At 38.4% G+C, this 52,717-nt stretch overlaps 2 protein-coding genes, 1 long non-coding RNA gene and 1 other non-coding gene across 5 annotated transcripts; 3 read left to right on the top strand and 1 right to left on the bottom strand.

The window, feature by feature from the left end:
* Window positions 1-12,483: 12,483 nt before the first annotated feature.
* Window positions 12,484-13,282, top strand: LOC121050082. The gene is made up of 3 exons (XR_005801698.1): window positions 12,484-12,539; window positions 12,786-12,862; window positions 13,222-13,282. It is a non-coding gene; the product is annotated as an uncharacterized LOC121050082 (long non-coding RNA).
* Window positions 13,283-22,651: 9,369 nt separating this feature from the next.
* Window positions 22,652-24,167, top strand: LOC112171444. The gene is made up of 3 exons (XR_005801437.1): window positions 22,652-23,193; window positions 23,383-23,540; window positions 23,637-24,167. It is a non-coding gene; the product is annotated as an uncharacterized LOC112171444 (transcript).
* LOC112168803 lies at window positions 24,167-28,596 on the bottom strand. Of its 2 annotated transcripts, XM_040508065.1 has the most exons (5): window positions 28,447-28,596; window positions 27,164-27,274; window positions 26,789-26,914; window positions 25,527-25,579; window positions 24,167-25,437 (listed from the first exon to the last, which is right to left on the bottom strand). In XM_040508065.1, exons 2-5 carry the CDS (start codon window positions 27,267-27,269, stop codon window positions 24,508-24,510), a joined length of 1,215 nt encoding a protein of 404 aa, XP_040363999.1. In that variant the 5' UTR covers window positions 27,270-27,274; window positions 28,447-28,596; the 3' UTR covers window positions 24,167-24,507. The 2 variants fall into 2 exon arrangements, with proteins under 2 accessions (XP_040363999.1, XP_040364000.1); XM_040508066.1 differs by lacking the exon at window positions 25,527-25,579 and having other exon boundaries at window positions 26,805-26,914.
* A 10,125-nt stretch (window positions 28,597-38,721) lies between these two features.
* LOC112169563 (midasin) lies at window positions 38,722-40,776 on the top strand. The gene has a single exon (XM_024306617.2). It carries the CDS (start codon window positions 38,899-38,901, stop codon window positions 40,606-40,608), a length of 1,710 nt encoding a protein of 569 aa, XP_024162385.1. The 5' UTR covers window positions 38,722-38,898; the 3' UTR covers window positions 40,609-40,776.
* The last annotated feature ends 11,941 nt before the right edge of the window (window positions 40,777-52,717 follow it).

Here is a 52,717-nt window from a genome sequence, read left to right as displayed (position 1 = left end):
ATATAGAGAAAATTAAGTAAGTACCTTAGAGGAGAGAAAGAATAAGAAGCGTAGCGAATCGAAGCAGCTTTAGCAATATACTATAAATTTGGGGAGAGATGGAGAAGGAGAGGGGACTTACAATGAGTTTGATTCGCTGAATCAATTCATCACTTTCTGAATCAATTTGCTGAGAGAGAGAGAGAGAGATGGTAGGCTTTGAAGATGTCGGAGCACAGAGCTATCTCTAGAGAGTTGGAAGATATGTTGACGGTAGAGGACGCTGGGAAGACAGAATGGAGACGCTAAAAGTAACCCTATTGGCTCAATGTAATTGTTAGAAAAGGATGAGGACATATTTGGTCATTTCGTAAATTTCATTAAATATACACTATTCACTCCGTGTTTTCCACATAAGCAGAATCCAAAAGTTGGGCCGAAGGTGCTTCTCACTTTTAGCTTCCATGAGAAGCTATTTGGACCAAAAGCTACTGCTAGAGAATTTACCAAACACCATATGGTATGCCCAAAAGCAGAATCTATCCCAAAAGCAGCTCCAAAATCTATCCCAAACTGGGCCCTAGTTTTGTTGAATAAACCTATATCCAATCAGGATTTTAAGTGCTTCAGCTAGTACAAACTAGACACGTATGGAAGATTAGAGGGACCTCCACTACCCATTGCCAAGATCCTAATTAAAGAATGAGGATTTCAAAGCACCCTCTGTATAGGCCCAGCTGACAAACTGGTCAAGCCAAAAGTGCCCACAATCTCCTTGTAGCGCGTTCCTAGAGCAAAGCCCAAGCCGGTAGATAGGAAAGGGAGATGCAGCCCATTAGCACCACTACCACTTCAGGAGGTCTTCCTCCCCAACAAAGTATTGCCGGCGACGGAAACCTAGAAACTAAGACATCCCAAGTCCAAAAAAGTATATGGCTAGTAATTGAAATCAAACAGAGAATCCAAAAGTTGTTGAAGGAAAATCAACTTTGTGTGCCTAATCAAACTAGGATTAGTTTCATGGTTGTAATAGGAGAGAATATTCTAGAATTCCTAGTCCTATTCAGAATAGTATTCCTTGTAACATTAGAATATGTACTTTGTAATCTCTATATATAGGGCTCCTATTCTCAATAATGAAAGACAATTCTCTCATCAATCTCTCTCAAATCTCTTATTTTTAAACACGTTATCAGCACGAGTTCTAACCACAAAACAAAAACCCGAAAAATTTTCTTCATTATCGCTGCACCTAGCCCGAGCTAGCCTAACCATTGCTGCCCACCTGCGCACCCCTGTGTTGCATGCTGCCCCTGCAGATCTTACACACCTGTGTGCTGCCTACTTCCCCTGCAGCATCGCCGCACGCCTGCTGCCCCTGCAACACAACAGGACGCTTGTTCCTGTGCAGATTAGCCTAATTGCACATCCCAAAATATCTTGATCGGGACCTCAGATCAAAATTCTTCCTTCATCAAAGCTGTTTGTCTCTGTCTCTTCTATCTGACCTCAGAATTTCAGCCTTATTGGAGTTGTTTTGAGACCTGCACTCTTCCACCAAAGCAAGCAGCACCTCCGGCCGAGCTAGCAATTTTCGGCCACCTTTTCTCAAGAAACAAGTTTTTCAAACTGACGTTGCAATCCTGTACATCTCGACCACACAGCAGGGATTGAAAGATAGTTTGCAATCCCCGACCCAGGATCGATAGCACGTCTGCAATCCTACACGCCTGCATCAACACGCGTGTGTATTAAGAATTTCAAGTTCCGAAATTCATGAGTAAGTTTTCACTAGTAAGTTGTTCCCGTTTTTGAAATTTAAATTTATTTTTATTTTTCTTTGGGGACTTAAAAAATCCCTTCTTCTACATCCCACCTTTCTGTAACGTGGGTTCGATTTGCTATAAGTAGAATCGTGGGGATTCACGCTACATACGAACTACGAGCGTTCCTGATCTTCGGATTAAGAGCGTCTGTGAGCATCGATTTTTACAAACTAAGAGCGTTCATAAGAATAAAAAATTTGACCATATAAACGTCATTGGTTTCAATCCAAATCCAAAAATTTGGAAACTATCAACAAAGACAGTGGTTATAACTATTTCTCACTAGTCGTACTCAAGAGTAATTATGTTGTCTAGGAAAGGTTTGAACTGAGAGAACGGTTTTAAAAGTGAGCAACGCTCCACCAAAATCTCGCCTTACCTTACCTGGTCACAACCAAATTGGAATTACCAAATGGATTGAGTAACTACTACTTGTGTAAGCTTGATTAGCCTTTTTGGATTAAATTTAGAAACTTTGACATAATCATTGGCTTTCACTGAAATAAAGTGTCGATTTTGATTCAAATTTTATCCATTCAAGTATGTTTCCCGGAGAGCTAGAATGCCTCGTGGATAGTGCTACTACGCACACCATACTTTGAAATAGGCAGTTATTTCTTAAGATTACGCCTACTTGATCTTCAGTGACTACGATGGCAGGGTCATCTAAATTGATTCATGGTCGAGGATCAGCTCAATTCTTGTTGCCACATGGCACAATCATTAATGTCACTAAAGCTCTCTACGCTCCTAGGGCTGAAAGAACCCTTTTGAGCTTCAAAGATATAAGAGCCAATGGTTTTCATGTGGAAACACATTGTGAGAATAGACAAGCGTTCCTTTGCATCACCTCTAACGACTACAGACATAAACGAGTCTTAGAGAAACTTATGTGTCGTTCTAGTATGTTGTATGCAACCATTATTCGAATCATTGAATCCAATCATGTTATGAGAGATGATTTATGGGATTCTGACACATATAGGCTTTGGCATGACTGTCTGGGACACCCAGGTCGTGATATGATGATCCGTATATTAAAGACTTCACACGGACATCCATTCTTAAGAATGAAGAGAAGTAAGAATCAAAAAAATTGTTTCAAGGAGATGCACCTACACCTTACGGCGCCAAGACTGTGCAAGACCAGCCACTTAGGGGCCGGCACCGTCTACCCCCTACAGCAACAACATGGCTTTGACACTATGGACCATTCTTTGACTCCTCCTTCTACTTCTAAGGTCCATTGTGACTTCATGGCTCACCACAAATATCATTCATTTTGCAAATCCTGCTTTTTAGCAAAATTAGGATCGACACCATCCTATGCAAAGGACACTAAAGAAAATATACCATTCTTGCAAAGAATCCAAGGTGATATTTGTGGACCTATTCAACCACCATGCGGACCATTTAGATATTTTATGGTGTTGGTTGATGCATTGACACGCTGGTCACATGTCATGTTATTGTCCACAAGGAACGCTGCATTTGCTAAACTCCTAGCACAAATTATTAAGTTAAGGGCTCACCACCCTGACCGTCCTATTAATTCTATAAGATTAGACAACGCTGGGGAGTTTACATCAAAAACTTTTGATGAATATTGCATGTCCATTGGGATTGAAGTTGAACATCCTGTTCCTCATATTCACACCCAAAATGGTCTCGCAAAAGCCGCCATTAAATGATTACAAATGGTCGCTAGAGCATTGTAATGCCCACCAATCTCCCTATTTCTGCTTGGGGCTATGTAATATTGCATGTAGTTGTGCTTATTCGTCTGAGGCCTACTGCCACTCAACCCTTTTCTGCGTTTCAGAGGGTGACTGGGTATGAGCCTGATGTCTCCCACTTACGCATATTTGGGTGTGCAATTTATGTGCCAATTGCGCCTCCATAGCGCACTAAAATAGGTCCTCAACGACGATTAGGCATTTATGTTGGATATGATTCTCCAACGATTGTATGCTACTTAGAACCCTTGACAGGCGATCTCTTTACCACTAGATTTGTGGATTGTCACTTTGATGAGACAGTCTTCCTGTCGTTAGGGAGAGATAAGAACATTAATGTTCAACAGGAACGACAATTCCCTGTCCCCACTCTATCTCATCTTGATCCCCGAACTGCACAGTCCAAAATTGAAGAGCGGAGAATTCATGATCTTCATAACGTAGCAGAATCAATGCCTGATGCTTTTTTTGATATCGCTAAAGTGATGAGATCACATATACCTGTTGCAAACGTGCCTACAAGGATTGATGTCCCTAAAATTAGAGGACATGACGCCATCTCAAGGGAAACTGAGCATGGCGCCAACGTCTCCTTCCATGGTGACGTTGTGGCTAGGCCCACAGCTCCTGCCAGGAAGCTTGGGAGGCCCATAGGTTCAATGAATTCTTGCCCAAGAAAGAAAGCGAGTTTGGCACAAAACAATCCATTAATCATCGATGTGAATAATCCATCTCATGAGAATATTCCGGACTATGGTTATGTCCAAGAGACATAATTGGGGGACGCTCCAATGTTAGAACCAATTCCAGAGAATAGGGAGATCTCCATGAATTACACTAGAGTACATGAGACGTTGAATCGAGATTCTATTATCCTTGATGATGTGTTTGCATATTCTATTGCTCAAGGAATTATAGAACACGATGATATCGAACCTCACTCAGTCGAAGAATGTCAACGAAGAGTGGATTGGCCTAAATGGAAAGATGCGATACAGGCTGAATTGGATTCACTAGCAAAGAGACAGGTATTTGGGTCTATAACGTAGACACCCCCAGATGTAAAACCTGTTGGCCATAAATGGGTCTTTGTTAGAAAGCATAATGAGAAAATTGAGGTTAGATATAAAGCCCACCTCATGGCGCAAGGTTTCTCGTAACGCCCTGGAATCGACTACGAGGAGACATATTCTCCTGTAATGGACGTTATAACGTTCCGCTATCTTGTCCGTTTGGTAGTTTCCCAAAAAACTTGACATGCAGCTTATGGATGTGGTTACAGCATATCTCTATGGGGATCTAGATTCATAGATATATATAAAGGTTCCAGATGGACTTCAATTACCCAAATTAAGTGGCTCTAAACCACGGAGCATGTTTTCAATAAGATTAAAACGCTCACTATATGGATTAAAACAATCTGGACGAATGTGGTATAACCATGTGTGTTCATTAAAAGAACAAGTTTCGGATTATATTAACAATGAAACTTGATTGGGAAGGGATATATTAACAACGAAATATGCCCATGCGTGTTCATTAAAAGAACAAGTTTCGGATTTGCAATTGTAGCAGTTTATGTCGATGACATGAACCTTATTGGAACTCTAGATGAGTTAAAGGAAACTGCTAAGTACTTGAAATCTGAATTTGAGATGAAAGATCTTGGGAAAACACGGTTTTGTCTCTGTTTAAAACTCGAGCATCGTAGTGATGAGATTTTGATCCATCAGTCTGCATATACTCAAAAAATCCTAAGGCGCTTAATGAAGATAAAGCAAAGCCTGCGAGTACTCCTATGATTGGCTATAGTCTTGATCCCGGAAAAGATCCGTTTCGTCTAAAGGATGAGGACGAAGAATTATTAGAGGCCGAAGTGCCCTATTTAAGTGCAATAGGCGCATTATTGTACTTAGCTCAATACACAAGACCAGACATCTCATTCACAGTGAACTTGTTAGCTCGTCATAGCTCTGTGCCAACACGCCGCCATTGGATTGGTGTAAAGACAATCTTTCGATACTTAAGAGGTACGATTGATATGGGTATATTCTATCTCTACAAAGAGAAAAGGAATGACGGAAGGATAAGATCGGACCAAATTGGCTCAAGATCCACCATCCAAAACGCCATGGCTGGCAACATTGCCGACACCACCACCAAGGGTGGCCGTCCTCACCCTCCTCCACTCCATCAAAACCACAACGATGTCTTGATGGGTTTTGTTGATGCAGGGTACCTCTCTGACCCTCACAAATGTCGCTTCCAAACGGGTTATGTCTTTACCATGGGAAGCATCGCGATATCTTGAAGGTCTACAAAACAGACCCTTGTTGCTACTTCCTCAAATCATGCAGAGATTATTGCTCTAAATGAAGCTGTGCGTGAATGCATATGGCTAAGGTCTGTAATTAGACACATTCAAGGAAGTTGTGGTTTGAAGTCTACCACGGATGAACCTACATGTATTTATGAGGATAATGCAGCTTGTATTGAGCAAATGAAATTAGGTTTCATTAAGGGCGACAAAACCAAGCATATATCGCCAAAATTCTTTTATAATCAGCAATAACAATCACTCCTAAAGATTGAAGTGAATCATATCTGATCAGAGGATAATGTAGCGGACTTATTCACTAAGTCATTACCTAAATCCACCTTCGAGAAACATGTGAAGAGCATCGGATTGAGAAAGTTATCCGAACTCCCACGATTGTAGCAATCAAGGGGAGATATCTACATCAGGGGGAGTTATGATGTCTACATGTTTAATCTCGAAGAGTGAAGGACGTGTTGTACTATTTTTCTCCTCCTCGAGCTTGTTTTTTGTCCCACAGGGTTTTTCACTCGAGCAAGGTTTTTAACAAGGCAACGGATGAAGCGTTACTACAAAGTTTGAGCGGCAGAAGGGGGAGTGTTGAAGGAAAATAGACTTTGTGTGCCTAATCAAATTAGGATTAGTTTCATGGTTGTAATAGGAGAGAGTGTTCTAGAATTCCTAGTCCTATTCAGAATAGTATTCCTTCACTACTATAAAAAGTTAATCACAAAACACTAATCACACAAAAGAACAAAAATTGTCTGTTGTTTGTTTAAGTGAACTCTATTGTACAACGGTATTAGTGATGTTCTGTTGTGTGAATGTCAACAAAGTGATAACTTTTTTCTCATAACTACATTGCACAACACAATTAAGTATTGTCTGTTGTCTGAGTCTTAAAAATTATAGCGGCATATTTCTCTCCACTCTCGAGTCTTGGTTGCCTCTTGACATCTGAAATTTGGGCTACTAGGTACAACGGTGCTTGAGATTTTCGTTGTGTGATTGAAAATTGGATGCCAAATTTTGAGGAAGCTTGCTTGAACATCTTCCACTAGGTACACCTAGTAGGCAAGCTGTAGAAATTAGACAACAGAAGTTATACTTTTATGTTGTGTGAGGTAGGAACATAGGCGGCAATATTTTGAGCCAAAATGTTGTAGGCGGCATGTTTCCCTCCATGTTTCGACAGTTTGATTTTATTTAGTGCACTCACGACAGTTAGTGAGGTTTTTGTTGTGTGAGTAACTTTGAAAATTTTTTGCTAGGTTTAATTGCCATGCCACATCCCAAACAAAAAAAAACAAGAAGGAAAACCAAACCTAGCACACAACATACAAAGCCTCTCGACCCTCTCTCTCGAATAACCTCCCCGAAACGCCTCTCTCTGGTGAAACCTCGATCTCTCTTGTGAATCTCTCAGTCCTCCTCGAACGCTCTCTGTCTTGTGAAACCTCTCTCAGCCCTCTCTCCCCAGTTTCCAATTCCTCACTTAATTTCAACTATCTAAATCCCTAAATCCTCTTTCACAAACTGATTTGGATCTCTCTCACCATCCTCTCTTTCTCTCTCCTGAAAGCTCTCTCAGTCTCTGGATCTGCAACCATGGCCTTCGTCATTTCAGCCGTCAAGCTATGCGAGCTCTCTCAGTACGTCAGACTGCTGGTGGTAGGCGTTGGTGGGTTGGGTTGTGAATTGCTCAAGGACTTGGCTTTGTCTGGCTTCCAAGAAATCGAAGTCATCGACATGGATCTCCCTGAGGTCTCTAACCTCAATCGACAGTTTCTCTTCAGGTTCCTTTTCCTTTTACCATTTTGGTCCTGCTTTGGGTGTTGAAATTTGCTTAGGTCTTAAGTGGTGTGTGATGAATGCCTTGTCTTTCAGTGTTTCGGGTTTGGTATTTTAGGCTGAAGTTTTACGAACCCAAAATTGGTAAGTTGAATTTCTGGGTTTAATGTTTTCAATCGATCTATTCTGGGTTTACAATCGATCTGTGTCCCACTCTTTCATTAATTTCTGGGTTTTCAGTTGGAGTATCGGGCTCGTGGTCAACTGGTCTTGCTCTTGGAGTCTTAGTTCAATTCAGAAATCTTCAAGCTCGGGTAAGTTGCTGCTTTACTCTTGATTGAATGAATGGATGAATGATCAAATTCTTCTTGCTGCCTTGCTGGCACACTAATTAGAATTTCATACATTGCCTTGCTCCTTCAGTTTGAGCGAAAACCCTACGTACAAAGCCTTCACATTGTTTTATATTCAAGGACTCAACTAAATGGCTTCTTCTCTTAAATCTGCGACTGGTTTTCTTCAGCTGAAGAAGCCTCAAAGCCCATTGCTTTTCGATTCTCGGGCTCAAAAGTCAACCCTTTCATTCAAGAAATTTACTCCAATGGCTTCTCTGACCACCACCAACACCAGCGTTGGCCTCTCCAAAACTTTCATCAAACTGAAGGAGCAAGGCAAGGTATGAAATTCTAATTGGTGTGCCAGGACTATTTTCATGTGCTTTCACTTGAAGCCCTGCTCAGAAATTTGCAGACCCTTCAAATGCAGGGCTTGCATTTGGCTTCAATCACTAGGCAAATGCAAATATTCTTTTGAAATTTTTCTGCTCAGGCTAATTCATTGCCAAATTGGGTTTGGGAAATAGAATGCTGATTGATTAGAATCCACACTTTGTATGAATGTGACTTTAATTGAAGTAAGTAATGGTTAAATCAAGGGTTCATAATTATAGCAGTTCATTAGATTAGGTCAGAAGATATGATTTGAGTGGTGTTGAGCAAAGTTTTTATTTGTTGTGCCCTCTTTATATCAGTTAAGTATCAAGGTATATAAGTTTTTCAGATGAATTTTATTTGAGGATCAGGATTTGTGGTTGATTTTAGATGGGAGTGTTTATTTATGAGAATATGTTGTTTTGATGAAGATGTGTTTTTATGCAGGTTTCATTAATCCCTTACACTACTGTCGGTGATCCTGATCTATCAGTCACCGCAGAAGCATTGAAGGTCCTCGATTCTTGTGGATCAGACATAATTGAATTAGGCGTGCCATACTCTGATCCATTAGCAGCTGGACCAGTTATACAGGTTGGTAGTCTTGAATCTTGTCATTCTGTATATTCTCTTTGACAATTGATGTTCAATAGGTTCCTGTTCTTTTAACCTCGTGTGGTATTTTGTAGGCTGCAGCCACTCGTGCCTTGGCAAGATGGACCAATTTGAATTCAATCCTGGCAATGTTGAAGGCGGTACCTTTGCATGCAATCTTTTATTATCTGACCAATCTCTTGTAATATTATTTCCAGAATTTGCATATAAGAAACTTATGCTACTATAGTAATATCATATTTGCTTACAAGTGAAAGCATGCTGAACATAACTATTACCGTGACTAAAAATGAAATATGTTGTGGTTGCTGCAACCTATGAAATCTGCTGGATCCAAGCATCTAATTTATTCTCATATTACCATACTTCATATCTCTGTGATGCACACATAAGAATTGTCATCATCTCATTAGCATGAGCTCCGAGAACTTACTTTTGGTTGTTGGTATTCCTTTCTATTTGGGACTGATGAGTTTTATTTTCTTCTGCTTTGATGCTGTTTTGTTTGCAGTGATCTTGCTCAGAACCAGCTCACTGGTGAGATTACCTTGGAATGAAGTTTTGCAGTACCTGTGAGTTTAGCGAAGGACCAGTGCGGATTATGCCTTAATCTATCAATCCTTCAACTTTGCAAGCAAGAACCATGCCTTAATCTTATCACATGTCACTTGTCTCTTGTCTTCAGAAGATCTCAACATCTTTCATGAGGTGATAACTATCACAAGGTACCATCTGAACATCTTCTATTTTATTAAATTTAGGACATTTTGTGGATGAAAGAAATGTGATGCCAGAAGATATGGTTGTTTCTATTGCAGACCATGAATCACATGTTTATTGTCAATATTGATTTTGGTTTTAGAATGTTATGGTGCACTGTGACTAATGTCGGTATATCTTTTTTGGTTCTAAGTTTAGCCATATAAATATGCTTTTCACGTACCTTGGCACTTTCGTATAAAAATACAAGTACATGGAAATAATTGTAGGCTTGATATTAGCTTTTAATTTTTGGTTGCTGATGAGTTTATTGTTTGTGTAGTTTGCAAGTACTGATAAAATCATGACTTGTGTTAATGCTGCCATCCTTAGCACTCTTACTCTCCAAATTTGATTTGGATATTAAATTATGGTAATAGCTATGAGATAATATAGGAGTTATTTTTGTAGCTTGCCCTATCTTAGCACCACTTCTACTTTGTTCGGTTTTGATAACTGATTTTTGATCATTGCATCTAAGTATATCTTATTTAGCAGCAACCTAAACAATCTGAGGTGGTTTCGGCCATAGAAAAAGAAGAAGTATTTTGTCATGAGTTAGGGTTTTGATTTTGTTGCTTGCGCTTCTGTTTGGTATTTTTGCTTGCAGTTTTGTTGTTATTTTCTTCTGCTGATTACTTTGTCTAAATATATTGCAGAGAAACTGGGGCCTTATGTGTAATGAAGGAAGTTGATCTCATTCCTGATGATGCTAAATCTGCAGAAAGTATAAAACAATTGGAGCCAGGTCCTTCCAGGTTTTATTGAAGCTAGCCAAAGGCTGCTGACACTATGCCAAAAACTGCATCACACTACACTTTTTAGACAACAAAAAAAAAATTTCAATTGTGTGATCACTGAAACTGCTTCACACAACAGGTTTAATGAGATTGGCGTTGTATAAGGAGGTCATACATCAATTTTTTTGGGTCCAAGATTATTGTACAACAGTTTTAAGGATTTGTCTGTTGTCTGAATGAAAAAAGAAATTCCCTCCCACCTTGCTCAAATTTGGTTCAAAATTTTGACTCAACTTGTACAACAGTATAGTTGTATCCGTTGTATGAGAGTAAATTACAAACTATCATACAACACATTTTTTATTTGTGTTGTGCAAGTTTGGAAGAAAAATAGATGTCCCTTAAAATGAGAGTCATTACCCCCAAAACGGTCAATTTTTGGGTGAAATGCTTGTAAGCTCCTACAACAGAATGAGCTATTTCTGTTGTGCGAATGTGAGATGACAATCCTAGGCGGGAGACTTGAGTTTGTAATTCGCACTAGCTAGGCGGGAGACACTACTACAGAAATGGGCTTTGGAGACAGCCAGCTAAAAGATATCAAGACAGTTTTTAACTTAACCGTCCTTATAACCTAATAAGGACGTCTCCTTTTAAAATCTTCTGTGTCCCTTTAAGCGCAAAGTCTAGGGCTCTAGGCCGTCATTGCTTTGTCTGACCAATAAAAAAGATCGAACACTATTCCCTACTCGGCTCACTCGCGTTTCTCTCTCTCTCTCTCTCTCTCTCTCTCTCTCTCTCTCTCTCTCTCTCTCTCTCTCTCTCTCTCTCAAATCTCTTCTTTCTCTCCTCCCAAATCCGTCCTCTTCCTCGCCTTCTCCATTATCGATATCGCCATGACCTTGGCTTCACTATCGGCCTCTTCACTGTCCTCCAACATGCACGCATCCCGATAACACTGTGTTCAACCTTATCACCACGCACCATCGCTGGGACGACCTCCACCACTTCGACTGTAACCTTGTGAAAGGCAAGATCTCATACTCGATTCAGCGGGCGTTGACAAGCCTCTCTCAGCTGTGCGCGAATCCAGTTGCCCAATCTTTGGTATCCATCTGATTTAGGGTTTCTAATCCATGTTATAGAATTTTTTTTTTATTCAAACTTTTATGATAATTTCAGTTGTTTGGATTCCAAATTTGATTTATGGGTTTCGTCATTCTTGTTTCTTATTCTTAAATTGAGGTCTGATTCATTCAATTTTGACTTGAGATGGCTTGTTTTCAAGATTTTTTCAGTTTGCAGTTTTGCTTTAAAATGAAGCTTTTTTAGCTAAAGATTCATGCCATCTTCTGTAGGTATTCTAAATTTCCATCTATGTTATTTATTTGTTCATGTAAAAATTCACTTTTCATATTATTTATTTGCACATTGAAAAGGGTAGTGAACCCAACTCTCTATGCTCAACGATATGGGTATACTGAATGTGAAGTAAGGTTATTGTTCTTCAATGAAATGAATTTTATTTTAAGTGGCCTTCAAAGCTGGGTTCTTGTACCGTCTTTTCTATTTCTTTTTTTTAGGTTTCACTTTTTCGGTTGGGTTGGTTGGATCTTTTTGTACAAGTTCGACCAATATTTGCAAAGATCCTGGTAATATTAGTGTTTTTTTTTTATTGTCTGTGAATTTATGCCAGTAATAGAGATTTTGGTGCTTGGCAATCACAAAGTTGTAGAGTCCAAGAGAGACCACCCAAGTAGAGTATCTGGCGAAGAGATGAGTTCAGCTCTGGCAACAGAGGAGATTAAATGGATATGAATGTAGGTAAATATGGCAAATGGTAAATATTAACATCAAACTTTACTCCCTTTTTTTTAAAAAAGGAAAAAATTCTATGTTCAGTTCCTTTTAGCAATGTGCAATTTGTTCTTCTCTATTCCATTTGTAACTACCATTGATTTCCTTTGAATTGCTGCTGTAACTACAATTGTTGCTGTAAATACAATTGCAGAATACAAGGGAGAAGCTTTGAAAGGGCCAAGAGACTTTATTTTATTGTAGAGCTTGTAAGTTATACTTATATATAATTTAATAGTTATGTCGATACTTTGATTTTTTTGGACGAACATTTATGTTGTTACTCCATGTTCCTAAGTAGTATGATGTATTTTCTATTTCCCTTTGTTATTTTAGATTAAAAGTTTATTGTGTCTTTATCTTTGAAGTAGGTTCTTAGGTCTCCAACTGAAAAAATGATTTATGAACTATAGATTAGTTATGCACTATATGATAATTTTGCTTTGAACTTGCAGTTTATGTGTGTGGGGCTTTCAATGGAGGAACCCTCGAGGAATCAATTTCAGCCTAGAAAATTAGGTGGAGTTCAAAGGTACTGCATGATCCTATATACCTTACAGACTTTGTCTTCAAGTAAGAGCTCTATGATAATCTGGGTTACTGTAAGGACTGTCAACTCTAAGAACAAATAGTTCTTTATGTGGTATCTAGATCCAAAACATAAGCTACCTTGATAGAGAATTGATGAAGCCAAGTACAGTTTGGTGAAGATACAATTTGCATTGCTCTAGGTTTAATAGTATATGGTGGTAACCGGTGAATCCTAGGATGAGTCTAGAGTAATAATATATAGTGTTTGTCTGTGACTCTTTTTTTTGGCTGTCTTCTAATCCACTTGTATAAAAAGGGTGATGATTGGATTTTGTATTTTTGGAATGCTTCTTGGATCAGCAACTCTTGAACAGAATTTTCTCAAGGGAATGAAAGATCCAAAGCTTGATGGAAATCTAAAGACACAGTGAAGAAGGGTCATTGATCAGGTCAATTTTATCCTAGATCTATTGGCTTTTGTATAAGATTATGATTACCAATATTGGTTGGTTCTTTTATACTGAAAAGTAATTTTTTTCCTTCCACCCTGTTTATTTGAGCTGTCCAGAAATTAAGTTATTTTTGTCTTTTTAGTGTCAAAGTCAAGTTCTTTTCTAAGCTAGCTGTAGGTTTGTTCCAACATGTTCAAGTGTAATTTATATGTTTGAACATTATGGTTTTGAAGTTGAAATGCTAAAGCAATGGTAGGTGCCTGTAAACAAATCATATTCTGATTATGGTTTTTCAATGACAAAAAGAATTGAATTTTTGCTAATATGGTTATTAATGATTCTGCATAAATCCCAATTATGAATAGAGATATATTAAACCCCTGTTTCATATCATAGCAGTCAAGTATAGTGGTGGGTATGGTTGCTTGTGCATGTGTGTTACTTACTATTTCTAACTACACACTTGAGCTTTGTTAATCACTCATCTTTATGTTTTTCTTATTAGGTAAAGCGAAGTAAAAATGATTCATGAAGAAGCATGGGTTGGCGGAAGCTCTGAAAAAGGGCCAAGAGACTTTGTTTTATTGTTGGGTCTCTAAATTTCAGGTGTAGACTATCATAACTGAAAAGGCGTGTCACAACCCAACCTTGAGTCATGACTAAGGTGGTGGTTAAAAACTGAAATCAGAGTAAGGCATTTTTTTTTAATGGTTAAATTCTAATCTTTTTGGGTGAATAAGTATTGAGACTCTTGTGATCACAAGAGTCTCAAGATCACAAGAGTCTCAAGTACTTATTCCTCAGAAAAGATTTGTTATGTTAAAGTTCTGTTTCATAATTTGCTGGAATTCTTCGAAGTATGAACATAAACTATAATATTCTGTGTCTTCTTCTTACAAAGCTTTACGGCAAATAAAGCTGCATCATGTCTTTGCCTATTAAAAGTTGATGCTCAAGTGAAAAGCTGATTTGAAACTAGCATTTGAGCCATACTTACAGAAATTCTCTACTTTGTGCACACCAAATTATATCCTCAATTTTACTCTTTTCCTTAAATGCTTTCTCGTATCAAGTTCTCAATTTGGTACATATGACGTTGTGTTTTGGTATGAAAAGTCTGATTTGAAATACACTCTTGTGTCACGTTCGTTGAGTCAAACTTGGAACCAAAACTTTCATTATTGGGCCTATATTAAAACAAAGTTCTTTTCTTTCTCTTTTCTAAACCCTTTTGAATTTTTCGACTGCTGATATACATGTTCAACATACTTGCTGACTTCTTTCCTGTCTTGCAAAAAAAAAAAAAAAACTGATTTTTGATTTACCCTGCACTACGTTTTGAAACAAAGCTTCTCAATTGTGGAATTCACTTGAAGCAAAGCTTCGTTCTTGACTACAGCTACATTGAAGTTACGAGTTTACGAACTCAAAAATAGATCACTCAATGAAGGTTTGCCTATATTAATAACTAATAGATGCTCTTGGCTTTTAAGTACTTATGACGTTTTAGCCTTGGCCATTTACCAAAAGCCTTGGCAATGACTTTCTGATCTGAACAAAATCTTTTAGCTGTGCACAGTTGGTCATTTTCCCTTTTTTTTCCTACAAGAGTTTGCTTACAGTAAAGAGACTTTACATGTTAAGTTGATGCCAATTTCAGTTTTTGCTAATGAAAAAGCTGATCTCTCATACTTTCGAATCAAAGTATGGGTAAACTTTTCATTTGTTTCAAGTCTAATTCTTTTATCTGATTACCCTTTTACTCATGGTTTGTGAACTCGAATTTGTATGTTGTCGAAAGTCTAGCTATGCCTATGAAAACCAACCATTACTTCAATGTACAAGGTTTATATATATGTTTACTGATTTGGCTTTTCATTAAATTTTATATGGATTCTTTACTTGAGATCAAATTTTTCTCCCTGATCATGCCCCTTGTTATTCGCAAAATGATTAACTAATCCTTTTGATATAATAAACTGATTTCAGTGGGAGAGGAGAGGCAGTAACCAATGCACCCAAGCGGATATTGATCAAGTGCGAAATGAGTGGGGGAAGTTTGTTGTCAACACATATGTGCATGAGCCATGAAGTAGCGTGCTTGTTGCTGGTCCATTTTTGCTAAGGAAAGCATCTTTTTTTGTGCTCATTGTCATGCACCATGTGTTGCATGTTTTGGAACAATGGATATATATGTATTAGCTTTTTGATGTCCCAAGTAGATGGGCATGCACTAGAATGCTTTTCTTGTTTAAAATGTTGGGTTCAATGATTAGTGGTTTGCAATGTTTATATTTGATGGTTTGCAATGTTTATATTTGGTATGTAAATGGATCAAATGCACAATTTAATTCAGGAATGAGATATGTTCAAATAATCAGACAACAGAACAAATATAATGATAACTGCCTGTTGTCTAAATGACCAAAAATGGGGACATATCACACTGCAATCATTCATATCATACATCGGTTTTTAATAAATCACTGTCTTCTAATCTACACTCACGCAACAGAAGCAATTAAACTCTGTTGTCGCAAAGTTAATCAGACAACAGAAGAAATTGAATTATGTTGTCCTAAAGTTAATCAGACAACAGATATAGTCCAAGAACTGAAGTTTGAATATCAGTCAGACAACACACAAAATAAAAGTCCGTTGTCTGAGAAGCTCAACATACAACAACTTCAAAACTAGCACTGTTGTCTGAAGGCAGCGCCGCAACTGCCGCGCAGGTACGCCTGACATCTGCCGAGCCACCTGCCGAGCCATCTGTCGAGTATCACACAACACGTTTAACACATAAACGTTGTCTGTATGTTTCTCAGACAACTGTGTTCCACCCTTGTCTGAATTTTCAACAGACAACGGCTCGGTCTACAACGGTGGCACTCCAAATCAGACAACAGTTTCTGTCTGTAGTCTGATACGTTTTTTGGCATAGTGTGAAGGCTAAGAGTCATTTCCATTGAGAATATGAATGTTTTTTATTCATGTATGACTAGCTAGCTAGGAATGCTCTTGTTTGGTACATTATCTAGTTACTTGAATGTATAGATGTTTGAATAACGGTAGTTGAATTATATAGATTAGAGTATTGTTTATATGGTAATATATCGAGCATTATATCTGGACAATGTTTATATGGATATTCTTCTTGTTTCCAAGGTTAAGTCATACAACACAATACAAAACAATGTGTTGTATGTGTGTTGTATGACTGTAAAAGAGTTCAAAATTGAGGCTTCTCCTACAACAGTCACTGGTTGTTATCCAATTTGATTACAATATTCACACCACAGCTAACCAAATATAGTTGTTGTGTGAAACAATAACAAAATAAAACAAAATTCTATTGTGTGAGATTCATAACACACAATAGAAATAAAATCATCTCTATTGTCTGAGTGAATCAACAGACAAGGGAGATAATTTCACTTTGGTTGTGTGTTACATATCTCATACAACAAAGAATGAATTATATTTGTTGTGTATTATTAATCTCAGACAACAAAGAATGAGTAATATCTGTTGTGTGTTATTGATCTCAAACAACAAAGAATGAAACAACAAAGAATGAATTATAGTTATTGTGTCTTATGAATCTCAGACAACAAAGAAAGAGTTATGGCTGTTGTGTGTTATGAATCTCAGACAACAACAAAAATTATCTTCTGTTGTCTGAATGGCCGAGGCATCCCTGCGCATGCCATGGCAGGCACCTGCTGCGCAGAATTCACACAACGGAAAAATAGCTATTCTGTTGAGCCAATTATTGTCAGACAACACAACACTGACTTAGACAACGGTGGACTTGGTCATCAGACAACAGAAATCCACCGTTGTCTGATTAACTTTTTGTAGTAGTGCTTGTAACATTAGAACATGTAATTTGTAATCCCTATCTATAGGGCTCCTATTCTCAATAATGAAAGACAATTCTCTCATCAATCTCTCTCAAATCTCTCATTTTTAAACAAAAGTTTTAATATACCTCTGGAAATATTCGAGAATATTTCCAATCAGCATCACCAAAACATACTTTGTGAAAATGACACCTACAAAGCAGAAGCACGAAGCTTAAATATGCTTTAAAGGCCAGACAATGAGAGGGTAGTGCTTTAATAAGAATCCCAATTTCTATACAAGACAAACCACAGCCCTAAGAATATTGCATTCAGTACAAAACAAAATAAAATAAAATAAACAATGCAATGCCATTACAAGCTTCTTCAACAGATGCTTTGCATCTAGTTCTGATCAGTAAAGTATTCTCCTACCAATTATGTTATTGACTTAGTTCTGATTAGTAAAATTCCTAATTTCCTTTTGCTAAAAATAAAATCTGTCATCAAGATATTATATTTGGGTTTATGGAAGGTCAATTGAAGTTATTGTACTGAAAATTTTGACTTATTATTATAATCCCAGTAAACAGAATAATTAAAATGAGAAGAGGTAAGATATTTATCGTTTTTCAGCCTTCTAATCCACAATTATTGCTATGATCCCAGTAAACAGAATGATTAAAATGAGAAGAGGTGATAGATTTATCATTTTTCATCCTGCTAATCCACAAATAGAGAGTGGCCTGGATGAAAAATGATTGTCTGCTAGCTTTATTAATTGTTGATTTTATATCATCTTGTCTTATTTTTTCAAGTGTAATTGTTGGATAGATACTGGTTTTCTTTCAAGTCTTGAGCTTTGAGCCTCTCCCCTTTTAATTGAAGAACTCTTCAGACAAAAAAGGAAAAATGCTTCTTCCATTCATTATGCATAATCAATTTCAATACCAATCATAGCATATCGTCTAGTAAAGTTGTAGAAGTTGTTAGAAACTTTTAGGATCTATGGTTGTTGTAGTTATTTACTTAATCTTTAAATATAGATCCATGGTTAGCTGTGACCTGTTAATAAATTATAATTTCAATATTATAAAGGTCATGAGTTCTATTCTCATTGACATATGTAAGGGTGGGGTGGGTTAAGTGTTGGATCATAATTCATATACATATTTGTTGCCCTAAAACATGGAAATTACTTGTTCTAAAGTTCAATTTAATGTTGATTAATCCAATTCCATTATTTTCCTAATCTTGTACTTTTTCTTAAATTTTGTGTTTATTTATATAAATATTTATTATGTTTTCTTTATCATGCTGGGAAATGATGGAGAAGCATGGAAATGAAAAGTCAACTTCAGCACATTTTCCTACTCCAGCTAGGGGAAAGCGAGCTAAACAAGAAAGGAGGGTCGGCAGCCTAATCAAACAAACTCCAAATGAGCTGAAACTTTCCATATCCATTCTAGACATCCTAAGAATTATTTCTTATGAAGAGTACAAGAGCTATTTTGGAGTGTAAAGCCTTCAAAAGATCGGTCCAAATTTCTGACTAAAATACGAAAAGCTTCAAAACCGGACCTGTATGAGTTCCGGCAGAATTTTCTGCCAAACCACGGTGAAATAAGCTCTGAAATTTTATCAAAATGATCTACACTTATCGAGGAACGTTTGGTATGAAGAAGTCAAAGGCCAATTCGGAAGTCTCGGTGGAGATTCAATTGAAGGAAGGTTCAGAAGCAGAAAACGAATCATAGTCGAATAAGGGTCACTTGGCCGAGAATCCATTTTGGACGGTTTTTCTGTGCATTTTTAGAAGGTTTATGATGCTGAGATTATCAAAGAAAGTCCTAGAAGAATACTACAAGACTATGGCAAGATTAATCCATCATATTATCTTTTGGATAATAGGCATCCTTTGCACACTTTCTCTCCCATGGTTGTCACATTCACTTTGGTGACCCAAAACCACTCCAACACTCTTCATTTTCATGTTTCCCATGTATAATAAAGAGAGCTACTCTTCTCTTCTCCCTTAGCCATATTTCTCTACTTTACTCTTTTAATAGCTCATCATTACTTCCCTCTTTTTACTTCATCTCTTCCATACCCCTTTTCCTTATTTTTAGGATCTATTACCACTCTAATACTCCACCTCCATGCTTCTTACAATGCTTGAGCTGCTCATTTTCTTCCATTCATCATTTTACTCCTCTCTCTCTCTTCTCTATATAAGCATCTCTTCTCACAAGGAAGAGACATCACTCATTCCACCTCATTACATTTTTTTTCTCTCTCTATCTCCACAACAAAACCTCCATCTCCACCTCCCAAAATCCAAACTCATAATATTCATACTCCCCTTACTACTCCATCTCCCCCATCACCACCACCACAACTACCATCTTCCACCACCATAAACTCCATCGCTACCATTCAAAATTAGCCAAAGAAGCATCATATCTTCATCACCATTCCATTCATCATCAACATCAACAAGTTCATAATCCATTCATTCCACCATCAAGGAGGATCTAAGGGCATTGAAGGAGGAAAATCATGGAGGACCTAGTCATCAATTTGTCAAGCGTCAACTAGTTCATTCTTTCCTTAAGTACTCTTTAATTTACTTTGATGTATATTATAAATTTGATGTTAATTTGTATGATTATGAATGAGTAGTTACTTTGTTGGGGCTAGGGTTGAAAGCCCTAGCCAATCTTGTATGGATTGATGCTATAATATGATGTGATGCAATTTTCTTTAACATGCATACATGCTAGTTCAAGAGTTGAATGCATATGCTTAGACCTTACCACTTTGAGTATGTGTGTTTGCCATATCATGATATAATGTTTAGAGATTGGTAACCTTTGAATGTTAAAGCATGAAAGTACACTAGGTGTGCATGTAGGGGTTGTGAATTACAATCACTTAGAGATAAGTTTGGTTGGTCTGCATGATTTCTTCATCTCTAAACTTTATGCACTTAGGGTAATGCACTAGATACCTAACCAGATTGAAATGCATGACTTAAGTAGTTAAATACTATACCCGAGAGGGGTTAATTGCTTGATATCACAAAAGGAGCATGTCCCTTGTCATACCCGAGAGGGATGCAAGGAGAGAAATTGGTTAATTAATTTAGCATCATGCATATAGAAATGCGTCAATACTTGCAAGGGAGGTTAGTGGTAGACAATCTAAATCCTAACTTTCATCCATTTGATCACTAATTTAGTTTAGAGTAATTTAGTTTACATTTGGGCATCTAGTTGTTCTCAGTTCAAAACTATTTTCAAAAACCAAAATCAAATCACTATTCTATCTTGCACATACTCACCATGAGCTTAGATTTCCTTGTGAATTTAGGTTTGTGATTGTACATTTGCATATTCTAGCTCTCCTTAGGTTCACACCCTAGCTACTGAAAGGAATTCAATCATCGTGAGTTCGATAACCTTTCTTAAATCCCTATACTATTACTTGTACCCTTTATACTTGAGGGTGACTATTTGGCTAACACTAAGGGGTTATATATATATAGATCCATGGTTGTTTGGTTTCCTCAGCAATGAAAATGGATGCAGCAAATGTTTTTGTTGTTTTATTTTTATTTATATTTTTTTATAAAAATAAATATGAATTCCTTTCAAAAAATATATATCTATACTATTATTAAGAGAAGAGATTTTGTTAGTCAAAACTGAAATTTTTGACAGATTTAACCCTAAAAGATTAAAAAACTTTGATAATAAATTATATCACAAGAGTAAATATGACAATTACAAAGTAGATTTTTACTAAGAAAATTAAAAAAACAAAAAAAAAATCTCACAATCCCCACTTTTCTCTCTCACTATTTTCTCTCTACAATAACTGTTTTATTTTCTTAAATAAAAAACTATTCACATGCAAAGCATGTATGAAAAAAAAACTAGTGAGTTAACAGTGAGTTTTTGTTCAGTGGTAAATACCATGAGATTTTTGGTGGGAAAACATAAACAGATAAAACTATTAAAATACCCATGACAGAAAGCTACATGACACTTGAGTTAATGATGTTATTAACAGCGTATATGAATGCTATGCATATGTAATAAGTTGAGGTACTAAAGTGTAGAATGATTTTAAATTGGGCTACTGTTTATGACTTTTTCCTTATCACCTTTAATGCTTTGATTGGAAAGAGATTTCTTATATTTGCAAATGAAAAGAGTAACACGTATCTAACTACTATCATAGTATCGATGTGCCAATCTTTACTTCTCTCGTACTCGTATCATTTTGCATCTATAGGAGAGCAAGGAAGACAAAACATACACTCATTCAAGGTATACGTTGAGTATGATTGGTTTTTAGTTACCTTATTAATCAACCAAAAGGAGAGCCTCTTGTGATCAAACTTATTTAGTTTTTGTAAACGTGTTTCTCATTCAAGAAGCAGATATGAGAAGTGTAGATTCCCTGCAATTTGACTTTGACTCCATTAAAGCTGCCACTAATAACTTCTCTGAAGAAAATAAGCTTGCACGAGGAGGATTTGGTGCTGTTTACAAGGTAACGAAATATCGATCATTATATAGAGTTACATGCAATATGATTTATGTGCCTAATGAGCAATAAGATAACTTCCAAGCTTGGTGAATTAATGCAGGGTAGGCTATTCAATCACGAAGATGTAGCCGTGAAAAGGCTTTCCAAGGATTCTGCACAAGGAGATTTAGAATTCAAAAATGAGGTCTTGTTAGTAGCCAAGCTGCAACACCGATTAGTTAGGCTCCTTATAGGTTTCTGCTTGAAAGGAGCTGAAAGACTTCTTGTTTACGAGTTTGTCCCAAACGCAAGTCTAAACCAATTCATATTCGGTAAACATAATAGTCTTTCTCACACACGCGCACACACACACACATGCTTCCAAAAGAGAGCACTCCAACAGGATAACATTACAAAAATTTTGTTTTTTAATGTAGATGCAATGCAAGCGTACACATTTGGATTGGGATAGTCGCTACAAAATCATATTTGGCATTGGACGAGGGCTACTTTACCTTCATGAAGATTCTCGTCTTAGAAATATATATCCATCGTGATCACCTCAAAGCTAGCAATATTTTGTTAGATGCAGAACTAAACCCCAAAATTGCAGATTTTGGAATGGTAGGAACCTAGCAAGTACCAGACCAGGTGTCACGGACACGTTCTTGAGTAGGAATTTTTTTCGCTTCCCTCAAGTCCGTGATGGAGCCTTGCTGCCCCCCATATGACAACAAGACCAGCCTAGCACAGCTCAGAGTAAAATGTGCTTATCACTCAAGTGTTTCATTGCCACCCAACACTCAAAGTGGACACCAATGTTTGGATGAATGTTTCAATCAACAAGACACACGAAATAGGGGGAAACCTAAACCCTTTATTAACTCACACTTAACAAAAGGAACTCGTGTTGGATCTCCACAATACACTCCCTATTGGATGTGTTTAGAGTCTCAACACACTTGGCTATTTATAGAGGGCAGCCAACCCTTGGAAGTTGACAACCCCAGCTTCCCTAGGTATGTGTGTCGAGCACCCCACGATTTTCTCTTATGGTTGACACCCCCAACCACCTAGGGATAAGATCGCTTAACTAGTCGATCTTGTGGTTGACAACCCTAACCACCTAGGTTTATCCAAAGGGGAGTTACTCAAGGCAACCTCCTCCAACTTCCTTTGGATAGGAGCTAATAACCTATGCTAACCGCCGCTTGCATCTCCCTTGCATAAGCTTGCGTCACGCACTTGCAGCTTGCTTGTCAGCATGCCATCCTCGCCCCTCGCTATGCGCTGCCCCTGGAAGTCCCTCGCACAGGCCATGCATTGCCTACTCTCAATGCATGGGCTTGCCATCAGTGCTTAGCTAGGTTAACCCTCGAGTCTCCCTCCTTGCCTGCTGATGGGCCAATGTTGGCTTTGCTTGCTGCTTGGTTAGCGAGGCTTGCACACTCAAACACTGGACTTCCTTGGACAATCCTTGCTGCCCTTCGACACTCAAGGTAGGTGTAAGACATGCCTTAACCTCGGTGCTTTCACCCCTTGCACCTTCAAGGGTGTAACACCAGGCTATAGATATCTATAGCTCCTATACAATGGCATATGAATAACTTACAAGTTCATGTTTACAACTACAATATCCATCTAACTTCAATAAGGTCAACATTCTCTTGCTGATTTTCCTGTAGCAGATATATGGCTCCAGAGCATGTCATGCGTGGACAGTTTTCTGTCAAGTCTGATGCCTATAGCTCCGGTGTGTTAGTCTGGAGATAGTGAGTGGACAGAAAAACAGTTCTTTCAGTCATGAAGGGAATGTGGAAGATCTTCTAAGCTATGCAAGTAAAAAGTATAAATTCACTCTAATTAATATATACCACAATTGAAATATTGAAATATTGAATGCAATTAATGAAAAGAAAAATGTCTGATTATGTTTCTGCAGGCATGGAGAAGCTGGAGGGAAGGGTCAGCAGCTTCAAATCTAATAGATAACAGCTTGATGACTGGTTCAAGAACTGAAATAATGAAATGCATCCATATCGGATTACTATGTGTACAACAAAATATAGGTGATAGGCCAACCATAGCTTCGGTTATTCACATGCTTACTAGCAACTCCCTCACTCTTCCAGTACCCTCACAACCATCATTTCTTATGATTGGATCCGGCATGCCAGGAATCCTGGGTTCAAGTCGATCTAAGAGCAACTCTGTCCTAAACTCAGTAAGTGAGGCTTCGATCACAGAACTATCTCCTCGCTAGAGCTTGATCATCAGTTTTGCGTCAACATAAAAGTAGTCATATAATAACGATTTTTAGCTTTAGGGGTTCAGAGTTTTTACCCTTCACAATTGGCAAGAGTACTTGCTCTTCGCACCTGTATAATTTACTTTACAAGTCTACAAGAGGAAAGCTTAGAAGGATTCGCTATCAAGCATTTGAAAGATTGCATCTGCCTTTTTGCCAACATATAATTTCCAGATTGGGTTAGCTTTTAATAAATTTAATCTTTCATGTGTTTGATAATATGAACTAAGCACTGACTTAATAAACTACGCTAATGAGTAATTTTTCTTTGATAATTCTGTTATTGTACCATGCAGATCCCACTACTAAAGTAATCAAACAGGGATTTGCTTGGAGAGAATTAGTCAGTCATATAAGACAAGAAAATAGGTTGCTAAAGCATGGCTTTTGTTTCCAATTTTGATTAATCTAAACTAGCTCATATAGCATCATGGAGGTCCACTTCTCTATCCACCTATGCAGCAGCAGGACCCTTCCCCTTTGATGAAGAATGGACTGTTGAATTTTAATGTTGCTGGAGAGAAGACCTACTGGATGACCTGGAAACCTGTGGCGGTGGAGCAACTTCTAAAGCATTAAAAGCATTGTGACAGTTTTGGCAAAGGAGAAAGTTACTTTGATAAATCCTATGATACTCAACGTACATTTTGCAGTGATTGCAAATCGTCCAGAAAGACAGAGCATCCCCACCCTCCACTTGTTCCCTTGATGCATTAGAGCCCTCTCCATCCATGTCCCGGTCTTCACCTTCCTCCTGAAACTTTTCTTGGGACCACCTCATCACCTGCTTTTTTAGTTCTTTGATCATCTCCCTGGTTAGCATGTTACCATCTTTGTTCTGCTTATGGTTTTCGTTCCTCTGGAGATCCTCCTTGAGCTCAGCACTTGGAGCAGTCCTTACTTTGGTATGCTTTTCCTTCTCCATGTCACGAAGCACCCTATACATTTCACAGCTCTTCTGGAGCTGCTTCACTTTAACCTCAGCCTGAGTAAAGGTACCTGTGATCTTCTCAATACCTTCCCTAGCCACATGAAGGCCCTGAGTGACCTCAGAAAGGTCAGCATTGGCCTCCCCAAGCTGCTTCAAGACCTCTTCCAGGTGACAAGAAAACTCCTCCAGACGAGTAGCCTTAACCTGATGCAAGGCCTCCTGCTCCTTGCACTTACTCTCCCACATTTCAGCCTTCTGCCTCTGCTGACTAACATCATTTAACAAACCATCAAGCTTGGACTCATACTCCCTCTTCATGCTAGAGTATTCCAGGACCTGTTGCCTCATAAACTCGATTACTGCCTCCTGTTTGGTAGTGGTTTCTACAAAGTTTCCAACTCTTTTCTCCAGCTCTGCAACACGAGCTATTGCTTCATCTCGCTCCTTAGAGGCATCCCCAGTAACCCTTAGCCACATAGCAATATGGAGGCAGGAGCCGCAGGACTGAATAATAATCAGCAGTATCAGTTGCAAAACTATTCAAACCACACAGAAATAGTAATGTGATGACACTCTGGAGGACAATCACTTATGGCAAGGGCATGGTGAGCTAAGTTCTGCTTCAGACCGCAGTCAGCATACGCCTGCATAATCTTGGTATCAGCAGGGCCAAGTAGGTCCAGCAAAACCCTCTCAGCAGCAGCTGGGTCTCGCAATGATTCATTTTGGGAAGCCTTATGTTACACATTAACTAATTAGAAAAAGCCAGAAACGACTGACTGGGATTCTAGGATCTCAATTCTCAAGTTGATTATTCCAGACAGGAGTTATATATTTTTAGTTTTGTCTTTCCTAGTTCAGTCATAGTAAAGAATATATGGTAGAAACATGCTCCTGTATAAACTTAAAAAGCATAGTTGACCAGAAAGCAGGTCCGGGGAACCAACATCTCAAACTATTGTCCAACTTCCAAATCACCTAGTTAGTGATTTTGGTTTATTAAAGCTATGATATCCAAATGAACTTCTTTCCAGATCCTATTTGTTAATAAAAGAAAGTTTTGTATAAAAGGAAGTTTGTGTTTCACACCTAGCTCAGTTTCCCCTCTCAGCTTAATTCAAGAATGCACAATATCAAAACATGGTATATAAATAACTATACTATTTCTGCAGAATGGTTCACATAGAGGCTAGATATGACCTTTATGCAAAAGCAAATTTAGATATCAAACAAGACCTACATTCAATGATGGCTTTCCAAAATGATATATATCAAGCTTAGAATACAGCAAGAATTACAATATTTTCCTATCAGCAGATGTAACTACCTCAAGTACTAGTTTAGACTAATTATGCATTTAGAGACAAGCTAGATGCTAATGCATATAGAGAAGCATGATCTACATTCAGCAGTCGCTTTCCAAATTGATTCCTTAAGCTTATATTGAGAAATTATTATCTACTATGCTTGCTTAAAAGTTCCTACTTCATAACAGAAGAAAGTGACAAACACACAGAATATGATCAGCAGGAAAGCATATGCACCAAATAGCCCAGTTGCTTTCAGAACCAATCGCAACAAGTATTAATTTCTATTATAACCAGAGCACCAGTGTATAAATCATATCACTACTTTTCCTAAATTGGTAAGGTTTTTCAGTTATTTTCATAGAAGCTCATAATTATTAGTTACTAAACTAGAAATATCAACATGTCTTCAAACAAAATCAGGATGAAAGTATCATTCCACAGACTTTTTCTCTCAACCTAGGAATTCTGACATTTGTCGACATGGTGATAGACAAAAGTTTGGTACATCTGATGCATGTAGACTTATTAGTAATGCATTCTTAAATCCTCTGATTGATTTACATTGTTTGAAGGTGTGAGATGCACATTATCAGGTTTTTCCTGGGTAGAAGCTTGAAGAGAAGTTCCATTGTCACAAAAACCAGGAAGTGAAGCTACACCCGAACTACTTCCTGCACAGACGAACAGACCTATTTGGTAAATTGCCTAATAATTTATTAAGAAAGTAAACATACACCAAAAACCTGTTGAATCAGATTCATAGTCACCAAAACTAGAAAATTATCTTGAAGCACCGACAAGTCAGAATTACACAACGGAAAACTTGTATGACTAAGATATCAAAAGCAGCAGAACAAAGCACGTGTATCCACAAAAGCAATTACTCATATCTTGTACTGCTCATTTGAGCTGTAATTTACCAGAGCATGGCCTCAAGCGTTTCTGTCTTCTTAAGCTCACCATGGTTGATTCCAAATCCATTAGCAGAGAGCTCACTCGTTCGTCATTGTTGTGTACGTGGCACATTACTCCTAGAAAAAAGAAGCAGATTAATTATAATGATGTACACAACACTGACAGCTTAGCAACTAAACTGTTCTTAATGGAGTTTGTTTCATTATACTGAACTAATAAATAGGAATTATCATTATAAAACAAAATTGCAAGTAACAAGAGAGAAACAGCATCAAAGGGCAACAAATTTCAAAGAACAAGTAGTGTTTACCATTCCTCAACTAAACTCATAAGCAACTGTGATGATCAAAGGCTCATGAAAGGAAACCAATATCTATAAAATACCACCAACTAGTCGATGATCAAATATTTTATTTCACTTTCAATTGGTACCACCAATGATTAACTGAAGAAAAGCTACAAGGAACCGGAACTTTGATGTAGTCATGGTTAATTATTAGAAGTTACTCAACAATATTCCTGATCGTTACTCAAACATATTCCCTATTTATCTAGAGAAGCATTGCTCAACAGTCCCATATGGAACTAGAATACAAAGATCTCAGTAGAGCAAATAATTTCTTCAACTACATGACTTCAGCATCTGTCATTTATTTATATCTTTGGGATATAAATATTCTGATATGGCTGGTTCTGTGAGGTACTTTACACATACCCATCCCAAAATAGCTAATAATCCCAACCTGTTAAATAAACCAATGTGCTTAAACATAAGTCAATAAGATACAATGAACAGAGCCAAATCCACGTTTTTAAAACACTTTACAGATCCCCACATAGAGGAACCCGCTGTGATATTTTGGCTCCTTCTCCTTCTCAAAGTGGAATTCACTTTGAGAAGGAGCCAAAATATATGGGTTTAAGAAATCAGAAATGCAACAAGGGGTTACAACACAAAGCTCCATCATGTAAAATGGGATTCGGATCAAATAAATCTTACAGAAAGCTCCTTTTTTTTTTCTTTTTTCTTTTTTCTTGTAGAGAAAACCAAAAGACCCATAACCAATGCATAAAATAAGCTGTAAACATATGAGAAAGTAGAATACAGAAATCGAGAGCAACCCACAAAAGGTAACAATAAAGGAGAGACCTTTAGTGCTTTTACAATCGTCAACGGAAAATGGTCATGATTAGAATCAGAAAACTAGCCAAAAATGCAAATTCAGATTCAGTAAGCAAAGGCAAAACAAGACATTGGATATGTAAAAAGGAAGCATTTTTCATTTACCACAGGAGGCAGAGAAGGTCTGGAAGGCCTAGACAACCAGGAATAGAATTGGTGAACGAAAACTAAAACCCTGGTTTTGGAGAGAGAAGGAAGAGAGCCTCTGAGCTTGGGGTTTAAGGAATGGGAATGACGTGAGCCAAGAAATTTAATGCATCTTTTTTTGGCAAAAAATTTAATGCATCTTTGACTAGTCTCACGTCTCACTACCATTTACGTTTTAGAAATTCTTTTTTTTTTCCTATATTTTGGCTAATTCAAATCCTGATCTCTAGTATTTTTAGAAAATTATATATAAGTAGCTTTTGTTCTGCTTGATAGTAGTTTTCTGAAAAACAGTGTATGTGTGGATTAGTTAACACTTACGATCGCATGTTTTGAGGTGGAAGGGGACGAAGACGTTGATGTTGCATCCAATTACGTCCCGCCAGTTTAGTATCCAATTAGTTAGTTGGGTCCCGCGGACAAGGGGAGATTGGGGATCCTTGAGATTTAAGCAAAGATTGAACATTGTTTCTCTAATTTTTTTTTTTTTTTTATGGAGACAAATATTTGTTTGAGAAATATGGCATGTTTTGTTTACAAGAAAATAGTTGCATGTAATGAATTTAGAGTGGACTTTCTCAATTGTTGGATTTGATAATGTAGTTTAGTGTTTGTTGTTGGTGAGAGTAGCTTTTGGTGTTTGTGACAGTAGTTTTTATTGGTAGAGATAGTAGCTTTTAGTTTTGGAGAGCATAACTTTTGTTTGTGATAATAACTTTCGTTGCTGGTGACAGTAGCTTTCGTGACCTCGCCAGAGGTTGTCAGAAATCTCACTAGAGTAGCTTTGTTGCTAGTGATAGTAGTTTTTGGTTTTAGTGACAGTACTTTGTGGTCGTCTAAAACCTCGCCGGAGGTATTTGGAGAACCCGCCGGAGTTGGCCGGAGACCCCGCTGGAGAAGAGAGAGATAATGATTGTTGACTTTTTACTCTAGTGCCATTTATGTAAATATGTTGGTTTTTATATCCAAAATTTAACACAATTTTTTATTTACTAGCCTTATGAGGGAAGAAAAAAAAAAGTTTTTTTTTTTTGAACTAAAGCATTTCAAGGACTTTGCATTAATAATAAAAGTAAGGCCAGAATGACCATTACATATCATTCTGCTACCATCTATAGATAGACAAATTGTGATGAACACACCATAGTGATACATAGGATATGACCATTTATTCGACAAGTCATGCTCACTTATTCAAAGCAAGCCTATTTAACTATGTATCAGTATGCATAGTAATAGGCTAATTTAAATAGAAAAACTATCTAAAAGGTGGGTATAAAAACCTAACAGTCAGTCTAGACCCAATAAAGACAGGCCTAAAATCTATCTTATATGCTCCAAGCCCAACCAGCGGCCCAAGAAGCCCATCAAGGCCAGGAGCCCTATTAGACATTCTGGACCCCAACAAACCAAGTCCAAAACCTAATAGGGCACCCAACCCAGAGAGAGGCCCAACACGGTGCAGGCCCAAAAATAGCTTCTCTGCAGGACAACACCGTGATGATGGCTCTAGCATCAATTTTACCTATCAGACAGCCACCACAATGAGAGAATCCCTACTATCGACGTCATCCAGGTTTGAACTTGGGTCCAAACACAACCCAAATGCATAGCCACCAAAATTGATCTGGACTCCCAGAGCCAAATCGAGTTCTTGGTGTCACCGTTTCGAACCAACGCCCATCCGTTCAACCATAGCCTGCAGGCATGCACTGCAACAGGAAGAACCCTGCATATCCCATTACTCCTCCATCAGAAGCCACATAGTCCAAGTGGGGTTCAAAATGGACCCAATAAAACCTGCACCACCGCATTCCATTGTCGTCCTCGACAGAAGATGACCTAATCGCAGATGACCACTGGTCATCTTCTTCTGAGCCCCTAGTTGGATCCCCAAACCCAGTTGCAATAAGTCTCGAGTATAGTTCATAGTTTTAGTATCCAAAGGAAATCGGTGGCTGACAACCCAGAAGAAAGTTGCCAAGAGATCTCGACATTGAATTCGGTTGAAATTGACTCCAACCAATGATGACTTCGACGCCTCAAAGTATTTACCATGGTCAAACAAAAATCCATCATCGCCGCCGTGGTTTTTATCAGCCCAAACAATCAGAGCTCGAGCACGGTCAATCGAATCCGGTGAACGTAGATAACATCTCTGTATTGGGTCAAAGGAAGGGCAGAAGAGCTTTGTGTGAGAAAGTTGGCCTGAGCTACTGTGCGCGTCGCCGACAAGAAGTAGCGCCGTTAGTGTCAGCCTGAGAAAACACACTGCTAGAGAGAATAGGGTTTTCATTTTTAGGGAAAAAAAATAGTTAGAGCCCTTAGGCTAAAAAAAATTCAAAAATTGCCTTATATGTAATTGGCCATGGTATTTTTTGGTTTTGGGCATTGGGGAAATTATAGTGTGTGTGTGTATTTTGATAAAGTAGAAAGCCCAGTTCATAGATAAATAATAGTACAGAAGACTACTCCATTGAAACATTTCTGCTCAGAGTAATCTATGCCACATAAAAATACTTCGCCTTGCAGGCAATCTAGTCTAGCTAACCTTACATGCCGAGCACACAATTGTGGTACGCTAAAGTTAAGCACTTCCACAAGACTCATAGAGATATTCTTATAAGCATAGACAATTATTTCTAGGAAAAAAACCTATCAAGCAACTATAAGTTCCTTACCCTTGGATGGGTTAGAACCATTGACAACCTCAATTATGGTGAATTCCGGCAAACCATTCACCAATCCCTCCTTCTTTCTTGGAGTCTTGATTCTCTTAGTTGGGGACTTCTTCATAGGTGAAGATTGTACAACTTTGAGCTCCTTTGTCTTGTTCTTTGCTCCTTTCGGTCTACCCCTTTTCTTGAATACTTCTTTGACCGGTTTCACAGAGCATAACCCCATTGTCATAGCATCCAGATTAGTCCTTCCAACAGCTAAACTAAGCCTCATCTTCTTTGGAGAAATACCATCCTCTTCCATGCGCTTTTGGCGCACTCCACAGCTAGGAGTAACAACAGCATTACCCAGCTCCTGCTCTGCCGAGCTATCAAGTCCAGCCAGCCCTTGATCAGAACCACTAGATTTTGGTTTACTTCCACTCTCAAGTCCATCAACTGTTGACTCCATCTGCACCCCAGAACTACCCTCTCCACTACTAGAAGAAGGCCGCTGCCGTATTTCCTTCCTAACCTTAGGCTTGGCTGCCAATAGAAACCTCTCTAGACCAACCTGAGGAGTAGTCTGTGCCCAAAGACCAAATCCGGTCAGACATGTGGTATGACATCCACCTGGTTCAGAGCACGTTCCAGATTTCTTCTTGCTAGTGAAGCTTCAGTTCCTACCTCTTCTGGCAACGATGTTCCAGTGCATGGTAATCCCACATGAGTAACAAGGCCACAATCTTTGCATATACCATATTGATTCTCAAAGAAAAAGTCAAAGTCCACGTCAACTCAGTCATACACCGTAAAGCTTTGATGGAAAATCACAGGCTGCAGAAGGTCCATTTCAACTCGGATTCTGATATTCCCTGCATCAGACTCTGTTCTATACTTCTATCATTCTAAACATAGCGCCCAAGCCCGCTGCCGATCCTACGAAATCAATTAGTGTGGAAGTCTTGCAGCAATCCACGCACCTTGATCCAAAAGGCTAGGGTAGAGAGCAGGACATCTTTTATCACTCTAACCCCGTCATATGGTGCAAGAACAACCGGGGCATTGTCAAAACCCCACGAACCGCCTCGGAATATCCGATTGCGATAAGTTGGTTCCGACAAGGTAAATAGAAAATGATTTTCATGCTCTTGGATGGTGTAGCAACCATATAGTCTCCATGCTCGCTGGAACATCCCCATAAACGACTGCTTATTAAAAGCTCTGGCCGTCAGTAGTTTGCCAACTAGGTACGTTTGAGAGTGATGCAACCCTCCGCCACGAGAAGGTCGAAGATCCACCGGCCGGCGTACATCTACCATCCCCAGAGATGCAGCCAGACGGACGACCATCTCGTCAACGTCCTCCATGCAATCCGAGTTAGGGTTTGCGTTTGTACGGCTAGGTTTAGAATTAGTTTAACCCTGAGAAATTATAGTATATAGTAGGAGCACCATGTGTTTATGGTCCAGGCTATTATAATTAGTTCACGGGGTAATAAAATTACTTTCTTTTTTTTTATTGGGGGAGGTTAGTGTTAGTCAGTTAGCAATACACACACCCTTCGGGAGGGTATCCCAGCAGAGCCGGACTAATCCCTTTTGAACGCCATCCGGAAAAATGCACCCATTAGCTGGCCCCAAGGCCTCATGGGGTTTCGAAAGCTAGACCTGGGGGTTCCAATGTAATGCCCCGTACCTATTAATTACTTTTTACCGTGGTTAACTGAGGAGTGACTTTTTCTTTAGTCCGGTAAATTAGGAAATTTATTTGAGATTGTCGTAGAATACGCAAAATCGAGTTCGTGGACACGAAGTTTGTTTAAATCGGAGTTTTTACGGAAAAGTTATGATCAAAAATAGAAAGTACTATTCATAGCATGGTTATTTTTTTAGATGAGTTTATTATTGTGGAAAAGAGGAAATAAAAACAGAAAAGGAAGAGAGAGAAATCGGTTTCCCGATTCCAGCCCCCCCCCCTCCTTTCTTCCTTCTTTCTTTTCTCTTCTTTCTTTTCTTTCTCTTTCTGCAAACCGGAGCTACTTTTTCCGGTGAAACCACCGCCACCGGCCGCACCACCGGCCATTAGAGGATCTTCTCTTCCTCCTCTTGCATCTAATGTAAGTATTTCACCTTGGGTAGCTTTGGTTTTGGAGATATGAGGAAAATTGCAGAAATGGAAAAAAGTGGATTTTTGCTTTGATCTCAGTTTTCCGGCGATTTCCGGTCAAATTTCTTTGGGTTTTGGTTGTTGGTGAGTTGCTGAATGAGTTCCTAACCTTGTTGCAGCTTGTTTTGGGCTGTGGAGGAAGATTTGAAGGTGTTTGAGACTGTGAACAGTACTGTGAACAGTAACTCTCGAATTCTTGGGTTCTTGTTTGATTTTTCTGGATATTTTTGCTTTTTTTTGGTGGCTGCTGCAGGTTTAGAGATAGTTGTGTGGGTTATGAAGTTGATTTTGGAATAAATAGGTTGATTGGAATTGAATTTAATCTTTGAGTTTGTGTTAAACTTGAGGTTTGTTTGATATTGAGTTTTCTTTGGTTGTGATGTTGAACATGGTTGATGGATTTGTCATGTTTGTAGTGTTGGGTGAAAACTCTTGGTAAAGGGCTATTATGAATTATTTGTTAGGAAGTAGAGAGAATTTGAGATTGTTAGAGTTGAAATTGTGATTTTGCAAAGGAGAGAAAAATTAAGAAAGAATGTGGAATTGTTCTATTTTGTGGAGGAGTTTGGAGTGGAGATTGTGTTTTGGAAAAGAGAATTTAGAGAGGAGTTGAAATTTAGAGATGGAATGGTGAGTGGAAATAAGGAAGGTTAAGAATGAATTTGGAAATTTTTGGAAAGGTTTTATATTATATTTTGGTGGAAAATTTTGTTGAAGGAAGTGAATTAAAATTTGTTAAGTTATCGAACGGTCTTTGTGAAGGCTTAGATTAAGCGAGGTCTTGGAATGGTTAAGGAATCGATTTAAGAATCGATTGAGTGGTTATGAGTTAGAGGGCATTGAGATTGTAAGGAATTATAGAATTTAATTCCGAATTGAAGTGTGGAATTTTATAATAAATTTGTGATTAATAGACGCTTATTCCAAGGGGAATGGGTTGTTTTGAGAGTATTTCATTATTATGGTTAATTATATCCTAATCTATTGTGACAGGACGTACTGAGCCCTCGAGCGAGGAGGACACAGGCAGGCAGCAGGGTTATTCACTTGTGAGTGGACCTTTATTTTTATTTAAATAATTCATGCAGCATGGTATTAAGTTTTGAAATGTGATTTTATGGAAAGAAAAGGATTAAAAAGGAAACAGTTGACAAGGAGGCCAGTTTGGCGCATGCGTATCTTACCTAGTTGGCAGTCCCTTCTAGGTAATAGTCTGGTCGGCAGTCCCTTCCAGACTACAGCTCGGGTGGCAGTCCCACCCGATACGTCATCTGGTCGGCAGTCCCTTTCAGATGACTTGAGGTAGTTAGTCGGCAGTCCCTTCTACTACCTGTGGCTAGTTGGCAGTCCCAACTAATCACCGCCTCCTATCCGGTCGGCAGTCCCTTCCGATGCGTCATCGGGTGGCAGTCCCTCCCCGATGGCATGAGATGCCTAGGAAGCAGTCCTTCCTAGTAATCAAATGAGTTTCTTGGAAAAAGGATTGAGTTGGAAATTTTCATGAAGTATCGCTGCATGATGGTTTTGTTAAAAAAAGAAATGGGGAAGCATACCATAAATTGTTTTGATTCTAGTTTCGGTTTTGTCCACTCACTCTAATGGATTTTATATGTTTTCCCCTGGGCCCTTCGTTTTCAAATGCCCAGATTTCAGATTAGCAGAGATTGCGTCCAGGCTCAAGGACTTTGGAAATCAGCGCTTCCGTTTTTGTCCGTAGGTTATTACTTAACCTACCTTGTATGATATCGGCTTAGTTTAGTGTTGCTCTGATAAACCTTTCTTTTAAGTTTGATGGATGTTGTTGTTTGGTTTGTTGTTACTTACGGAGGATTATATTGGGATTTGAACTTTCTGGATGTAATATATGTGCTTGGATTGTAAATTCGATATAGTAGGTTGAGTAGAAGTTATAGTTGAAATCATGTCCAGGTTTGTGAAATTTTGGGTAGCCCATTTTTAGGGGAGGTTCTGCCGAATTTTCGGTAGGATTTCGCTTAAAGTGGGCCCCGCAGGCTCGTATCCAGGTAAGTGGGGCGATTCCTGGGTCGGGTCCTGTCATCCAAACTAGACATAGGGTAATAAAATTACTTTTAATTGATCAAGTTGATATAATTTTGTTTTTGTTTCTTTTTTTTTTTACGAATAAGGTTATGTGTCAATTGTGTTGTTGGACTTGACCACTACTTGACAATGTCACATGATAATTCAAAACCACACGATAATTACTCTAGCACAGCTAATCAAAAAGAGATATGCTTACCAACGCTCATTGCACTTTGGAGTGAAACGGGAAATTTAGAAAATGACTCATTTTAGGATAATATTAAGTGGAGAAATTTATTGAAATTTCGCCTTTTGGTACGTTTAACATACTTTCATGTCTTGAATATTAATTAATTACAACTATACTTGAGTTCTACTCGAGGTTAAGAGCTACTTACAGTAAAATTCGAGACTACTCGAACAGTTTGGAACGAATGCTTGGAGAATCAGTAAGCAATACACACAAAAATTGTCGAATAGTATCTTTGAAGTTTGAACCAGTCCTGTTGAAGGTATCCAAGCCTCTTTCAAGTTTCAACCACTTTAGTGTCATTTTTTCACTAGCAAACAAATGTCCTTTTTTCCTAAACTGATCGTTGAAAAGTGCTTTGCTTCTGACAAGAAATTTGGTTTTTTTATCAGATGACCAAGATTTTAAACTTTGTAAAGCAAATAGAATATTACATTGTGATTGCAATCTAAACAAAACACATAAACGGTAGCATTTCTGCTGCACACTGTAGATTGTAGCAAGAGGGGTCTATTATATATACAGGCAGCCGTTGACAGGACTCGAATATGCTTATGACTCCAGCAAAAACCATAGTTTCCCGTGGTTAGTACATATCCTTGTTAGCACCTGCTGGTGCTGCAAATCTCCTTTTTGGCACATCTTATCCCGGTCCGCACAGGAATAATCAACTTTGTAAAGATAGCTAGATCGAAGAAGAACTGAGCCATTTCGTATTGGTGAGTAAGAAGAACCTAAAGATCTATGATAAGGAATACTCTGCTTGCTTGTTGGAGCGACCTTTCGGATGCATATAACATTTTGCCAGCGAAACTATAAACTCAAAACACAGCAAATATGAACACATGATGATTCAGAAATAGAGGACCTAGTACAATCAATAAATGAAGCTTCAATATTAATGGGTCGGCAAGGCATGGGGAATTGTGCGGGTCTTTATACGGGAGCGTCTGCTAAACAGAAAGCAACTCGATCTTCAGGCTTAAAACAGGTTTACAGTTTTGTTTTTTTCTCCTCTTACTGTGGAATCCAACTGTCTTCAGGCGGTGAATTTAGTGAATAAAAAAGCCTATTGTTGCTGACACTAGAAATCTCATGGCCCAGTTGAATGACTCCGAGTTGGTGTTAATTACAAACTCCGTGAAGGTAATGTTGTTGTCATACAATATATAGCTAGTTTTATTTTCCAAAGAAGTGCACTTTCTTTTTGGTTGGATGAATGTACCCTATTGGCTCATGGATTGCATAGCACACAATATTTCTGTAACTCTAGCTAACTTTCAGGAGTTTAGGTGTAATATCTAGATAATATGTCCAGCCGCTGTTGAATCAATTGGATTATATCTTCTGGTGGCAATACCACCCGCTGCTGCAAATCTCTTTTTCGTCGAATTACGGAAAATTGATCAATCTGGAGGAGATGTAGTAGTGATCATCAGCTTGTGGCGCAATAAGGAGGTTCTCGACAGACAGTTATATACAAACATGACATGGAAACTTCTGTACGTGGCAACTGGAGCCCATCTTATCCTGGTCTGCATAGGATTTTTTCCCCCCTCTTTAACCAAGTACTTAGACTGCCTGTGATTTTGTCTCAGCAACTACTGTGTATCATTACTTCATTAGGATATAATAATTTCTGTAACATGTGCATGATTGAATTAGTCTTCCATGAGAGGGACCCTAATTAAAGGCATGATTAACAGACCATTAATTTACTATTCAAGCTCAACCACTGCACAAAGCATCCGAAGGGATCTGTTAGCAGTGAAGCCCTACATAACTACTTTACTAAAAGGACTGATTCACATTCACTAGTCAAAGCCCAAAAGCATATATGAATGAAAGGTTGAAACTGCCAAATTGACTGTCGGTATACAAACATATATCATATCGGATCATTCAACATCATGAGTAGAAGAGAGTGACAACAGATAATTAAAGAAGGGTCCATTGTTTTGTAAGGTGAAAAAGCTAGAGACCCAGACTATGCATGGCACATTGGCACGGCAAGCACTTGAGTATCCATGAGTGACTTCCCATGTGCACTTAAGCTAGCTATCACTTCCTTCCTAACCTCCCATGCCAAATCGCATCTGTGTTTTTTTCCTTTCATAGAGATTATAAGATTATTGATTTTATTTATCCCCTTCTATTTACAGTGTGGCCCTTGCCTAGATTGATTTCAATGACTTGGTTTTGAAGGAAGTAACTGTGGCAGCAGTGAACACCAGTTGGTGGTGGGTTGGTGTTTGTGGAGAGTCAATGAGTTGTACACAAAGCATTAATTTCCCTTTTGGCATCTGGTTCTGCATAGTTCTTGATCTGTGCTAATTATTCTCCAATATGCATGATTAGACTCAACACATGTATTGGTGGGTAATGTTCCATCTCTTGCAAAAGATGTCGCATTATTGCAAAGTATTAGCATTCCTAACGGTAAAAAAAAAAAAAAAAAAAATACTGATTCTATTATTTACATTGATATATCAACAACATATGACTTCTCAATTTATCTTGTATAATTTTAGAAAAAGCATTCAAACAATTAGTAACATAATATGTAAGATTCCTAGTAAGAGAACATTTCCCTTCCCTTACACTCGAGCATTTCATAGTTGAGGTTTTGTGAGTAATGCCAATTAAGGTTTCATGTTATGACCACACTAGGGTAGTTGATCAGTAAGGTTACAACGCTAAGATGCATTCATGATTCTACTAGTCCATGTTTAAGATGAGAAACATCCCAAAGTTCTTTCTGCCAACATCATTGGATACCGCTCGATCTGAAGTTTTGGTGTAGCAACAACTATCTAGTTAATTAGATATAAACAGAGAGTAATAGATACCATCTACTTTGCTCAAAAAAAAAAAAATAGATACCATCTACTTGCATATACCTATATGCATGTAAATAATTATTCTTCAATAATATGATGAGGCCTAAAGTTACAGAGAGGGTCAGTTAGGTAAATCCGAATTAGAAAAGGAGCATAATTTGGTGGTTGTGGTTGTAGATGGGACAAGAAAAAGAGAAAGAAAAAGAAGAAAGTTTCCAAAAACATGTTTTCTTCTTTTAGATTATTAATCCGAAGTAGCTTTTTTGTAATCCTATTGATACTTATTCACAGTCAATTTCCTTTATTCACGGCGCTCTCGCTTCCAATTTCTCACTTTTCTCCTGTTTGCTGCAACAAACACAGCAGAGCAAACCAACCTTCCCCCACCTCCATTCTTCTTGATCACTATCTCCACCCTTTTCATTTCTCTTTAGACCCCAAGAACATCAAAATGTCTGAACTATCTTTCTCCTCCAAGAACTCAAATTTCTCTAGCATTGATCTCCTTGCTGACTTCTTCCATGTCTGTTTCTTCATTCTGTCCCATCCTCTTTACTTTTCTTACTTCATATTTTTCTCACCATACCTCCTCAAGCTTCTGTCTTTCCTATCCCCTCTGTTCATCACCACTGCTTTGCTTGTTCTTGCTTACCTCACTGTCTCTCCCAACTCCAATTCTGAATTTCCGAAGATCAAGGTGGGTACTTGTTGCCTTGTCACCACTTACCAAACTATTGTAGCAAAATTGCAGTACCCTAAGGTGGATCACAACAATGCTGATGATCATGAAGAGTTTCGATCTTTCGAGGAGCTTGAAGTGTATAAGATTGTGTTTGACACATCAAGCTTGGAAGTTAGAGAGAGCCCAGTTGAGGAAATGAGCTCAGAAGAAGCCTTTGATGCACCAATTGATCAAAGTTACAGTCTTGGAGGTAATGGCAGTATTGGTTATTTCTTGGAAGTTGCAAGTGCGATTTTGGAAGAAATTAGAGAGAGATCAGTTGAGGAAATCAAGTCAGAGAGCGCCTTTGATGCACCTATTGATGAAAGTTCCAGTCTTGAAGGAAATAGCAAAACTGGTTATTTGTTGGAAGGTGAAAGTACAATTTGGGAAGAAAATGGAGAGAACCCAGATGAGAAAAATAGCTCAGCACAAGTCTTTGATGCAGCATTTGATGAAAGATCCAGTCCTGAAGGTAGTGAGAGTTCTGGTTATTTCTCGGAAGCTTCAAGTGTCATTTTGGAACAGAATCCTGTTGAGAAGAAATGCCCGTCACAAGTCTCTGATGCACCAATTGATGAAAAGTCCAGTCCTGAAGGCAATGGCAGTACTAGTTATTTCTTTGAAGCTTCATGTGCAATTTTGGAAGAAACTAGAGAGACTGTTGAGAAAAAATGCTCATCACAAGTCTCTGACGCACCAATTGATAAAAGTACCGGTCTTGAAGGCAAAGGTACTACTAAAAATGTGTCGGAAGCAGCTAGTGTAATTTTGAACAAAAAAGAAGTTGAGGAAGAGAAAGAGGTCAAGCCACTGAGCGCATACTTCGATAAAGTTGAAGATGAAGAAGAAAAAAGATCAATGAGGAGAGAATCCAAGGATAGAGATACGGGTGCTAATGGTGGAGGGTTTAGATCCAAATCCATGGTGATTAATTCCCAATTTCTAGGACCAAACCTTGGAAGTCCTGGTGTGAAAGCAATGGAAGATTCTCAAATTATGGGTCCAAATCTTGGGAGTTTTGGTTCAATGAGGAAAGAAAAAGAGTGGAGAAGGACATTGGCATGCAAGCTTTTTGAGGAGAGGCATCAAAATGTGGATGGAGGAGGTGAAGGAATGGACATGCTTTGGGAGACATATGATGAGACAGAATCAGGTAAAGTTCTGCAAGGTATCAAGACCAAGTCAAAGAAGCAGGGTAAGAAGACCAATGGCAATAAGGTTGACCACAATGAGGCTGATGACGATGATGATGAAGAGGAAGAAGATGAAGAACTGGATAATGGGCAATTGTGCTGCTTGCAGGCATTGAAATTCTCAGCAGGGAAGATGAATTTGGGGCACATGGGAAGGCCAAATCTTGTCAAGATTACCAAGGCACTCAAAGGGTTTGGATGGTTGCACCATGTCACCAAGCATAGCAAGAAAGGGTACCATTGATTTACTCTCTTTTACCCTTGTTAATGCCAAGTAGTGGAATTATGTGCAGTGAGTAAAAATCATGCACAAGTAAATATGTCTTATTTGTTTTACCACAAATGCATGTCTTTTTTTCTTATTCCACTCTAATTAAGATATAAACCGTGAAATAAACCTCTGCTTCCATTCCATCCTCTACTTGGTTGATTTGTACCGAAAAAAGGACCGACTCCCTACCATGGTCTAATTCATTTGTGGTGGGTGCTACTATGACCTAAACGACCATGACAGAAAATCAATTTGTCATATGCCTAACTCACACCCAACTTCGTGCGTGAGGAGGTATGATCGCATATATAACGATCCAAAAACTCACTTGATGCATTTTGATATTTCTCTAGCAAAAGTTGCCCTAATGTCTTTGAATAATGGAGAACAGGAGAGTTGGTAATTAGTAGCTTGGTGGCTTAATAATGGGGAGTCCCCTTGGGTGTTATTAAAAGTCACATGGCGTGCCGTAGTTGTAGTTCGTTTGCGAGACAACCAAATTGGAGTTGCTCCCCACAATAATTTTATGTAACTTTAACCATACCTTATAGCTTGATGATCATATCTCATGCCCACAGCATGAGCAAGCAGGACAATGACATGCCAAGGCTTTTGAGTAATTAGTATGAAACCGACACTAGGCTACAGATGCCCAGTAACACAAACCCACTAACTAATTCGAGTTTTTTTTTTTTCTTTTTTTTTTTCTTTAATAAGAAAAGACTAATAGAAAATCCTCCAGGATATTTTGACATTGAAGACGCTTATCACATTTGTCAAAAGCCTTCCTTTCTACGTTTGAAGATCCGAGATGGAATGACTCATATTTGCAAGAACATGAATAATGGTGGTCTATTCAACCAACTTAGCTTCATTTTCTAATTAATAGTTAAGAAGTTCTTAAACAAGAATTTAAGAGTATTAGCTAATTGGTTAAATACTGTAACATAATCAATGAATTAAAAGACGCGTTTCAGGCGATGAGAAAAACAGAGAAGATCATACATAATATGGCATACATAATATTGATGACCAAAAGCTTAACGTAGAGAAGCCAAAGAAGAATAGAGGGATTACGCCTGAGACTCCAAGTTCGAGTTGATTTTGAAGTTTATAGTTATATTTCAATCGATAAGTATGATTTGAAGTTGGACTAAATTCTGCTTACTACCCTGTACTTTCAAAGATTCATCAGTTCAGTTCTTGTACTTCTAATTTAATCAGAAAAGTCCTTGCACTCTCCAATTTCATCAAATCGATCCAATCCGTCACCACTCCGTCAATTTTCGGGAAATTTTTCCAAACTACCCATTTGCATTCACAACACTAACGTGTCGGTGGGTTGTCTAGCGATGGGTAGTTTAGAAATTTTCCCTGTGAGAAGGTCCCACGTCAGCATTTTAACAGCGAAAATTGACGGAATAGTGACGGATTTGATCGATTTAATGAAATTGGAGAGTGCAAGGACTTTTCTGTTTAAATTAGAAGTGTAGGGACTAAACTGATGAACCCTTAAAAGTACAAGATAGTAAGCAGAATTTAATCGTTTGAAGTTTATAGTTATATTTCAATCGATAAGTATCACACATATTCTTTCCCTATCTTTTGCTGCTAATCTGATAAGTATAAAATGAATTTGAATTGAGTACCATTTGAGTTTGAGTTCAGTTCAAATTCTGAATCTAATATGTATCAAGTATATAGTATAACTAGCTGTATTTGTGGATTTTCATGTATAAATGTTGTTGGTTGGTTTTTGTTTAGAACCTTTGATTTAGAGATCTGGGGGTGATAGAATACAAGAAAGGTTTTCAAGGGTTAGCACAGATGCCATTCTGTACAGTTTTCGCACTTTGTTAAGTACTTATGTTAAGTTTTGAATGCCAAATTGCCAATCAATTCCATTTTGTTTGAGGAGTTTTGGAGTTGAATTCCGTATTAATTGTTAAGCACTTTGGAGTTCAAGGAGTTTGTTTTTCTTGATGCCGATCAATTCCATTTTTCTTGGACGGACATGCATTGTTCGGCGGTTGGAACCAGATTGGCATATCGACACAAATCCTGAGATCATCTTTCAATTATCTACATATTCTTGTTACTTGTCTTGTTATTAAGTTATTGATTATTTATTGGTTACAGAGGTTTATCAAGTATCATTTTTGTTTTGAATATCAATTCCATAGGTAAACTCCATTTTGTAGATCAATTCCATTTTGAATATCAATTCCATTAAGTTGATATAAGTACTTAGTTGTTCTGTTTATGATATAAGTTGATATAGGTATATATGGCCATGTTTTGTTTTGAATATCAATTCAGTATATCAACTTCATTTTGTTTTTGTTGATCAATGAATGAATGAATAAATGAATGACAATCGATCCATAATGTTTTTTTTTGTTACAATAAATGTTCTATATATAGGACTTATGCACTTATTAATATAGCTCATTTACTTACGCCTCAAGACAAACGCCTTACTGAGACTCTCTTGAAAATGCCTCGGCTACTCCTCAGCCTTTTAAAACATTGAACATAATTTAAGAGTCTATCAACTAAATGGATTTCATTACATTATAAACTATTATTACACACTCATGTACATTGTGTGATTAAGAAGTTCGTGATCACCTATATCGCTTGCTTAGTATAAATGTCTATTACTATGTGGTCTGATAGATAAGGCATTTCTCTCTAAAAATTGTTGTTAGAGGTTCCCGGTTTGATTCTCTCCTCACCAACACCATAAAGGGTTGATAACGTGAGATTAAACACTCATTAATCTATTGAAATTAAATTCATAATTAGGTGACAATAAATTTCTTAGATCACCCAGTGAACACTACTAACTACAATTAGTGAGGTTGTTAGCAAAATATATTCACCAGCTGACTAAATGACCATATCTGTTGAGCAGTTTATTCAAATTAAAGGAGTATGTACATGATATATATATATATATATATATATATATATATATATATCTGAGTAAACCTCCTAAAACAGTAATAAAACCTAGAAAATTCTACAATATGTTAACGCATGACATGCATACAATTGCCTTAAAGTGGTAAAATGAGTCCTCAAAATAGTAATATTAGTCCTCAAAGTGGTAACATGAGTCCTTAAAGTGGTAAAATTTCTTAGTTACGACATTAGTCCTCTAGTGGTAAAATGAGTATCATTAAAGTGGTAAAATAAGTCCTCAAAGTGGTAAAAATAGTTGATGTATGAGAAACATTAACATACCATAGCCTTACCCACAAAACCTATGGCGTTTTACTCTTTTGCAATTTCTTCCTCATGTAAAAACTCATGGTTAATCCATGTTAATTTGTATATATTTCATCAAGCAAATGTTTCATCTTTAACTGTTATTGTATTGTTTCTATTTTTCAGAATTGCTAACTGTTGAAAGTATTAGTTATTTACTGACTTTTTACTATATAAATTTTGTAAATCCCAAATATTCTATCATGTCACCGTGTGCTTATGCTAAACTAAGAAATATCTGGTCATAAATTACCAAATGAAGCAGGAAAAGACAACAAATTAACCACAAAACAAACCAAAATTTTCTAAACTATTGAAGAAAGTCGACATCATGTGTGCCTCTTCAAACTAGGGTTTAGCCCTAGAGTTGTAATAAGAGAAGGTTCTAGGTTTCCTAGTTATGTACGGATTCTATTACTTTTTATGTACTCTGTAATTCCCTATAAAAAGGGCTCCTATTATCAATAATAAACACATAATTCTCCCTACAATTCCATTTTACTACAACACGTTATCAGCACGAGCTTTAACCCTAGCCTAAAAAAAAACAAACAAAAACCCTAAAACTGCTGCAGCCTTCAACCCTAGCCGCAAGCTCTTGCATGCTGCTCCCAGCGCTGCAGCCCTGCCCTGCAGCCTCCTGCCCCAAGTCCCTGCCAGCCTACCGCGACCCTGCACCAGCCTGCCAGCATCCCTCACTTTGCAGTCCTGCCGCACACTACCGCTGCCGCTGTTGCTGCTGCTGCCAATTATTGCTGCTGCCCTAACACGCGTGTTCTCAATCCCCAAATCATCAAGTAAGTTTTTATTAAGGTTCCTGCTTTCTCGTCTTTTAAATTCCTTTATTTGCTGCAGGATTTGTATAATACGAACATGGGTTCGATTATTTAATAAGCGGAATTGTGGGGATTCACGCTAAATGAACTAAGAGTGTTCATAATAAACGAACTAAGAGCCTTCATAATCAATGAACTAAGAGTGTTCATAATATTCGGACTAAGAGCGTCCGCAAGCATTAAATTGTGACCATATTAAAACATCATTGTTTGGTCCCAAATATTCTTGGAAATTGATTTCTTGGTAGCATAGCTCGGAAATCTTATTATTTTAGTTTTTGTGGAAGTTTAGCTCCGAAACTAATATATCTTCTCTTCTTATTTTTAGGATGTCGAATGAACCTAGACTTGACTTTCCCATGCTTGACTCAACAGGCTCAGATTACCATAGTTGGGTAACCGATGTTGAGAACCACCTCACTTCAAAGGGAATATTAACCATAATCCAGGAACCTAACCCCGATCTCGTGTTCACACGAACACCTACAAAGCATGCTCAAGCAGTTGATAAGACGTCATATGGACAAAGCACTCAGATTGGAGTACATGTCGATCAAAGATGCGAGCTATGGGTAGCGCTAGAAGAGTGCTTTGGAAACGTCCAAGATTCCCTCCTCCTTGACTTGAAGGTTCAATGGAACAATCTGCGCTTTGCTGACTTCAAGTCTGTTGCTGAATATAATTAAGAAGCTCTTCGCCTATAATCCATGTTGAGATTTTGTGGACAACCTGTCACAGAGCAAGAGCTAATTGAGAAAACTCTCTCCACCTTCCCCGTCTTAGCCATTGTGGTATCAAAGCAATATCGTACCGAGGTCAATGCTGGACGGATCACGAGGTTTCATTAGCTTATCAATGTTATATCTGTAGTTGAGAAACAATGATAACATATTCGTGAGGAATTATAATTCAAGGCCCATTGGAACTAAGAGCGTTCATGAGGTGAATTATAATGCACCCAAAGGAGGGCGCAAGGAGCTGAACCCTAATAAGGGACATGAGGGATGTATGGGTCCATATAACTGCCCTAACAAAGAAGGAAATCGCAAGTTTGGTACGGATACACGTGGTGGCAATGCCACACGTGGGAGAGGTGGTCGTGGTATCCCTGGTTGTGGTGGTGGCGCCAACCCTCCTAGGGAACGCCCACAACTTGCACCTCAATTGAAGGGAGGCAACCACAATGATGTGTGTCATTTGTGGATCAAGTGAGCATTGGTTCAAGCAATGCAGGCAAGTGAGCAACAAGCTGTAAGATACAGGGCATATAGGGACCTGAGGGAGCAAGAAGTATACCTTGCAGAAGAAGAAGATGGTGAAGATGTCAATCTCACCATAGAGGACTTCAAAGCTAGAGATGAAGTGCATAAGGATTCCACAATCTTTGATTAGAATAGTCCTTTTATTTTCCAAGAATTTTGTAATGGCAATATGCCTTAGTCAATAAATGACAATTGTATTAACTCTTTCTTATGTGGCGCACCCAATGAAATATGATGTCTAGGAAAGTAATTGAGATTAGTGGTACTTAAGAGAGCCTCGCTCCACCAACATCTCTCTCTGCTTTCCTGGTCATATTTGATTGGAGTTACCAAACGGATTGAGTGACTACAATTTGTCTAAGTTTGATTTTATTTATTTTGGATTAGACTTTTGGGACCTTTGATGTAATCATTGGTTATTTTTATTAATAAAGTATCGTATTATTATTCAATGTCATGGACATGTTTTAATTCCGAACTTTATTATTTTTCAATATGTTTCCTGGAGAGTTGGAATGCCTTGTTGATAGTGGCACCACACATACTATATTGAGACATAGGCAACTATTTCTATGGATGACGCATAGTCGATCTTCAGTGACAACGATGGCTGGACCCTCACAATTGATTCATGGTCGAGGACCAGCTCAATTTATGTTGCCAAATGGCACAAGTATGAATGTCACTGAAGCTCTATATGGTCCTAGGGCTGGAAGAACCCTATTGAGTTTTTAAGATATAAGAGCCAATGGTTTTCATGTGGAAACACATTGTTAGAATGGACAACAGTTCCTTTGCATCACCTCTAATGACTACGGACATAAACGAGTATTAGAGAAACTTATGTGTCACTCTAATGGGTTGTATGCTATTCGAACTATTGAATCTAACCATGTCATGAGAGATGACTTATGGGATTTTGATACATATAGGCTTTGGCATGACCGTTTGGGACATCCAGGTCGTGATATGATGATCTGTATATTAAAGACTTTACACGGACATCCTTTTTTCAAAACGAAAAGAAGTCAGAACCGATATTCGGTCCAAGGTAGGGCTGGCGCAGCCTACCCCCTGTGGCCCAAAAGTGGTATTGATGCCACCAATGCCTCCTTGGTTCCTTTTTCTACTTCTAAAGTCAATTGTGACTTCGTGGCTCAACTGGATTCTTTCCTGGTTGCTTCTAAAGCCCATATTTCATTTTGCAAAGCCTGCTCTTTAGCAAAATTAGGATCGAGACCATCCTATGCAAAGGACACTAAGGAAAATATTCCATTCTTGCAAAGAATCCAAGGTGATATTTGTGGACCTATTCAACTAACTTGCGGACCATTTAGATATTTTATGGTGTTGGTTGATGCATCGACACGCTGATCACATGTCATGCTCTTGTCTACGAGAAATGCTGCATTTGCTAAACTCCTAGTACAAATCATTAAATTAAGGGCTCACCACCCTGATCATCCCATTAAGTCAATTCGCCTTGACAATGCTGGAGAGTTTACATAAAAAACGTTTGATGACTATTGCATGTTCATTGGGATTGAGGTTGAACACCATGTTCCTCATGTTCACACCCAAAAAGATCTCGCAGAAGCTGCCATTAAAAGACTTCAAATGGTCGCTAGAGCATTGGTTATGAGCACTAATCTCCCTGTTTCTGCTTGAGGCTATGCAATATTGCATGCAGCCATGCTCATTCGTCTGAGGCCTAATGCCACTCAACCATTTTCTACGTCCCAGATAGTTACTAGATATGAGCCTGATGTCTCACACTTACGCATATTTGAGTGTGCAGTTTATGTGCTACTTGCGCCGCCACAGCGCACCAAAATGGGTCCTTAAAGACGATTAGGCATTTATGTTGGATATGACTCTCCAACCATTATCCGCTACTTAGAACCCTTGACAGGCAATCTATTTACTGCTAGATTTGCAGATTGTCACTTTGATGAGACAGTCTTCCCGTCGTTAGGGGGAGATAAGAACAATAATGTTCAACAGGAATTGTCGTGGTCTGTCCCCACTTTGTCTCATCTTGATCTCCGAACTGCACAATCCGAAATTGAAGTGCGGAGAATTCTCGATCTTCAGAACGTAGCAAACTCTATGCCTGATGCGTTTTCTGATATCGCTAAAGTGACAAGATCACATATATCTGCTGCAAACGTGCCTGCAAGGATTGATGTCCCTAAAAATCATAGACATGGCGCCACCCCTAGAGGTATTGGGCAGGGCACCACCACCACTAATGATGATGGCAATGTGGCTCAGGCTGGGCTCCCAGCAAGGAAACGTGGGAGGCCCAAAGGTTCGATGGATTCTCGCCCGAGAAAGAAAGTGAGTTTGGCACAAAAAGATCCATTAATCATCGACATAAATAACTCTTCTCATGAAGATATTCCGGATTATGGTTATGTCCAAGAGACATCATTGGGGGACGCTCCAATCTTAGAACCAATTCCAGAGAATAGGGAGATCTCCATGAATTACTCTAGTATACATGAGACGTTGAATCGAGATTCTATTATCCTTGATGATGTGTTTGCATATTTTATTGCTCAAGGAATTATAGAACACGATGATATCGAACCTCGCTCCATTGAAGAATGTCAACGAAGAGCAGATTGGCCTAAATGGAAAGATGCGATCCAGGTTGAATTGGATTCACTAACCAAGAGACAGGTATTTGGGCCTATAAGGCTAACACCCCCAAGTATAAAGCCTGTTAGCCATAAATGGGTCTTTATTAGAAAGCGTAATGAGAAAAATGAGGTTGTTAGATACAATGCCCGCCTTGTGGGGCAAGGTTTCTCACAACGCCTTGGAATCGACTACGAGGAGACATATTTTCCCGTAATGGACGTTATAACGTTCCGCTACCTTGTCAGTTTGGTAGTTTCTGAAAAACTTGACATGCAACTTATAGATGTGGTTACAGCATATCTCTATGGGGATCTAGATTCAGAGATATATATGAAGGTTCCAGATGGACTTCAATTACCCAAATTAATTGGCTCTAAACCACGGAGCGCATTTCCAATAAGATTGAAACGCTCACTACATGGATTAAAACAATCCGGACGGATGTGGTATAACCGTCTAAGTGACTACTTGATTGGGAAGGGATATGTGAACAATGAAATATGCTCATACGTGTTTATTAAAAGGACAAGTTCTGGATTTGCAATTGTAGCAGTTTATGTCGATGACATGAACTTAATTGGAACTTTAGATGAGTTAAAAGAAACTGCTAAGTACTTGAAATCTGAATTTCAGATGAAAGATCTTGGGAAAACATGGTTTTGTCTCGGACTAGAACTCGAGCACCGTAGTGATGGGATTATGATCCATCAGTCAGCATATACTCAAAAATTACTAAGGTGCTTTAATGAAGATAAAGCGAAGCCTGTGAGTACTTCCATGATCGGTCGTAGTCTTGAGCCCAGAAAAGATCAATTTCGTCCAAAGGATGAGGACGAAGACTTATTAGAGGCTGAAGTGCCCTATCTAAGTGCAATAGGCACATTATTGTACTTAGCTCAATGCACAAGACCGAACATCTCGTTCGCAGTGAACTTGTTACCTCGACATAGTTCTGCGCCAACACGCTGCCATTGGATTGGTTTAAAGACAATCTTTCGATACTTGAGAGGTATGATTGATATGGGCTTGTTTAATCCCTACAGAGAGAAAAGAAATGACCGAAGTATAGGATAGGACCCCACAAGGCAAAATGCCACCTTCTGTGATGTTGACGCTGGCACCACCGTCCATGGTGGCCGACATCCTCCTCCTCCCCTCCATCAAAATGATAACGATGTCTTGATGGGTTTTGCTGGTGCAGGGTATCTCTCTGACCCTCACAAAGGTCGCTCCCAAACGGGTTATGTCTTTACCATGGGAAGCACTGCGATATCTTGGAGGTCTACAAAGCTTGTTGCTACTTTCTCAAATCATGCAGAGATTATTGCTCTACATGAAGCCGTAAGAGAATGCATATGGCTAAGGTCTGTAATTAGACACATTCGAGGAACTTGTAGTTTGAAGTCTACCACAGATGAACCTGCATGCATTTATGAAGATAATGCAGCTTGTATTGAGCAAATGAAATTAAGTTTCATCAAGGGCAACAACACTAAGCATATATCACATAAGTTCTTTTACAATCAGCAACAACAAGCACTTCTAAATATTGAAGTGAATCAAATCCTATCAGAGGATAATGTAGCGGACTTATTTACTAAGTCGTTATCCAAATCCACCTTCGAGAAACATGTGAAGAGCATCAGATTGAGAAAGTTATCCGAACTCCCATGATTGTTGCAATCAGGGGGAGATATTGACATGAGGGGGAGCTATGATGTCTACATGTTCGATCTCGAAGAGTGAAGGACGTGTTGTGCTCTTTTTGTCCTTCGACCAGGGTTGTTTTTGTCCCACAGGATTTTTGTTACCTTGCAAGGTTTTTAGTGAGGCAACGATTAAAGCGTCATCACCAAGTTTGAGCGGCACAAGGGGGAGTGTTGAAGGAAGTCGACATTATGTGTGCCTCTTCAAACTAAGGTTTAGCACTAGAGTTGTAATAGGAGAAGGTTCTAGGTTTCCTAGTTATGTTCAGATTATATTACCTTTAATTTATGTACTCTGTAATTCTCTATATAAATGGCTCCTATTATCAATAATAAACACACAATTCTCCCTGCAATTCCATTTTACTACAACATAAACTTCACATTTCAAACTTAAATCCCCAGCCAAAACTCATATAAATAGCCAATGACTCATAGCCTTTACCAACATCAACAGAATACGATAGAACTGTGTACGTTACAGCAAAAAATCATGGGGTTAACAAACATGAAATCAGTGATCCTTTGTAAGCTCATAATTAGCATGGTGGCGTTGAACCATGAAGTCGCAGCTAATAGGAAATTTCTTGACCACCCTGGAGTTGTTGACCCTTGCCAAAGACCCGGTGGACCGCACCCGGGTTGTCTTCCTAGTAACAACAATGGTGAGCGCACACCTGCTAATCCTTATCAACGTGGTTGCTCAAAACATATATACTCATTGTCGATCAGGTTAACTGTGATGGTGACTATATAAATTTTTTATCTAAGAGTGCGCTAATTTATATTGATTAAGATCGATGCATTTCAAATAAACTGACCTCACTGCTGTAGGTATTTGAGGGATGAAATTAAGTTAGAATTACGTAGCAGAGAGTCTTATAAGTAGAGTAATGTCCTTACAATCTGTAATAAACCGAGGCATTTAACTGTATTATGCCCCCATCAAGATATTGGCTTTCCTTCTTGATTTCTTTCTTTGTTTCCTATGTGCAATTTATGCTATTTGTAGTATGTGATCTTACAGGTCTTTGTTGGTATGCTTGATGCTTTCTGTCTCTGGTTTATTTCTTGCTTAGCTCTGCATTCTCTAAGTTGAAAATTTGTTACACATGACCAAATACATAAAATGCAAAGTATCAAAATTTGTTATACAAGACGTTCTCTACGAGGATAATTGTAACGCAACTATGCTTGCTCCCCCCCCCCTCCCCGGTGCAGTAAAATTTATTTAATAATATAAATAACAGACGTGGGGCTGAGCCTCCTAGTTAGGTTGGGTTTCAAACCCTAATTCAAAAAAAAAACAGCAATTCAATATCATGAATCTACAAACTACAAACTTTTGGGTATTTTTGGCGACATTTCTCAGGTCTAAGAAACTACAAACTTCTCCCCCAACAGAGGATAAAGTTTGATAAAATAAAAATAAAGATAAAAATAAAACACAAAAAGAGTAGCTCAAGCCCAAATAAAGAAGCCCAAGCCCAAAATCCATGACCTGGGGAAGAACCCTGGCCACCTCCGCAGCCACATTCCAAGCCACTAACCGGCGTCACAAAAGCAGGCAACTCACGAGACAGCCCCCGCTGCCAAACCTTCATCTCTCGAGTCGTGCTCCTAACCAACACCACTGCCGCAAACAACCCAGTCACCATATCATCGCCTGTCCCACAACTCAAAAAGGCACAGCCTCCGTTCATCTTGGCCGCAAATGTGATGCAGAGAACTACCATGGGGGTGACATACCGAAACCACACCGCCGGACCGAATCTAACATCTAGATCCCACCATGTGCAAATCGGAGACACACTCCCACTCCATAAGAGAGAAGGACTTACCAAATTGGGGGAACATGGATAGTGTTGAAGACAAAACAGAAAAAGACAACTCTACCCTTCAAAAGATGAAAGCCTTAACACCATTAGTGACTCCAGGTATTTATGTTAGATTGGGTTCAAAACCTCATGTATCAATTTGATATTTCTAAACTTTAAGATATGAAAGTTACTGGTGAGCAAAAGTTCGGACACTGTTTATGTTTTTTTCTCTTCAAGATAAATCTAAACACTTTCTTCATAAATTAGCCTTTAATTAATAGCAACTTCTAACCTATATGTTAAGTACATTACTAGTTTCCAAGTAAGAGGTTTCCGAGTAAGATATCCAAGAATTCCATGTAGGAAGAGGATCCTCTCCTAAGCTCATTTTCCTCCTAACCTTCCTAACCTTTTCATTAGATTGAGACACATGGTTATAATGAATCTAATGGTCTACAACAATTTTAGTTTGTCATTTTCTATTTTTCTTTTTTTCTTTTTCTCTGTCTCTTCTTCTTCTTCTTCTCTTCCTTCACGCT

The sequence above is a fragment of the Rosa chinensis genome, chromosome 6, assembly GCF_002994745.2.
Source record: "Rosa chinensis cultivar Old Blush chromosome 6, RchiOBHm-V2, whole genome shotgun sequence".
Taxonomy (NCBI): domain Eukaryota; kingdom Viridiplantae; phylum Streptophyta; class Magnoliopsida; order Rosales; family Rosaceae; genus Rosa; species Rosa chinensis.
The sequence above is the reverse complement of the archived record's forward strand: the minus strand, read 5'-3'. Positions and strand labels throughout refer to the sequence as shown.

Bases quoted from the DNA above. Each gene is read 5' to 3' on its own strand.
- LOC112168803 (XM_040508065.1), bottom strand. From the start codon at position 27,269: ATGTGCCACGTACACAACAATGACGAACGAGTGAGCTCTCTGCTAATG. The intron at 25,580-26,788 runs ATTTAAGAATGC...CCAAGATTATGC, and splicing joins CAATGTAAATCAATCAGAGG to AGGCGTATGCTGACTGCGGT. The intron at 25,438-25,526 runs ATAAGTGATTGT...ATTATTATTCAG, and splicing joins TAGCTCACCATGCCCTTGCC to TCCTGCGGCTCCTGCCTCCA.
- LOC112169563 (XM_024306617.2), top strand. From the start codon at position 38,899: ATGTCTGAACTATCTTTCTCCTCCAAGAACTCAAATTTCTCTAGCATT.